Here is a 72,089-nt window from a genome sequence, read left to right as displayed (position 1 = left end):
GGCGCGCACAGACTTTAAATAGGTAGTACCCACATGTTATAATTAACATTCTATATGCAATATTGGACTTTTTATTAATATTAAGTACTTAATAACATTTAATAGAAAATACAAGTTGAGGCATTGAATGTTTTCTAGAGAGTAGGGTAGTGGTTAAATTAAGTTAAATAATACAATCAAAAACTTATAATATTATAAGAATAAATAATCACGTAAAACAATAAATAATTAGTTTTCAGTATTCAATTACATTTATTAATATGTAATACCTATTAGCTACACACGCCTACTAATTAATCTCACAGACTTTAAATTAGAAGCTACATAGATGATTTTGATTTCACAATTTTTAAATTGTCTTTTTAATTAAGTATATTTATTAGAATTATAATGGTAAATATTTTATTGTGGGCTTCATTCATGGACACATTTTGTACACCTATGATTATTAATTTATGATATACCATATAGTTTATTATACATATCATAACTGCAAAGGTAGTGATGAATGATAGTTAGAATAGCCTGAAAGTTTATTTTTTAAATATTACCATAGTATGCACGCATTAGTGAATCTACTCATATATACTGATATATGCCTTTAATTTTTTTTTATATAATTTATAAACAGTATTCAAAAACATAATTTTTTTTCTATTTAAGTAAAAGTAATAATAGTTATTATTTTATTTCAAATTTAAAAATGAATTATAAAATTATAAAAATTATTAAATGAATATATTGTTTAAAAATTACAATTTACATTCAAATACTTTGTTCTGAGTCATTCTGTTATCAAACACAACTATAAAATAATTATATATTTTATTTATCGAAGGGACTGTTAGGAGTATTTTGTTTTAATAAATATACTTACCATATTTCATTTTAATATGGAGGTAAAAATATTTTAAAAATATGTGAATGAAAAAAAAAACTCATAGTATTGAATTACACGCAAAATAAAATTTTGTCTTTTCATTGGTATTGATATAATTTAAATCTGTAGGTGGTTTAGTAATTTTTTTGCTCCTTTCAGTGAAATACATAAATTTAATACTATGCCTTTATTTACTAGTGCTCACTTAAAATGTGATAAAATCAAACAAAATAAAAATACAATTGCAAAAATACTCATTGATTGCATATTGATGTGTTGTTGTATAGTAAAAACACATTTTACTCACCGGAGTTAGTATTTTATCAGCACTTTGATCAGTTATAGGTTTTTTTGAATCTGTTTGATTTGAACTCGAAGGCGTCTGTTTTCTGAAATGAAAATTTTAATAACATCTTCAAAGTAATATAATTAAATGTCAGGTATCAAGTACATACTGAACGTGTGTATCCGATTTTTGTATTATCGATGTAGTAGCTCTATATTGTTGTTGATTCGGCAGTAGTGGTTTCAGTTCTGGCATCTGCTTTGGTGTTTGCTGCAGTACTTTCTTTGGCAGACTTATTCGTATCCGCTTCCCTAGTAATTGTTCCCTCGGTATTTGTTGCGAGCTTGAGACTTGATGTGACGTAAATACTTGTTGTGACATTGGTACTTGTACCGCAGTAGGTGCCTGTTGTGGTTTGGGTCATATAATACTAATAAATTATTGGTGTTCATAAAAAAACGCAATAAAATCAAACAAAATAAAAATACACAAGAATTTCAAATTTACTCATTGATTGCATATTGATGAATTATTGTATAGTAAAAACACATTTTTGCTTACCGGAGTTAATATTTTATCAGCATTTTGATTTGTTATAGGTTTTTCTGGTTCTACTTTATTTGAATGAGATGGAATATGTTTTCTGAAATGAAAGTATTAATAATATCTTCAAAATAATATAATTAAATGTCAGGTATATACTGAACGTGTGTATTAGATTTTTGTATTATCAATGTGTTAGCATCATATTGTTGATAATTCGGTAGTAGTTGTGGGTTCAGTTCTGATACCCGCTGCGGTACTTGCTTTGGCAGACTTATTCGTAAATACTTTCCTAGTAATTGTTCCCTTGGTATTAGTTGCGAGCTTGGAGCTTGTTGCGGTGTCAATACTTGTTGTGGCATCGATACTTGTACCTCAGTAGGTGCATGTTGTGGTTTATGTTGTACATTTAAAAATTTAATTGGACGTTTTACCTGTTGAATAACAATGTTAGGACGTTCAGTTAGTTTCAAAGGATGAGATACTTTTGATGGTTTATTATCCTCCGAATCGTCCGTATTCATATTAATGACCTTAGTTAAAAATAAAAAAATAATAATTTTTTTTATGATAGCGGAGATAAATTACTTTTAGTATAATAAATACCTCGACATCCTCATCATCTATTAATATTCCGTGTGTTTTTCTTATACAAGACAACATAGCATTTTTAATTAGTTTTAGATCGATTTCCAACTTGTAAATTTGGTTTAAAGATGATGCACATTTCTTGCACAGGTAGTCGTTGTTATTAACAATAACCACAAATGGATCTCCAAGAAGATCACCGATTTTTTCGAGAAGTAAAACGTTTCCACACGAAGTATTGGTCGTAGATAACCGTACAAAACCACCATTCAATTCTTCATTGCACATAAAACAGAGATCCATGTTATCTAGAAAAAATTCCACGCGACATGTTTAGCAGTTTTCAACAATTAACATAATATCAAAAGTATTATTTAACATAATATGTATAGATACTTAAAATGTTTAATTCATACCTAGCTAGTATATTACACTCAAAATTGTGTATAAATATAATGTAGCACGTCTTATAGACGTATACGTGTGTTACGTGTGTCAAGTGCGTACACGATCAATTTAAGCGTTGTAAAAAAAAAAAAAAAAGGTTATTACGACGTGCACCGGTAAAAGTATTCCGCCGGAACTGGTCGACGACTAAATCGAACTGCGAGAACGAGCAAATCGCTGAATGGCGGTGCTAATTAGTAATGATCAAGTGAACGACGCTTGTGAGTGAACGGTATTCAGCAATGGTGGTGCGAACGGCGATATCGAAAAGAAGAAAAAGTTGGAAACAAAAAAAAACACTTGGGTACTACAGACTCGAACGGCGTCTCGGACGTCTTGTTGTTTACAGCGTTTACATCGTACGATCGATCGGCGATAAGATGCTCAGCATTGATTTGGCGTTTAGTTTTAGTTTCCGGTATACCGAGATACCGCACGCATGCGCGTACTGTACCACGAGCGGTAACAAGCTGCGTAAATCATTAACTGAGCACCGCGTCGACTTCTCCGACGGGGTGTGGTCGGTGCGTTCACGAAAAATTTGTCATGGGTGCATTGACAACCCTCTGATGGGGTCAATTCTTCCCCTAATGCGAGGGGACCGTCCTGTATTTCGATCGTATAGTACGTCGAAGCCCTTAGATTGTCCGCTGTCGGCGCTCATCGACACGAAAAAGAAATCGATAGCTTATAATCGTGTTTCTCAGCCAGATCGCACTGTACGTATGATAATCTGTAAAATATTATGCCGTAAGGTATGTACAAAAACGGTATGTACCTACATACTTTATTAATATTATCATCGATAAAATACGAAAAATATTTCAAACCACACTTACTATTGTTTTTAATGAATAACTTTTAAAATTTTAATCTTCTACGTTAAATTGTTGTGTGTATTTTAATAGTTTTTTACTGATTCTCTGTCGATAATAATCATAAAAACGTTATAATTACTATTCCATAATATATACTTAATATGATATAATTTTTTTCGAATTATGTACTGAAAAATATTCTGTTTAACGTTTTAAATACCAAACATAAAGTGTCGGCAATACATAATATTGTACAATTGAATTATCTATTATATTTTTATTTTGTACTAAATTGTTTAAAAGCTTACCAAGTTAAATGTTCTCTTCTTGTCAATTCAATACCTCTCATTTTTTTTAATTGCCATTTTAAAGAAGATATATATGTTGACTCCAGAAGTATATAGCTATGATAAGAATTATACAGTTCACTAATAATTTCTTTAAGTTTTTTTGCAGAACAATCATAGCGGTTCTTATTTTCACAATTTAGTTTAGCGACATTAGTACTAGTTTCTTCGATTTTGGAACGTGGTTTTTTCGATAATAAAAACGATGTATACGATAGTTGACGAATTCGTGAATTCAGTTGGTTTTTAGCATAAGTTATTTGATTTGGAAAAATTGATTCAAAGCAATATTTGTGTAAAAAGGTTTGTTAGAAAATACATTCAGATGTGAATTCAAACAAATAGTTTCAGTTTTATTTCTATTATACATAAACAATTCTGGAATTAAAAAAAAAATACAAATTAATATGGTCAATATTTATCTATTAAATATAGAATGTGCCTGTTATAATTAAAGATTTGCTGGTTTATTTTTGATTTGCGTGTACTGAAACAATCAAACTTAGTGCAACGTTGCCGTTGTTCATAATCGTGAATATTTGTAAAAAAAACTTATTTCAGTAAATTATTGCTTACTTTTGATGAAGTTTTATAAACGTCATCATGGTCATTTTAATTAAATTATTAGTTTCAACTCTGGACGAATCACTCGCGAAGACGAATGTACCACCCTCCACTCCATGCACAACCTATGTATGAGAACAAACTTAGAAGCACAAAGGAGGAGCAACTTTGACATCACCAACGCTCGCATCGGTTAGGTTAAATGCCGACCGTTCCGTGATGAAGGACCTTTCGTCATCGGACGCACAATTAATTTTACATGGCTGTCCATGTCCGTTTATTAGTTGTTCACAATTATCCTGCATATAAGACCTTTCCCTATCCGGAACAAGAGGACGCGATCTATTCTGTATGCCTTTTTTTTTTTCTGTAAATCGGCAATACCCTCACTCCCCGGAAACACCGTTAAGCAATGCTTCGGGTGGTGAGTCGCCATCGTTTATAATAAACAAACTAAACAATACAAATGTAAAGTGGGGCGTGAGTGGGACAATCCCTCACACCACTACCCCTTACAATAAATGAACAACAACAAATAAGTGGGCTCGGAAGGGACAATCCCCCTACCGAAGTCCTCACAAAATAACTTAATGACTACCTCTTGAAGGCCTCTCAGCCAACGCTGCGGAGGCCCCCCATCGACGATCTGGCCCTGGCCAGGTCCGCCGCCCACTGACGTCACTGTCGTCTCCGACGCCTAGACGGAGTCACATCCTGCCGGAACTGCCTGTCGCGCTCGGCATGCCTCCGGTCGCGTAACCACAATGGGCGAGAGGGACGACTGGAACTTATCCTTGGCCGTTCACTTGGCTGTGGTTTCGCTAGATTCATATTTTTTTATCATTTATTATACATTATTATTAGGTATAATTAATTATTATTATTATTCTGGATAGCTGGAGAACGACAACAAAACGCGTGGAATTGAAAAATTTAATGGATGGGTTTTAAATTACATTTATTCTTGATAATAATATATGTATATATATGTTTTTTTTTAAATTAAATTGTTAGTGAACCTATGACACGCGTGTCACAGAGTGACACGCGCACACTATTTTAGTGACACACTCAACTGCGTAAAAAGTTTGTCATCAAAAACCACTGGTCGTAGGACGTAGACTAAAATATATTGAGATTACAAAAATGAAGTATTAAGTTTATGGTATTATAACTAAACGTATTGAATTGAATATCTACACTGCTCAACAACTATTAATTTTATTACTTTTCGATATTAAATTTGACAAACTTGAACTTAGTTTTTTTGAGTGGTTAAGTATTGAAAATTTAGAAATGAAGTTAATAGAATTTCAGGGAAGTAATATTTGGAGAAATAAATGTATTAATTTGAATAAGAGTTGGAAAATAATCATAGTGAAATTGGTAGGTATATTAAATCGGAAAATTTGATTCTTAATGATTGGAAAAGTCTTCCAAATTCATTTGCATCTATGAAAAAACTAGCTCTTTTTTTATTGACAATGTTTGGATCTACTAATGCGTGTGAGTAGCTTTTTTCTTCAATGAATTTTATTAAGTCAACTAAGGAATCGCCTTGGAACAGATTTAAGTGAAGCGTGTGTTCAACTAAAATCAACCAGTTACAGTCCAAGAATTGATTCATTAGCCAATAAAATGCAGCAACAAATTTCTCATTAAAAATGCATGTATAAAAATTGTATTTTTTAACGTTTCAATATTTTTTATTTTTTATAAATTAAATTGTTTACATACTTACGTGTTACTTATACTTTTGGTATCTAATATATATAAATTGTTTGATAATATAATATTTGACTTGTGTTTTTATCATTCAAACCATAGATGTAAGAATTTTTAAGTTTAAAAAAGGGTTATCAAACTAGTTGACACGCAAGGGAAACAAAATCCAACCAAAATTTTTATTTGACACGCTGGTACAAAAAGGTTTGCCATCCCTGGCCTAGTATAATTGTATATGAGTAAGTTTATCCGAAACTTTCCAGCAATATTTACTAGATAAGCGATAAATACATATGAATATATGAATTAAATAATAATAATAATAATGATAATAATGTACCAATAAGTAATAGTACCTAATTATATCAATATGCATGTCATAATTATTATAAAAATAAATAAATAATAATATGTACAAGTATGTATGTTTAAAAAATGTTTGTTGTTTGCTAAACCGTCTTTTCGATTATCCGTCAAAGCTCTGGTCCGTGACTGACGTTTAATCGAGGTTCTAGTGTACACATGTCGGTACTATTCACCCTTTACTCATCATCAACAACCACACCTTTATTATGAAAAATACGTGTATATCATGTACCTGGTTATTTTATACTATTTTAATAATGTGATAATTCACATTAGTCACCTATGTGTATATGGCTAAATGTGTATGTTGTTCAAGTATTAAGCACATATTACACAAATTATGATGTTTTATGTACGTTTTAGTGGTATCTACATGATATATTTTTTTTTTGTGTTTAATCAGTATTGGTTATGTTTTAAATAAACTAGACTTTTATGTTAATTATACAGTGGCACTGAGTCATATAAATTTAAGTGAAGCAAGCAAAATAAAAATATTTACTCACCCACCCATCACTGAGGATTTTAACATATTATTTTCCAGTTGATATTTTATTTATTTATTTATTTAATTATTTAGTATAAGTATTATGTAATATTAAAAAAAACACATACAAATAAAACCACCCATCCTCTTTATTATATGAAGCGATCGCTCCAGTTCATGTATAAGTTTGGCGCTTCTGTAAGTATATATAATAGTAAGTTTGTAAGTATAATATATTTTGTGCATTATCAGAGCCCAACTTAGGAATTTTGGGGCCCGGGTCAAATTTTCTAATGGGGCCCCAAAATTAATTATTATCATTATTATTATTATCAACTTAAATTATAAATGCAGTCTTTATGTTATATATAGATTTGTTATATTCAATTTATTTTATATAGGATTAAAAATCAATTATACCATAATAAAGCTACAAAAAATTATTTAATGGCAATTAATATAAATAAAACGATGCAATTAAAAATATAAATATAAAAAATAAAGAAGTTTTAGTACAGTTTTTAATTCAAACAAATGTTTACTTATATACATCATATACATTGTATACAAAGTCAAAGTGGCAATGCATTTTTCAACATAGTCAATGTAAATAATAAAAAAATTAAAATAAAAAATAGTTTACAAACAAAACAATAAACGTTGCCAGTGTGTTCAGAAAACATGAGCCATTTACGTAAGTGTATTTCACCATTGGGTAATTTTAATTCGAATAATGATATATTTAATGAGCGATTAAAATTTTTAAATTCTTTTTCGGATGATTGAAATTTTTTGGGATCCATATTCTGAAAAAATTCTGGTCCTTTTAAGCAGCATAATTCTATAAAATTGTTGTTTAACACTAATGGCCACATTCCCGGATCTTGATATAATTCAATATCAAGTTCAATAGTATGAATATTCGAATTAAAATTCATTGCAATCACTGCATTTTCTGCTGTAGAATCATTGTCAACATTATTTTCATAAAAATTATTAGTATCAGATTTTGAGTTTTCTATTGTAGAACAACTGTTAATATTATTTTCAGAAAAATTTAAACTATCAGATTTTGAAGTCACTATTGTATTAGGCATTACACTATTACTATCATTATTCATGTTTTCAACATGAATATAACTATTATTTAGAACCAAATCATTTTTATTATTTTTATTAGTTTCTACTCTATTTGCACTGTTGATAGTTTCAAAAAAATTAGTTAATTTAGGTAACTTGCTTACTGCATCTTCGGCCTCCTTCTTTAATTTTCGTTTTGCATAACCACTGAGATAAATCCTTTTTTTATCAGACATTTTTAAATTGCAATAGTTTTTGGCACACACTAGTAACAAACTAAACTCACGAACTCGACTAAAAACTAATTTAATAATTTAATATCACGACAGTCGACTGAATACCTACTAGTGTACCGTGTACCGATTGTACTAATAATGCGAAACTGACCATCAAAATGTACCTATGTTAAGATAAATTGTTATCATAACAATATAAAGTGCTTTTGACCAACTTTATCTTAAAACTTAATAGCTTATTTTATCGATTAGAGAATAATCATAAATTCCATTACGATACGCGACTAACGAAACTACGTAACCACTAACCAGTAATATCATACAATTATTTCAAAATGCCACTTTAATAATTAAATATTAACAGGAGCCCGGGGCCCCAAATAATATCGGGGCCCGGGGCTGCAGCCCCCCTAGCCCCCCCCTAAGTTGGGCTCTGTGCATTATGGTATACAAAATATTTACTTCGTATGTTTAAACTGTCGTATATTTCACATGTACACGAAACTGGTTTACTTTTGTGTGATGGGAATATTGTTAATTACTTAATCTCTCTTCATATTGTAGTTTTTCCATATATGTATGGTCATTACTACAGATCATGATATCAGTTACGTAAACTAAATATTTCTTAATTGCGTTTAATTGTTTTTCTACGCCCAAATATGGTTATATAGGTATCTAATATATTGGAAATATTCATTTTGTATATTTATTTATTATTAACGGGCTCGGAACCCTATAGAACAATACAATTTATAGAATAAATAACTTTGAACAATATAGGATAATCATTAAAGTAAATGAATCACCGACAAAATATCACCAGTATGAAATATAGAAGTAATTTAGTTAGAAATAAATGATTTTATATAATTCAAATAGCAAAGCCTATAATATTGTTATATGAGAATACATTATAGTAGAATTTATTAAAAATTATAAAAATATATATATTAATTATTAATGGAAGTATATATTAAATTAAATACCTTAAAGATGATCTTCAAACTCTTGATTATTATGATCTGCTACCAACTATTTTCTTTACTCGTTCAGCCCAATTGACTGTCTTATTCTTTTTTAATTGGTGTATTTGGATTTAACAAATGCGATAATAATGTACGTGATATTTTACCGGCGATATTTTGTCGGGGTAAACAAACATTCATATGGATCAAATTAACAAATGGTAATGAAAGATTAAAGTATGAAACATAAAATATATTATAAACTGTATGGAACTTCGATTTTTAGTATTTAATAATTACGTAATAACACTTAGAATTATACAATCAAATAAGTCATTTGGTGAGTTTACAATGCGAGTTTTTAGAACGGTGTTTCATCTTTGTGTATAGTAGATATAGTAATATATTTGTTGACATCCCGTCGCGAAGCTCATATAATTCTATTGGCCGCGCGACACTGGCGTACGTGCGCTACTGTGAGCGAAGCTCCTAAATTGGCTAAATTAGTCTTTTATCGGTACGAAGATAATAAACTTAGGTGTAAGTCGTGTAAAGCAAAAAATAACAATTTATATGGATGTCGATTTTTTTACCGTGGTATATCTTAATGCATGGAAGCATCAAATTGCCTAGACGTCCCTATGTCATATAGTGGTACGAAGTTTAGTTTTGACATGACGTACACCTATAATACCCACACTAATAATAATAATAATCAAGACCATTTAGATTGATCGAAAGCGTTAACAAAATATAAATTATATTATTAATTAAGCGTTCCACGTTGGATTTAATATTATTTGACCAAATACAATGTTCAGAGTTTCAGGTACTTTCGACAATAATTTCACCTGTATTATAATTGATTATGGTTTTACCGTGAAATAAATCATAATATTTATGTCGAACAATTTCAAACATATAACGTGAAATTATTTATTATTACATATTACATATTATTATGTCCATTAAATTATTAAATCATAAAGGATGTAAGCAGTGAAATTTTTTTTTCTAAAGTGATTAGAATCGTCTATACATAATTATAAATCATATAAAAACAAATTTCATCCTTTAACATGTTATGAATTCAAGAAGATAAAGAATTTATAAGGCTATAAAGCGAATGACAGTGTAGATAAAAATAAAACGACTACAACGCGTCGGACTAGGTGCTGGTCGTCGCTACTCACTTCTCGCGTAAGCAATATCAAATGTGCTAGCCAAATAAGTTGTCCCCCTCTATGACGCTAAGCTATTCGAAAACAAAAGTTGCACCCAAGTAATTTCAAAATGTGTTGCACTGTAGTGGCACTTAGTTCGATCGTATTATGATATGCCGATAACATAATAAATTAAAAATTGACTGTCAATTGATGGTTTTCCATGAATAGTCAATTAGTAATCAGTGAATAGCGTACGACACCAATAAAACGATAACAAAAACTACCTATTACTTTAAATATTTTATAAATAAAAATAAAATTTTAAAAACTATTTATTATGCAACTATTAGACTTAATTTATCAAGTATATTCTTCCTTTGAATTTAAAGTGTAAGCAGTGCTTAAAATGCTTACATGCACGCTACGACCCTTATTTAATACATTAATGTGTACAGTTCACATCAACACAAAACGCGGTTCTCTTGGGCCAAGACTCCTGTTGACTCGTACAGTAGTTCCGTCTGTGTGTATAACGTTACAGATGAGATATTGTGTAATATGGTGTATAATTTGACACTGTCAATACAAATGATAATAATAACAATAATAATGCGTGACTACCACTATATCAGAATAATATAAATATGACCGTGCGAGAGGTAATAGCTCAGTAACGACTCGTAATGATAATGACATGCGAGATGATTGGATTGTCAGCATCAACAACGGCGGCGTTCACAAACGGAACAGTAGGTTTTATATACCTACCGATTTATTATCGGTTTTCAACTGATTGCGTGCAACTGTGCTTGCAGGACGAATTTCAGTTTTAATTGCGTGACTGCACGGTATAATAAACGATGTATTTATTTATTTATAATTATTAAAATTAATATTTTTTGCCTGAAGCTCTACATTATATTAAGTCTTGTCGTTTTGATATAACTCATTCACTAAATGATAAGTAAAGTTAGTCTACCACGTCACATATATCTGGGAGAACGTCATCAGATGCACTTGAGCGTATACCTACATTTTTGGACATTCGAAAATACAATAACGAAAGCGAGTCCAATTATTATTATATTATCATATGACGAATTCTTTTCTTAATTTTTAAATATAGTATATCTTTGTCTGAATTACTTGACACGTTGTAAAAGATTAATTTTCAACGCGAATTCGTACAAAACGAACGGCCTGACATACGGAGGTAGACGGACGCGGACGACCTTTTTCATAAGTTCCGCGCCCACTAAACGTGGATTGATAGACCGATGGTAATGGCAGTGAGTGATTTAAAAATATTTTAGACGCTCGCGTCGCTGATAAAAGCTCGTTCATGAACGACGTTGTTAATAGTATGTAAATATTTATATCATTATACATTATTTTGTTTTGGAATAGAATAACGTTGTATGTTATTACTACGAGTGAATTGGGATAAAGGAGAATCGATATAATTTGAGATCATATTATGTTAATTAAATACTTAAATGTGTTGTAAGTCGCGCATTTGTGCGTTATTGAATGAACGTTTCCGATCTATACATATATATGTGTGTGTAATTACCTACTAATTATGCAATAATAATGATTCGCTCAAGTACCTGATGAATAATGAATGATATGTATTTAAGTATTATTATCATTACATTAATGTGTATTAGTTTGAATGTCTACTATTCGATTTCTCTTCTGATTACATATCAAATAAAACTTAGGTTTTGGGTTAGTGAATAGATTTGTTCTAACAATGCGATTGGTTTTACACAATAGTTGTATTCCGGGTTACGTATAAATTGATTATGATATTGAGAACGGAGTACCATATTCTAGTGTATAATGTGAATATAATATGAATTGATCTAGATAAAATAAATACGAGTATATATTATGTAAAATGGTTTGGTGATTATTGGGTACCCAAATTTCATTTATTGTGGTTATAATATAATATGAATATGAAATTGATCTAATAAATGTGAATTCATAAAATTAATTTATAAATAGCCAATTAATAGTACTAGGTGTATTTGTCTATATTGTAAATTATTCTTTACCTACGTCAATAAATCATATTTTAAAACACCCCTTATGCTTTTTATAATACATATATTATATAGATTGAATTATTTTCTTTAAAAAAACAAAAAATTTTACATCATAGAAAATGTTTTTCAAAATTTAATAAAAATGTTTTTGCACTTTTCACACTTAAAATTTTGTTTGTGGTTTTTTAATGAATATTTCATTTTTGAAATGTAATAAATTTACTATTGCAATATTTACACTTACGTTTTTTGTTTAAACTTGGGGTCTTCCCACATTTAGATTTTTGAGATTTCAGAGTCAATTTGTTACACGTCGGTATTAAAGATAAATATTAAAGAGTGGGTTATTTTAAAAATTGCTGAATATTTAAACTACTTTTTAGCAAAAACTTTGAAACACTTAAAATAATTAAAACAATAACATTTATTACTAATTAATATAATAAAATCAGCTAAAATAGTAACTTTAAATCAAATTAAAAATTATTAAATTGTTAAAATAAGTAAATATTTTTACTAGTAGATATGAAAAAATTAACAGAAATTCATCTCTAATTTACTTGAAACTATAAAAATGCGGTTTATAATAATAATATACAGTAGAACCTCGATTATCCAAATCTCTGTTTACGAACCCTCTATTATCTGAACTACAATTAGCGTATCTGAACGTTCTATTATCCGAATGTTAAAACTCGTCGAAGCACTCGTATTGATAATTTTGTCAAAAAATAAAATAAAAATAATATGTTCCCATGTACAGTGGCGTCCCTAGACCCTTTTATAGGGGGGGGGGCGAACTTCATACATCACATATATAATTATATATATATATGAAAATACACCAATTACTAGGTGTTTTACCTGATTTAACTCGGGGTATGTAATGTCATTAGGGCATCTGACATAGGCATAGTTATAGATACAAAACATTTTTGGTTAAATACGCGATATCACTATATCAGCGTACTTCTATAATTTTTTCTTAGTATTATATTTTAATATAAATTATGAACATTTTAAGAAATAAAATAGAGGTCATGGAGGGGGCGACTGCCCCATTCGCCCCCCCCCCCCCCTTGAGGACGCCCCTGCCCATGTATGTAATGTACTTTTAATAATGTAATTTATGTAATATAATATTAATAATAATAACAATAAATGTGTAATATAAAATATTTAACTGTGTTTTAAAAATGTATAAATTGGGTTTTTTTAAATTTCCATCATCCGAACTTTTGCGTATCCGAACTAGGTGTGGTCTTAATTAGTTCAGATAATCGAGTTTCTACTGTATAATCATTGTACTAAGCAATAATAGTTTAGGTATGCATCTCAAAAAAATTAATATATGTACAACCGTTATAGGAAGAACAACGATTCATGTAAACGAAAGTTGGGAGAACATCCGAGACTCTCGCCAGTGAGACGCGCCAATTTGTGAGCCAATTGACAAGGTGCAGGGGTTTGTGTGGTACCCTAAGAGTAGTGTTAAAAAGTTAATGTTAAAATTTAAAAATAATATTTTACAGAAATGTACACTTACCGACCAATTGAAGTAATTATGAGTCAACTTGAATGTAAATCTTTGTATTACATCAGGTGGAAGTTTAAGTGTGTCTTCTATCACTTCATAATGTGTTGGAGATACAGTACCTTGTTTTACTTGTTGTGAAACTAAAAAGAATTCATACCTGCAATTCATAATATTCAAATATCAAACTAATTGCGAGCTTACGGTGACACTACTTTTACCTAAACATCGTACAACAAATATAAATAATGTAATTAAACTTAACATGTAAATATAAAAAAATAAATAAAATTCAAAGAAATTATATTACTTAAATACACTTTGAAAAAGTTCTTATACTTTTCAGTAATATTATTCATGTATAGGTAGGCCAAATAGACACCAGTCATACCTTTAGAATAATGGGCTCCACTTAGATACTATCAATATAACCACGATTATTCAAATGTACTCTAGTATGTATATAGTATATGGTTAAAACTCGTCATAAATAACTCAATAAAATATAATAAAAATACATTTTTCTTTCATGATATTCACTCGTGATTATTGTTTTGTCATTTATTCATTGTGTAAAAATAAAAATTAATAAAAACGAAATAAATAATTAAAAAGTCGGTATTTCGTATAGGACATAGATAATATATTATTATTTATTATACTAGGGGATTATTTTATCGGACAACAATTATTATTTCAAAATGTATTAACGTATTTAAAAATATTTTTTCACATTAAATCTCGTTAGAATAATACATTAAAAAAAATTTTATTTAAATATTTTTATTGTTATACATTTTTATAGGTTTCTTACATTTTTAAATGACAAAATAAATTTTTAAATTCATATTTTATAACAGAATATTTTTCGGAGTAATTTAATACTTAAAAAATTAAAATTCGAACTAGTGGTTAAATGTATAAGTATTTAAAATGTATATGTGAAAAATAGTAAACCGTCATATTTTATCTTGTGTATCACCGTATCATTTCGTTAAATAAAACTTTAAATAATAATTATAACTCATGAATTCTCATCCGAGGTAGATGATTTTTATGTATGGATGTACCTGAAAAATATTTGATAGAGTATGTTTTCATACACAAAATTAAAATACTTAAAAAATATTTCAAAAAAAAATTAATATTTTTTTAAAAACACTTTGTTTTATTTCCACTAAGAATTATAAAAAATAAATATATTTTTTAAAATAAAATAAATTATGAAACAATAAAATGTTGTTTAATAAAATAATCATTTTGAATGTCTATGCAATACCTATTATGCATACTGTAATATATTGATATAACAAATACTTAAAAATAAAATATATAAGGCATGATAAATAATTACATTTTCAAATAAAACATAATATTATATTATTATCAGTTATCCAGTATTATTAGTTATCATTAATTCTTACAGAGCTGTAGAATGATCACTTCACATTTATTTCTAATGCGTGCCGAATAAATCTATAATTATATTAGATAAGAATCCTACATATTTACTATTAATATTGTTATAATTTATTTATCTCGACAAATACATACTTGATAGTTAAGTATTTAATATTCATTTATTTTACGATTTAATACTTTTTAAATTTACTTAAATTTTTATGACGATAAAATTTAAAACTCTACATTTTGATTTGGGGTCCCCGTAGTAGTGTAGGGCCTTTGTTCAAGACGGGTTTTATGTATAGCTTACTTGGTTGGGTTTGTCACAACACTATCTATAATTGTCCCGGGTAAAGGATTTTCAGGACCTCTTCTACCGGGTACAAAAAACTTCGATTCATTATTTTTTGTAACCACAATAAACGCAAATGGGACAGAATTTGGTCCATAAAATCTTTCAAAAGTAGCCTAAAAAAAAAAAAAATAATAATTGCAATATAAATTATACTTTTTTTTAATACTCGTACCTGAAAAAGTTTAACTTCTGCCGTACGGACATGAAATGATTGGCCTTCTTCAACACCATCTCTATATATCATAATAGAAGTAGGTAATGATCCATATTTAGTATTATATCTCCACAAAGCCTCTAAAAATATTAAAATAATTTTTAATGCATATGTGCCATGTAATTAATATACGCTATTTCATTATGATAGTTTTAATTTAATTATATTTTTAATTTTAAATAGGTCAACCTAGGTTATAAGTTATAACTTATAACTACCTATAAGTTTGTAATTAGTATTGCCTAGTAAATTAAAATGTAAATCTTGTACCCACATAGCAAAACAATGTTATAAAAGTGTTTTAAAAATATTATTCTATAATATTGTGATTTAAATGTTATTAAATATTTTAATAATGCATTACCTATTTTGCTGTATTATATAGTAATATTAATTATCATGATACCAATACTATAATATATATTACTATTACATCATGTGAAAAATAAAATAAATTAACATAGTTTTACTTCTCGTGGTACGATTGTGTAACCGATGGGTGGTTCAGTGGTTAGGTTGGGTTTTACGATATCAAGTGACAAGTAAATAATAAGCACTATTTTAAAAAAATGGAAAATTCTATATATATAAATTTATAAGTAATAATAATATACTTATATACTTATATAACATTATGTTAGTACTGATTCGTGGACTATTATTTCTTGGTTAACGGTTAATAATGTTAATTTAAGCTGCTATAATTTAATATTTATACTAGCCATAAAGTAACAATACTAGAAAGCTATGTATGTTATATCAAAGAATATTTTCTTAATTCATAGTTATACATAATATTATTTTAATTTTATTAAATGAGCGTAACAATTCGTAACGATTCGCCGTGACTTAAAATTTTGTTAGCAGTTAGCATGCCTTTAAAAGTTTTTACTTTTTAGTGATTTCACTATCCGTTTACATTTTTGACGTGTCTTGTTGTCTGATAAAAAGGTGAGTACTTTAATCTGTATAATATACGTTTTTATTGATTTTAAAAGTTATAACTAGGACTGTGAATTTAATGCACTAAAAAACCTTAAAAAAAATGCAATAAAATATACACTTAGAATGCAAAATATGCAATATAAAATGCCAAAAATTATAGTATAAAATACATTTAAAATAGTTTTTGATTTAATTTTATATTTATATTGATATCATAAGATATTATAAATTTAATACATAATATTTTACATGCATAAAAATGTGTTTATTAAAAAAAAAATGTATTAAAAACGTTGATTCGATTAGAATTTTTTATAATGCTATTCATCAAAAACATTTAAAAAAAATAAATGTTTATGTATCTTTTTTTTTGTTAATAATTAAGTTTTTAAAGATAGTTAATGGATTTAGTTGATGGAGTTTAATTAAAAATACCGGAAAATGAACTAAAAAGAAAAATATGACTTAAAAATGTGAAAAAATGACCTAAAAATTTAAAACGTCAAAAAATGTAAAATAAAAGTTTCATAAATTAATTCTTTGTTACATAGTTCAAATTTTGTACTTACAAAGCTATGTTTCACAACCACAAAATAAAATGTTTCATAGCCCTAGTTACAATGTTATATTATTTAATCAATTATTTCATAAGTAGGTATAATATAAATTCATAAATATAAAAACTTTAATTGATCTTTATTTGACAATACAAATTATCAAGCCATGTATATATATATATATTTAATATACAAATTGTCTTGGGTACTTTTAATATGAAATTATTTATTATTTTAATTATACCTAGCTTATTGTAGTTTGTCACATATTACTATTTATGATTTCATGAATTTAATAATTTTGGTATATTAATTATTAAGTGTACTTATAATTATGTATTGCATTTCTTTATTTTTTTTATAAAAATGATATTCATAAATTTATGTATGATGCTAAAAAAAATACCCATTTTACTATTTTTCATAATTATTATACGTTTGGTTTTTTTTATTCATGTATAATAAATAGATAATTAAATTTTACAAACTATTACCTTCATAGATAGAAAAAAAAAGTGACCAAGAAAATGTATACCTATATGAGCATATGACTATTATAATTACATAATATAATATTTATTATATTATAATATATTATGTAATTAAATTTTATTGATCATAATATTTAAAAGAAAATTAAACTTACTTAAAAAAAAATAATTTGAAAAATTACCTTATATAGTATTATAAATTTTAATATAGTACATATACCTAAAGCATATGATTATATTTTAATTCATTAGTTTTTTTCAATTATTATCATTTATTTATTCTTCTATGGTATGAAGATTTATTTATTAATATATTACTAAATAATTGTTTAGAAAATGTCAAGTACAAGATTTCAAAGAAAAAAAAATTAAAGAAAAATTGGACACCATAGTTTATATCAATGGTTATAGTTCTGACAATCAACATAAGTAAAAGAAAAAAACACACATTCAATCTCTAGTTCTACCAGAATTATTGGAGTATTCTTCGAGTATTCCATTATAATCAATTCAACCTCATAAAATCATGCTATCATCAAAATTTCTTATTGATCCAAATACTCATCATTCACCTATAATACCAGTGAATCATAATACTGAACTATTTGGTTTACAAGAACTACTTCGTGTTTTATTTAAAGAAGAATTAGCGCTGTGGACAACCTCTTTCAAAATACCAAAAACTATTTCTGATGCATAACTAAAAATTCTTAAAAATCATGATTGTTTTCAAGATTTGCCAAGTGACAGCTGTACTCTACTGGTAATTAACTTATCATGTCTTAATTTACGTGAAGTAAATCCAGGAATCTACTATCATTTTGGTTTGGCTTAAGGAATAAAATATTTTGAACGACGTGAAACAAATGAAATAAATATTGTGATTGGAATTGATGGTCTACCTCTTACAAAAAGTAGTAACAGTTAGTTTTGGACTATTTTAGCCTATATTAGGCTAAGCAGCAAAAGTGTGTTTATTGTTGGTTTATATCATAGTATGGAAAAGTCAGGAGATAGTGATGATTATTTAAAAGATTTGATAAACGAAAGTCAGGATCTTATTGTTAATGGTGTACATATTTTTTTGAAAAAAATCCAGTATTTATTGACAGCATCATATGTGATGCACCTGCCTAATTATTTATTTTGAAAGTAAAAGGACATGGTGAATTTGAATCCTGTACCTACTAAATGTATAACAGAAGGAGAGTATCTTAATAACAGGGTTTTTTTTTCCACATAATACCAATCGTTCCTTGAAGAGAACCCATACAAGTTATAAAAATATGACTTATGATAGATATCATACATTTTATGACATTTCAAAACTTTGTGATGACTTGATATGGTGCTATCGTTTCCACTTGATTATTTACATTTAGTATGTCTTGTAAAAAATTAATACAACTATAATTACATAAAGGACCAATTAATGTACGTTTACCTAGTGAAAACATATTAAAACTTTCAAAACAATTAATAGATTAAAAAAAACAAATACTTTGTGATTTTTCATGGAAAGCTCGTGTGATTTAAGATGTTGGTCGCTGGAAAGGTGCAGAACTTAGACAGTTTTTAATTTATACTGGTTTAGTTGTCTTAAAAAACATTGTATCAGAAGATTGTTATAATAATTTTTTGGCACTTAATATTTCAATGATGATATTACTTTCTCCTGATTATGGAGTATCATATGTAAATTATGCACATACTCTTTTAGATTATTTTGTAAAAATGTTCATTTTATTTCTCATAATATTCGTGGGATTTTACATTTAGCTGATGACTATGAACAATATGGAGTATTGAATAACTGCAGTAGGTAGTTTTACATTTGAAAATTTTATGAAGAATCTGAAAAGCGTGGTAAGAAAACATGACACTTGGATCATATAAAAATAGATTTAAGTATTGCTTTGTCAACTAATTATTCACTAAAGTGCAGTCATATTCAAGGTCCTCTTACATCAAACTGTACTGGACAACAATACAAGCGACTATTATTTAATAATATATTTATCAAAGTTGACATCAGAGCAAATAGTTTATAATAATTCAAAACTTATTGTAAAGTGTGTACAATTATACAAAACAGTCTTGGAGAAATTATATCAATTGGCTATTCCTTTAATAAACAAGAACCATGTTATAATACTCAATTAGTTCTTCAGTTTTTGACATATACATAGTAGAGGACATAAGTAAAACATTAAATTGTTGAAAACTAACAAATATTTGTAAAAAAGTTATAATTATCATTTTTAATATAGTTGAAGTGGTTATACCCATTTTTCATATATTACCTTTATAATGATATTATTTACTACAATATATGTTACTAACAATCATTAATTATGTATCTATAATTTTGTATGAAGTTTATTGAATTTTTGCCACTTTTCATATTTTTTTCAAATGTATCCTTATACCTAATATTATTAATTTAATATATTTTTAATAAATGATATGGTTATTGTGAATGTTTAAAAAAATTCTAATTTATAATAATAATAATAATATCTTTTTATATTTTTATAAAAACAAAATGTGTTTATATATATTTCATGCGCAAGCAAAATGTATGCATTTAAAAATTTAATACAAAAACCATATGTTATTCTGAATAAGAATAATTATTTATTAATTAATTGGTAACTATTTTACTCATTACAGTGATTTCTATAAAGCAAAGATTCTTTATTCTAATATTGGTATGTATTATATTGTATCACTCTTTATCATAAAATTGTATTATTATAAATTACTTTATAATTATATATATGTGTATAAACTTAAATATATATATTTAAAAAATACATGATGATTAAAAATTGCAAATTTATCAAATTATTATTTTTTGAAATATCTTAAGATGCCATAAAAGCTGACAATAAATTTCAAGATGTACAAGATGTTAACATTGAAAAATCTATTAAGTCCTAGTTAGGTCAAGCTCTTTTTCGAGAAAAAAGTCGCGTGGTACAAAATAACATTGAAAATATTCAAAATCAATAATTTGTCAAAAGTTTTAAACTTTTTATAGGTATTTTTTTTATTCAAAACAGTTACTTGTTATAATAAAAGTTAATTAATTAATTTTTTGAGCTATCTAGGCATTTTGAAGTCTTTAAAATAGTTTTAAGTAAGTTGCCATTGATGTTTAATTTTATGCTGTTTAAATAAGTAATAAAAAATATTTTTTAAACATTAGCTTTGTTTTTTAATTAAATGAAACTATATTATCTATTGAAATAATAAATAAATTCTTTATAGCAGTATTTAGTATCTAGTTTATAAATTTCAAGAAATTTAAATGACTTGTTGTTTTTTCATAATCAAAGAAAATATATTAATTATTAATATTAAAAATTATACAGTATTTCTAGTTTAAGTGTTCACAGAAATATAGAAAAAATAATTAATATTGAATTATTGTTATGTACTGTACTAAATAAGGAATTTTATTCCGTGAATTAATTAATAAATAAATAAATAAATAAATAAACCTAATGCCTAATGGGATCCTTATTATACTCGAAATACAAATGTTTAAAAAATATTTAAGGTAAATATTAAATTGGTGGCCAAAATATAATACAAAAAAAAATATTTATGTTAAATATTATAATTTTAATATTTTAAAATATTTAAAAAAATATACTTCTATAACTAATAAATAATAATGATATATAAATATTATGATTAAATAAATAATGAAAAATCATATCACATTACTTTCACTCTCAAAAAAGCACAGTACCCCCAGTCTACTCAAACAATAAAATCATTCCTTCTTTCTCTAGCGTCAAATATTTGGATACGACACTTGATAAAAGACTTATCTGGGCCACACATATTAAACAAAAAAGACTCATACTAAATACCAGACGAAGAGCACTCTTTCCACTTACAGGAAAACAATCAAAAATTAATCTCAATACAAAACTGTTTCTGTTTAAAACCCTCCTCAAACCAATTTGGTTATATGGTATTCAACTATGGGGATCAACAAAAAAATCCAATATTTATAAAATTCAAACGATCTTACTACGTATAGGTTAGGTCCTCCGTATGTTTCAAACCACACTTTACATTCAGACTTAAAAATACTCACTGTTCAAGAAGCCAAAAATTCCTATAAATTCTTCCGTGCCCGTCTTACAAACCACTCTAACCCTTTAATCATTGCTCTAAACTCTGAATCTATTCTTGGAAACCCACCTAGAAGGTTAAAGCGAAATTGGAATCGTGACCTTAAATAACTCTAACTCTCTAGCCAAAAGTGTTACCGCTGGGTGATTACTTCATCATGTCAACCATACTAATAATGTAAATCATCAAACATTCTTATTGTAAAATTTATTTATAGATTGTATGTATTAAAAATAAAAAAAAATATTTTGAAAATTTTGTAAACTATTATTAAAGTGAATTGATAATGATTTTATTAAATGATTAAATATTATTACAAAATTATTAAAATATTGTTTTGCTGTGTGGTTAGTTTAATTTACATTATTATTTGATTATGCAATACGAATCTATTCTACCGAATAGAAAGTCTCGCTGTGTATCAAAATTTAACTTATTTACCGAGCTAAAAATGCATAAGTCAATCACACTTGAAAAATACATTATTACTTACTAGTTATTCCGATTGAAAAATGAATAGAGAGTTGCCTTAAATTTTCATAAGGTTTAACATAATTAAAGTAACTTGTATGATTGTCATCCATGGTCGATATTAATGCACCAAATGATTTGTTTTTCTGTTGAGTATCTTCATATATATTACACCCAACTATCATCATCCCCTAAACAATGTTTAAGTACAATCAATTATAATTTAATTTATACGCTATAAACAACTAAGAAATTACCGATTTGGGAATGGGCACTTGCCACGGAATACCTCCAAGTTTACAATTAATTTTAATTGCAATTTTTGTACATATGAACATGTCGTTGTTTTGCACATTCCTTAAAGTGACTACTTGGGATGGTACTGAAAATAAATAATGATGACAAATGCATTTATTTGTATGTGCACAGAATTTTATTAATTCAATAAGATATTATTGGTCAGAAATGTACCAGCTCTGTCAACACATAATTTGCGTTTAATTGTTCCATAAATATCACTGCATGGCGATTTAATAACACATAAAATCAATGCCGGATTCAATTTATCAATTACATCATCGAGATGTTGTATAAATGTATTTGGTCTTTCATCGTTCATGGGGATTCTGAAATATATACTCGTGAGTTTAAAGAAAATAATGAAGTAAAAAAATATTTACATTTCAGGGTTAGGTAATATGAATTCCAACTTTTGTGCCGCCCGTACAATCGTTTTTGAAAATTCTTCAACATCGTGATAAAAGTTCCGAGATGCTAAAATTACCCAATTTTTTACATTCGCAGAGATGAGCATTGGTACAGACGTTGAATGTTTTGACCAATCAGCTTCTTTACCGCCATCATATGTTATCCAACGAGATAGAATTTTTTCCGGTAATAAAACACGACCAGGAACCTTTATGAGATTATTATTTAATGTCAGATTCCATTTTTTCAGTTCTGCTTCAGACTAAATAACAGTAAAATAATTATATTTAAGTTCTAAAAAAAAATATATATATTTAAAATTAAAATAAAAAATGTATAAAACACAAAAATAATGTTAATGATAGGTATTAACAATTTTTATTATCTCTATTAGGCAATATCTTGCTTATAATTTAATAATATATAATTATTTACGTTGGAATTAAAAAATAAATGATCTGAAAAATTTGTAAGTCTTTCTATCCATTCTTTTGGATACACACGAGTATGGAGGATCATATCATTCATTAGTGTGAAATTATTTCTATAATAATTTAAAAAAATATGATTATTACAATATGCACTAATTGAAAATATATAATTTTATTTAATGTTTTTGTTTATTTACCTTAAGGAATTGGTAATACCAACTATAACGCATAATTCTGGTACAAGATACACCAAGTTATCATCAAATCCAAATTGTGGTAGGGATATTTTATTTTTTGCAATCAATAATGGTTGATAATCATCAAGAATAGTTATGTTCCACTTCTAATACAGAAATAAACACATTAATTTAAATTTTTAATAATTAATAAATTAAATAATGTACTTCTTTGTAATATTGCTTGTAAGTTATTTTAGATCGATCGTTTTTAGTAAATTCAGAATTTGGCCTAGCATTTTCATCGATGTCAACAATTATGTACGTTTTATAATTGTATTTGGTCATGACTGTAGTACCAATAACGCTAGTTTTAAAGTTAATCTAAATAATAAATATATCAACTTTAAAATTATTCATCAACGACTAATATACTTCTATCATACAAAATTAAAATGAACTTGCCTCCCAATTTTTGTTTCTGCTTCTATCGACAGAACACTGATAAAAAAGGTCCAATACTGTATCTTGAGGAATTAATTTTGTAGTTAAATTAGCACATAATAAAACGCCACTTTCATAACGATCAATCGTTGCTTCATAACCCCGCCAAAGTTGAAGTTTATGTTGAGCCATTTCAATCTAAAAGCAAATTATAATGTGTCAGAAAAATAACAAATATTATGCTAATAGAAATAGAAATATACTTTGGCATCTAAATCATAAAAATTTCTTCCGATCGGTATAAATTGTATATGTGTTAAACATTTACGCAAGAGCATATTTAAAAATTGAATACTGGCATAATCATAGATTTTTAATACATTTGAGAATTCCACTGTAAATATTATAACTTGACCATCCGATCGACGTGTAGACACGAATTCAGTAGTCTAAATCACAATATTAAAATACGTATTAGAATATTTATAATATTCGTTTTTTTACAATAAATCATCAGCTTACATTTGAATCTAATTTGTTACTAGTAAATAACATTGTTCCATCAAACAAATATACTCCAAGGTATTCTCGATGTTGATCTAATAACTCTGTTTTAGTACTAATCATAATATGCTCATCAATCTCGAAGTCAACATTATATTCGTATAAATACCAATTTTTTGGTGAATTTATAGGAAAATAATTGGCCAATAATTCGACTCTATCCCCAGAAGTTCCTTAAAAATAGTTATAAATATATAAAAATTATGTTAAAACTTTTCCATCGGATAATAGTAAACACTTAGTTTCACTGTGAAAACATTTATTTTCACTTTATTATCTCATCAAGGTTTGATTATAATAATAATAATAATAATAATAATAGTAATATTTAAAAGAAAGTATTTTCTTTACATATATTATACGTCATGATTACATTATATAATATTCAAAAATTAATTTACGAATATAAAATATTATTTTAAATTTAAATATTAAAAATGTTAATTATAAGAATATGTAAGCAATATACATTTTACTCGTTTTATATTACTCATATACGGCATATAGGTACCCGAAATAATCAGATAAATTGAAAAAAAATATCATTTTTCCATGTATATATGTTGTATGCTCGAATTACTGTTTTCGTGTGTAACGGATTATTACATCAAACATTAAGTTTTATTTATTTTAAAATGACAATGATTTTATTATTAATTAATTTAGAGCACATTACAGTAATTAATTTTGATAAAGAATTTCATATAATTAAAGTTTTTAACTTTTTATTAATCTTTAATTAATTTTATCAATTAAAATATTATTTCTTAATTTATTTATTTTTTTTTTTTGTACAAAAATCTTACATACCAATGTTAATAATAATAAATAAAAGATATAAAATAATTTTTGTTTACAATATTAATTTATTTTAAGAAGATTTATTTGATACGCTACTATTAAAATGCTTTATTATTATTATTTTTTTTTTTTTAATTTGGCTTTATTAGAAGAATTACGATCTATACAAAGTACAATAAGTAAAAGTAATAAAAATTTACAGATAATTAACAGGAATAAACACATAAGGAGTAAGTCACACATTTGTGACACCTCTTACATTTATAATATAAAATGCTTTATTTAAAAAAAAAATTTTTTAAGGTAAGACCGTGTAATGCATTATCTACATTCTCTAAATATCCAAAAGCAAAAAAAAAAATTTAAAAAAATTATATCTTACCCTGTCTTTCTGATATTGGTGGACGCTGCATATTTAGAAAATACGGTAATAGATGTTGTTCACGAAATTTTATCCTTAATGATATTACGGAATTCTTTGCTCGGTTTCACTAAAATAGTAGTTTTAGTTTCTTATAGCTCTAATAATAATTCAATGTAAATAATAAAAAAATATAAAACCAATATTTATGCGCAGCAAATAAGATATTATAATACCATCATGCACTGTTGCTCGATCGACATTAGCCAACGATTAAGTAACGCATTAATAATATATTAACGTTCAAGTAGTCGTGTTAGAAATATTAATGATTGATTTTAATTTTTTTTTTAATATATATAATCAGGGCTGTGAATTTATAGGAAAGTGCATTTTTTTTGGTGATTGTAAAACATAGATTTGTAAGTACATAATTTGAATTATGTAATTACGAATCCATCTATGAAACTTTTATTTTACATATTTTTGCATTTTTTAACTTTTTAATTTTTTAGGTCATTTTTTCGAATTTTTAGGTCGTATTTCGCATTTTTAGGTCATATTTTGCTTTTTTTAGTTCATTTTCTAATATTTTTAACTAAATTCTGTCAATTAACTTGTTTGAAAACTTTTTTTATTTTACATAGACTGTATATATTATGTCAATTTTCTTAACTTTTTTATTAAATAAACACTGTTTTGTATTAATATTTTTATATCCTGTACCTAATATTAATATAAATATAAAAATTAAATTATAAACCATTTTAAATTAATTTTATACTATAATTTTTGGCATTTTATATTCCTTTTTTTGCATTTTAAGTGCATATTTTATTGCAATTTTTTGGCATTTTTAATGCATTTTTTAAGGTTTTTTAGTGCATTAAATTCACAGCCCTACATATAATATAGAAAAATTGTAAGTTATGTTTAAAGATAAAAAATAGTTGGATATAGATTCTGATAAATTTATTAACTTTACAATGATGTGTAGTGTTGTTCTATGTCTGTCATCACATTTTGGGACAGTAAAAATTATTTGATTTATTTCTTTAGAAGTAGTTTCTAAGAGCAAATTGTATTTAATTAGTTATGTAGAAGGTCAAAAGTAAAAATTTTCCAAGATTTGTATTAGAAATCAGGAAAAACAACAAAAACAAAATAAGAAAAAGCTTGAACTTTTACACTAAACCAGTTTTTGACAAAATTGATTTTCATATTTTGTTATAATACAAAATGCCATATATCTACGCTTATCCGTTTTTATTATAACAAAATAAAAAATTTTAATTTTTCGTAAACAGGTTTACCGTAAAAATTTTTATTTTTCCTTGATTTAGTTTTTATTTATCTGATTATAAGGGAAATTAAAATGCTAATTAATACTTTTAACCGACCTCTTCCCTCAACGTATTAACTAGATTTAATTTGAATCGGAAACTAATCGATGTTAAAATCGTAACTTTAACTTATTAACTCGTCTAAAGTCTTTTGTAAACAATAACAACCAGGGATAAAAAACGTAATTAAAATATAATGAAGTACCTAATGACGAAGCTTAAATTCTTCGAATTAATCGAATACTTAGTCTACATAAAGCATACAGAGAATCACTTACAAAAAAAAAAAAAATTAAAACCCTTTTTTATTCTATTCAAAACGTCTAATTCCATACTTTTTATTCTCCCTTCTTGTCGTTAGAACGTTAATATAAAAATATATCATAATATTATATTATATTAATAAAACAGTCATACCTGAGTATAAAATACGAGATGCACTGTAACGGTTGAAATCACTACCGCGTAGTTGTGACTCAAAAAAGAGACTGAGTTGGTCTATAGAGCGTACTGGACGCGACAGTGTGACGTGTCGGTAAACCAGTAAGCTCAAATATATTTTATTACGGAATTGTTTGTCAACCAAGTATCGCTGGTTGGGCGTCACTCAATCATCCCTACCATTGTACGGCAAGAAACTCGGCGAACCGTGAAGCCACACAATATTCGTACTCGATTTTGTTTAAATTCAAAATAAATAATAAATACTTCCGAGTAAAATTGAGACTTTTTTGCAGGCATTTATTGCAATTAACTAAATCTGTTAATATATAACAATTTTATATTCATTTAAATGAGTTGATAAAAAATGTATGGATATAGTTAATTAAAAAAATGTAACGTCAATTGTTATTGAAAAATAAGTATGGTATTTAAAATATATTATGTGACATTTAACTTAACTACAAATCATGGAATAATTTCACTCATCAAGTGTTATTAAAAAACAAAACAAAAAAACACTTAATTTCAAAACCTACATTTTTCATTTAAGGTAGGTCTTACAAACCAGTGGCGTATTTTGAATGGTTTTTTTCGGGGGGGGGGGGGGGGGGGGGGGGGTCCAGATACTATAAGTACAAACTTTTTGTTAATTGGTTGCAAAATATCTCTGTTTTAAATCTACTACCGCTAAGCTCATAATTAAAGCGCGGATTTTTATGCACTTAAAAGTATCGAAATATGGCATATAATATGCAGTAAAAATAATGAAAATATGCAGTCAAAATTATGAAAATATGCAAAAATATACAAGAATTTTTTATTTATTTAAAATTTACAATAAAACTTATAATAATTAATTACTTAAATACTTAATAATAAATCATTTCTAAACTTAATTTATTTTTAAAATTCTATTTATTATTAAAATTAATAATCATATGCATTTCAAGTTTTTCTTCTGTGAAGTTGTATCATTTATCGATTAACATATTTTTAAAGACTGAGAACGAACGTTTGACGTCAACCGAAGTTATTGGGGCATATTTGAAGCAACTTAGTATTGTCGGATCTTGATAAAGATCTTCAAGATGAACGTTTTCACTTAATAACACTGAATTAATTTTTCGTAGAATTTTCAGACCTTCATTTTTATTGGAAAGCTCGTTTAATTTTGTTGTAAGTGTTACACCTTTCAATCCAGGAATAGAATGCATTTTTTTCTTTCGTTTCGTCAATTATTATTGAAAAGCTTAGATATAAAGTCATATTTCGAGTTTCCAGTTTTTTTTATGACTATTTTTATCACTAAAAATGCCAAATGAATAGATATAAATTTTAAATCATTCTACTCGACAAAATATTATCCTATACATTTTTTTAAATTTTCGCTTCAATATGCAATAAATTTTGAATTTTGTCAAAATATGCAAAAATATGCAATAACCTTCAAATATGCAGAAATATGCAAAAAAAAATTTCACCATTAGCTTCAAATTATGATAATTCGTGGAGATAACTGACAAAAATCCAAAAATATTAAAAGGAAAAAAATATGCAATGGCATAGAAATCCGCGCTTTACAGTCATAATATACTCATAAAATATTGTAATGAAATATATTTTTTATTTATTTAATTAAAAGTAGAAATTTTTATGTAATTTAAATCATACAGGTATAAAATACCTACTGTAAACATAATTTTAATTAAAAATAAAAGCAAATAATAATATGTTTTAAAATAAATATATATTATATAGACTTTTAAGATCCAATGTATTTATATATTAAAAAAAAAAACATCATTGTAATTAATATTTAAATATACACAAATTTCCGCTGGAAAAACAAGTAACACAGACACATGAAGGCACGGAGCCGCAAGATAAAAATATAAATTGTATGTTTACTGTAATAGGATAATAATAATATGAAATTATTATAGGTACATTATTATTACACATATTTTGTTACCATAATCGGTCACAATAATTTACTAATTATTACTATATATTTTGTTTGTTATATTCGATACCAGTGGTGCTACAAAAATGATAGTTTTATAAATAATTAAAAATATAATAGGATAATAAGTACATTATTTGAAACTAAATTTATTTTCTTTTTGAATTAGTTAATGACTTGATATAATATTAAATTAGTTCATAATGAATCATATATTATTATTTGCCAAATTCCTTACAAAATTTATCAAAGTTAAATACTTTTTGGATTTTTTTTTTTTGGTTTTGGGGGTGTCCAAACACCGTAGACACCCCCCTCCCCAAAATACGCCACTGGTGCGAACCATCTACCTATTTTAATTATTAAAGGCGTAGATTTCAGATTGATCTCACTTTCAGATGAATTTCAAATGTATTTGCTCCAGCTGCTTATCGAGTGATGGATGTGTCACTGACCCTCTTAATATTTTATCGAATTATTCATTTCAATGTACCTATTATTATTATTATTTTTAATTTATGTAGTATTTGGTAAAAAAAAAAAAAAGTAATTATAATTAGGTACCCAAATATTATTTTCCATTATTGATGTTATTTTATTATATTGTATTTAATTTCTTACGAATAATGACTTATATGTTTAAAACCATATATATTAAATTAAATTAGTATTATTTTAAGATTTTATAACTATATTATAATATACTAAATATAATTTAAGGAGTTCAAGTTTATTTTTCGAATAGAATTTTTAAAATAATGTAATTTTAGGAGGAGTTAGCACACATTTTGATTTGAAATGCAATCCGCATCGCCTGTCTCTTCAACATGCAAATTAATTTTTGACATATTTTCTAGAGAAAAATTGATTGAAGTAATAATTGACATAATAACAAAATTAAAACAAACGAAATTTTATTGTACGTGTACTAGTTATAAATTTATATTATAATTGTGATTTAAATTAGTACATTGAAGTCAAAAAAATCATCTTAATTGATAAATTTATTAATTGTTCTAGTATATCTTACTTAATTTTATTCAAATCATTTAATATTCCTGTAAATTTTTGCACTATTGGCAAAAGATTTCACAATCAAGGCCTGCTAAATCGATTAAAAGCGTACTGGTGTTCATAAATCTTATTATACATACACATTCTAATCTATATCATGCATAATACATTTTATTTTATTTGAAGTTCTACGTGTTTATTATCTGTAAAAACCACATGATCGATAAACTACAATATTTCATGTATATCTTAAATATATTTTAGACGTAGTTCCATGAAACTCAACAATAGTAGGTACCTATCCTTCATCCAGTAGTGATACCTTGGAGACGTCTAATCAATTATGTGCAATATGAATCACATGCCACGGACGCATAGTTCATTTCATTTTGATTTTTTACGTGAAGCCAAAAAAAAAAGGAAAATCTTAGGTTGTTACACGTAAAAAACTTTATTTTAGTTATTCATATATTTTTTCAGCACTTAGATTTTACACAAATACGTACTTCCGAGCTTATACATTTTAAATAATATTAATATTAAAGTATATAATATTTTAACATTTTAATACAGTCCATTATTAAAAAGGTAGCAGACATTAAAAACCTACAAAGTTATATTAAAAAAATAATTATAAAGAATATGATTAAGTGATATATAAAAAATTCGTTGGGAAGGTATGAGAGGTCAAGTCCCCATGAATTCTGCCACTCCCACTTGAATACTTCACAAGTACCTATCGCCCTGATGAGTACAAAGTGAGTCACTACTGCAATGGATGATTAAATTTGAATTCATTAATACAGCATTGCATACAAAACACGACCCTGATTGAAACGACATATCAGCATGCATTAATTTCTGAAAAACATTTATGTTTTAATGTATACATGTAGGAAATAATGAAGCAGCTAAATAATATTTTTCAATTATAACTAAAAACAACATGGATACATCCATAAACACTTAAATTTAAATAATTACCTATTACTAACGTAAGAAAAAAATTCAACTTAATGAACAATATATAGTTATATTCTAACGGTCAAATCCGCACCAACACGAGCATAGAAACGAGCTGACAAGGTTACAACTTAAAACATTTATATTCTTTAATAACGCACTGAGTTAATGACTTGCTCATCAATTTGGACGTAAAACACAATAAAAATTGATAGGCTTACCCGTGTGTCAAAGGTAATAAAACTCGCTATTATACCTCTAAGATACGGAATAACTACAGATATTTTTACTACTAACAGATTGCCACAACATTTACCATATTATTAAATATTAATGACATTTAACAAAAAACTACGTAAGTTTTCGACATCATTCAACTATAAATTACAAGTTAGTAAATAACTAAAAATATAATATTTAAATCTAAATAATTTAAATTCAAATGGGTAAAAATATAAACTTAACTCAATTAAAAAACAATATCATTAATTAGTTTTATAGTAATAAAAGTATACATATACGTTATATAGACATATAGGCAGTTTTAATATAGGTAAAGTATTATTTTTAACACCGGTCAAAAAAAGCTTAACGGTTACAATAGAATAATTAACTAGTTAAGTCATAAAACTAAAGAAAATTTTTTATTTTGCGTGAAATTTTGGATTTGTTAACTTAAACGTTTAATGGTTATTGTAAAATATAATACCTATTATGACTAAAACTGACGAACAGAGTCGGCGATTAACCCAAAATAATGTATAGGCGTTTTAAAAAACAATCGTTTCATGTTTGTGTGTAATATATTTATCTATATTTATACTGTTCTAACGGTTTTTAATACGTTCGTAGATTCTTGAACTTAAGTGGTGTGTATATTCAAAAAAAAAATTAAAAAAATTAAAAAAATATTATCGAAATATTTTTGTTGTTTTATCGGTACCAAAAGCCATACTAGGTATAACAAGTGAAATGTATACCTATAGTATAAAATATTCTTGCGTACCCCGCGCGATTCGTTAATACCTATATTATTGCTTACAGTAATCCGTTTCTCAAAACCATCGACACGATCAAGGGCGCCGGGGCGCGTATATGGATAGGAAAAAAAAACGCGGACGGCCGGCTAAAATCTTACGCCCACGACGACGACGCCGCCGTGATTCGAACCCGGGTGAACGCCGTTTGAATTCGACCGTGTTCGCCCGCCGCGTCTCTTCTTCTCCGATCAACCGCCCAATCGCGAGACAAGAAACAGGTTCTCTGTCCGGCGTCTCGCGAGCGACGCGTCTGAACGCCGCGACGACCAATCGCGGTCTTCGGCACGGACCGGTTTCTATCTTGTCCGCCGCGTACGCGAACGTCCGACTGCCGCCGCCGCCACCGCCGCCGCCGCCGCTCACGGAAAACCGACGTCGTCTCGTTCCGCGTCGCTTTAATAGTGCTCTGCAGCCGATAATTGAACGATTTTTGTCTTTTGTTTTTCCCGTATTTGTTTTATCGCGCCCGTGCCGTGTCTCGCGCACTCGAACGTCTCGATTTCGAATGTCCAAACACTCCAAACACGTGGTTTTCGTATTTCTTTTTACAATCGCACGGTCGCACGTATTTACATGATATTATTATATTGTTATACGTTTTGTGTGACGCGAGCGTCACCATCCGGACCCCTTGCACACCTGTTACAACCGCACGAGTGCACGACCTATACGGATTTCCACAATAGTCGTAAGTCTTAAGTAGGTATTTTACGTATTTTGGTTTTTTTTATTTTTTTTTCTTTCTAATTCCACCGCTCGTGCATTTTGTATAAGTGGTAAATATACCTAATTAACTTACGAGTAGTTAATTGAATGAATATTAAATTATTTAATTAAACTAGAAATGTCTTATTCATGTCGGTTAGAAAATCTTTTTTTGCTTGTTCTGATAGTTTCTTTAATATTTTCATCACAATTGACTTGCTGTTTAATTTAATTGCACGTCAAATTTTTATTTTCGTTTTTTGAAGTAACAACTGTTTGCTTTTTAAATAATTTACACTAGTTTCTACTTCTAAAATAATACTTGGATAAATTGGATAAAAATGGACAAAATTCGAGTTGTTCATTAAATATTTAAAAAAAAAAACTACATGAATAAATAATTTATTAAATATTAAAATATTTAGAACAGTGGTACGACAAAATAGTTACTAAATAATATTCTTAGTTCTTTATTTAGATAATTCATATCATATAATAATTTATGTATAATTTATATAATTCATAACTTTTATGTAATACATTAATATAATATTTAAATTTCACTAAAAAGTAAAATTGTTTGTATACAATTTTTTTATAATTTATTCACAAAAAAATTAATATATAAGTTCACCATTAGAAATTGAATCTTGTATTAATTCATTATCATTATAAGGTAGGTATAGAAGAAATTATCAGTTTTAATTAACTAAAATTCATAAATGACTCCAAAAAAAAAAAAAATCTTCCTGATAAAAATATTCTAAACAAACTTGATCATCGAATTATAATAATTTTATTTCCTAAATATAATATTTTTTTAAAGTACATTTTAGATTGTTTTATAATTTGATATAGATGTAAAATAAATTATAATTTTCACAGAAAACATTTTAAAAATTACAGAATTTACAAATAAATTGATTTCAATAATTTATACCTAATCTGTAGCTTTTATTTGATTTTTTGACTAGTTGTTTAAAAAAAGAACCAACAAATATGTCATTCCAACAAGTTGACTTTGCGCAATACTGGAATACATTACAAGAAACTGTTAAGAATATTTTATCATTAAACACAGTTACTATGGAAGCATGGAATAAAAGTTTCAATGATGTTTTCATTTTATCTATATCCTACCCATCTTCTAACAGTAAAAAACTTTATGAATCAACTAAGTTGTTGCTAGAGGAACATGTGCTTGAATTATTACACATTGTTCAAACTGAAAATGGTTGGAATCTGTTACAAATGTATTATATGTATTGGCAGCAGTATAGTCAATGTATCAAACACCTAAATTCATTATACCGGTATGTATTTTGTTATCCAACAATACAAATTAAAGTATATATGACGTATAAATGCATTTATAGGTACTTCAATACGCATAATATGCAGCGACATGGGTGGAATGGAAATGAGTTAATGTATAGGAACATAGGATTGACTGATACGATTTATATGGAGATCAAAGAACTGGGACTTGATGTATGGAAGTGTAATATGATTTTACCACTGAAAGACAGTATTTCCAAATTAATATTAGTTGAGATTGATAAAAAAAAACATAGAATTTCTAAAACAACATCTTTGAATACCATTACTGGTGTTATTAACTCATTTATTGAAGTCCAGAAGTCCGGGAGAAATCAACTAGAAGTAATTATTTATATTTTTTTGTCAAAATAGGAGAAACATTCTTAAAGTATAATTCAAATCAAAACAATTTTTATTTAGTTGTATCAAAGTTATTTAGAGCAACCATTTTTGGAACAAAGTAAAAAACACATTAAACTTGAAGCTGCAAGATTGCTACAAGAATTTACGGTGTCGGAGTATTTAGTTAAAGTATTGCAATACATGAAAGATGAAGATTTTAGATCAAAGAGATATCTTCCTGATAGGTAAGAGTTTAATATATTGAAGCTACAATGATACAAATAATAATTAATATTTTATTCCAGTACTTATAACACAATACAATTAATGTGTTATCAACATTTTGTTATTGATCATTTTAATTTGATACGAGAGGATTCAGTAGCAATCATAAAGGAAGAACAATTTTATGACATGAGAAACATTTATGTACTTTTAAACAAGGCTAATTATGGATTGAACGAAATAGCTGATATTTTTAGACAACACTTAGAACAAGATGGAATGACAGTTATTGAATCTCTAAAACAAAAACAAGTATGAATTGAACAAACATTTTTAAGTAAAAATTACAATAAATAACATATATCATTTTTGACGTATGTATAGGTTTATCTGCATTTTATTGAGGCACTAATAGATTTTCATAAAAAAAACGAATCCATAGTTCTAGATGTGTTTAATAATAATATTTTATTCATTGAAGCTCTTAATAAAGCATTTACAACAATTGTTAACTATCAAATAGTAGAAAATCAACGATCAAAGTCCCCAGAATATTTATCAAATTACTGTGATATGTTATTAAAAAAGTCGTATAAAAGCATAAATGAGGTTGAATTTGAAAACAAACTATTACACTGTATTGCAATATTTAAGTGTTTAAATGATAAAGATATATTTAAAAATATGTATCAAAAGCAGCTGGCTATTCGATTAATGCTTCAACAAAGCCAGTCTACTGACGTAGAAAAAAGAATGATTATCAAATTACAAGTAAATTAATCAAATGTTTTTAAATATTTATATGATGTTAATTAAGAGTTTGATTTTTTAGGAAGTTAATGGTTACAAGTTTACAAGTAATTTACATAAAATGTTAATTGATATTAGAGTATCAAAAGGATTAAATGCACAATTTCATAATGAATTCCTTGAAGCAGCTAGCGATAAATTAAATGTCTCTTTTTCTACGTATGTGTTAAGAAGTGATGTTTGGCCTTTGAATTCATCTACTACATCATTTGTTTTACCTAAACAACTAATATCTTGTACACAACATGTAAATATTTAAATATATATAGTTGATTAATAATATCTGTTAACACAGCCTTATTTATTTTTATCAGTTTGAAGTATTCTACAAAGAAAAATTTAATGGAAAGACGTTAACATGGATTCACCACATGTCTCGAGGTATGGTTACATATTTTGTTAAATCATTATAACACTATTATAGTTTATTGGAAATCATTTGTTTATTGTATCAATAGGCCAATTAATATTAAATTATTTACAAAAAACATATACTGTTAAACTAAATACATTACAAATGTCAATATTGTTACTATTTGAAGACTATGATACATTGAAATATTCTGATGTTTATGATTTACTTCAAATAAACAACAATGAACTTAGACAACACATTGATAGCTTAGTCAATTGTAAATTATTATTGCTCGATGATGATGTAAGTAAACTGATTATAATTTTTATTATTTCTAACACTATTAATAATTTATCTATTTATTATTTTAAGATTATTAAATTGAACATGGTATTTTCCAATAAACATACAACATTCCATGTAAATTTAAATATCCAAAAAGATACACAACAAGAGATTGAACAGAATGTTAAAACCACCAAAGATGATCATAAACTACAGTTACAGGCCACTATTATCCGAATAATGAAAGTGCGTAACACATTGAGACATAAACTACTTGTGAATGAGGTAAGCTAAAGTTGATTATTGTTATTTAATTTAACTATAACATGAATGGTGGAATGTAAAATATGTCAAAGTGTGTAATGCAGTACTATTCACCACTTATCGAATTCGAATAAAAATAATAATGAAAATAAATTTGTTTATTTGGAATCAGATTGACGTGAAATGAATTTATGTATAAAAATTAGATTTCTATCTTAAATATATAGAAAGAAGCATTATCACATAAAAAAAAAAATATGAAGTTTGAATATAATTATTTTAACATGATTTTTAATCATTATAAAACAACAGTTTTGAAAAATAAAGTTTGCTAGTTTTGTCGTTATCAATTCTCATGATTATTTTTAAATAAATGACAACATATATTTGAAATTCTTACATTTTTATGTATTTCAATTTCATGAATAAATATATAATATAATGAATATTTAATAATATATGTATAGGAAGCTAAATTTAATTTATTTATTACAATGCATAATATATGTTTTTCTTTTTATTCATTATTGGATTCATCGAAATATTGATTCATTCAGTTAATAAAGATACTCAAATTTTCTAGTTACAAAATGAATCCAATAAACGGGAATCACTATGTATTATTTTATATTATGTTAATGTTAAGCGTTATATTTCAGATATTTTCCCAGTCAAATTTATTTTTTCCCACAAACGCACTAATAAAAATATCTATTGAAGAACTCATTGATAAAGGATATCTTGAACGCAATGAAAATGTTAATGATGAGTACAATTATGTTGCATAACATTTTTAAAACACATTTTTACATTATATTAACTTTATTTTTAAATTATTGTTATTTTTTATTTGTTTTTTTTTTAAACGGTTTTTTTTTTATTAATTAAATATTTTTATAACTTTTTTTATATTCTTTTGAACCCTTAAGTATTGATTGTAATCAATTAATATTTTTATATGACAAAAATATAATTGTATTTCATGTTATTTTTTATCATAAAGTATTGGTTTGTATTGTTACCAAATTTCTGTTAAAAATGAAAATATTACTTTTGAACCATTGTATTACAATTTATGATTGAAACCATAATGCTAAGAACCGCCGTTAAAACGTAAGTCAGTTAAGTCTTAACATTTCGGTAATAAAGGATCATTAAACTGCATGCTATGTTTTAAAATATACATCTATTTTAGAAGCATAAAGTAAAAATTATATTTTATTATATATTGAAATACACAAAGCTGAGCATTAACTAGTTAAAAAGTTAATTTTTTTTAACTTTTTAACTTCACTAGTTAGTTTATTTTCTAATCAATTTACTAACTTAAGAAGTTTCATTGACAGTTGAAATAACTTAGCTTTTTGCAATTGATATAAGAATTTTTTTAATACAAATATGAATTATTAATTGTATTGTTTTAATGTTTATGGCCTTCAATTGCTATATTATCTAAAAAAATAATAATATTTGTTAAATTATTAATTTGAGATGAGTATAGTTTAAATTAATGAATAATATACCTATCATTTAATGTAAAAAGGTATTAACATTTTACACTGTACAATGTAGAATGTACATTGTACATAATGCCAATGGAGTAGGTACAATGAATTTGTATAGTCCATATTACAAAAATGAATCAATTGAATTTATAAACTAAAAAACTTCTGTTTTAGTTTTTTAAGTTACTTAACATTTAAAATATCAAATAAATAGTTTTAATAGAACTTCTTTCACATCTAAGTTGAAAAACTAATATTTGAATTAAAGGTATAAAAACAATAATTTTGAAGAATTTTTAACTATAAAATAATTTACTAATTTTATAATTTTTTTTTGAATTTTGTTAAATTCCTAGGTTTAAGCACTTATTAAATGGTCTTATAAATGAGTGTTTTCTTTATCAAAAAATACTGTTTTTAATTCATACAATACATATTGACAATTACCACAATTTTCCTTCTAAAAAAATATTCGGAATTTTTAAAATATGTAAAAATCTAACTTAATCTAATTTTGGTTTTTATATTATTTGTTCTTATACTAAACTGTATACTTACATAGCATTATCTATATTTTTCATGTCTTTAAAACTATTCACTTCATATAGTTTATTCCACATACATATTGAATTTTTTTTTAAATTGTACCTATATGGTTGCTTACTAAAAAAAAAACTTTATTCATTACAAATAAAATGAATGAAAAAAATAACGAGGAATGGTGTATGCGAGCAGTGTTACTGGTGGCTTGGTCGTGGTTGGTGTTTGACCGCCGCCGACGTCTGGTTACGACATGACATGGAGTGCGAAGAGACGTCGTAAAGTGAAAAAATACAAAATGTTCATTTCATGAAACAATATTAAAATGATGCTCAATCAGCTAATATAATTTTTATTTATTTGTGATCTAAAGCATGAACTTTCAAATAACATAAAAAGGAGTCACCAAACTTATCTTGGAATATGTGTTTGTTCATCCGAGTTGTAGAAATATTGACTGTTGCTGTTTTCAAGGCTACAACCACTTGATTAGACCGTATTACACTATGTTTCCTATTGAGTTGAATGCAACTCTAAGAGTAATGACTCTGCCTTCACACAAGCACCGCCACCAGTGCGGCGAACTAATGGAAAAATCTGCTCCAGGAAAACTATTTAATTTGCTATAAAATTTGTTTTGGGTATGTTTACTTTGAAGCCTTATTAAAATTTTTTTCTTTTAAATTAGTAACTTCTTAATAAAATAACTCAAATTTAGTACTAATTGAAAATGATAAATTAATTTTAATTGTATGCCAAAAGGGCTCTTATTGGACAGTTAGCCCCAATGACACGTACACATAGATTGATTAATAATAAATATAAAATAATAAAATGAAAAACACGCCAACTTGTATGCTGTACCTATAAAATGCTAAAGGCACCACCATAATACTAAAAACAATATATATAAATAAAATAATAAATAATAATATTAGCAAAAACTTATCGATCTTTTATGATAGGTAGTGTAACGAAATTCAAATCTTCAATGTTTAGTTTGATATAATGTTAACTTTTATTTTTATTATAGTTTTTTTTTTTACATATATTAATTTATATCACAATATTTTCTTTTCTTTCCTGACTTATTATCAGTTTAATACAATGAAAAAGGGATTATAACAGTTTTATGGGTTGGAACTACTTTTTAGTGTCTTTGGCGCTGCCTCTCGAAGTCCTCCTTGCGTCCTAGAATGTCTTACACCATGCGGCAAAAAAGCAGGAAATTTCTGCAGGCCGCGTCCATCACTCTGTCCCGGCGATGTTGGTCTCTGGGCAGTTCCTCCGTGGATGGCATGCACAGAATATCCTCAACGTCCTCCGGAACCGGGTTTCTGCCGATTGAAAGTGAGAGTTGATGTCTGCTGTCTCCCAATAAAGACAGTCGAAGATCGTGTGCTTGGTATCATCCACTGGGACTGAGCAATGCATGCACTTGGGACTGTGCGCCCTTTTTTTTAATACAGATATTTCTGGAAGCAGTCGTAGGCCGCAAGTGCCTGACACATATGGTATGTCACGGACTTTGTGCCGTAGTGCCACCATCTGCTCATGTCAGGGATCAGGGTTTTGGTCCATGATGCTTTAGGGGTAGCGCCCCACATCGTCTGCCATTTACGAATGACCTCCATCCTTAGTTCGGCCTTTGTGCGTGGCTTTCCGATCTTCTTGGCCACTGCGGCACTCTTCCGCTCGGCAGCCAGGAGCGGGGCAGGTGGCATTTGTGCCAAGAGCATCGTCGCTATGTCTGACACCGACTTATAGCATCTGGCTACCCGCAGGGCGGCAGTCCTCTGTGCCTGCATCAAAGCTTCCTTAGGCTTTTGGACTCCTTGTATGCTGTCCGACCACACTTGGGTACTGTAGAAGTCTGCTATGCACCACGCTCATCAACAGCTGCCGCTTTGACTGCGATGGACCACTGACATTTGGCATTAGCCTGCTGAGAGCCGTCGTTGCTCTCTTCGCTCCTGCTGATATCGTTCTCGCGCGGTCTATGAATGACAGTCTAGTGTCCAAGTGTACGTTGAGGTAACGCACAGTGCACTTGACCGGAATGGCCAGGATCGCTGAGGGACGGAAGGAATGCTTGTTAATCAGCACCACACACTCCGACTTCTCCGAGGCCAAGGGCAAGCCGTTGACGGACAACTAGTTACTGACTGCCGTCAGAAAAATAACAGATTTTATTTATGAATATTTAAACGGGAGACTAACTGATATGTGTAAGAAACAAGTAGGTGAAGAGGAATTAGGGTTAAAATATAGTAATAATAATAGTTGTTAATATAAAAAATAAATTGTCAAGATAAAAATGTACACACACACACACATGTCATTCCGGACAGGTGCTCAATATAAATGTCTCTGGATTACCTCTTGATGAGGAAATTGTGCATGAGCGGTACAATTTCCTCATCAAGGTGGCGTATGACCGGCTACAAAGCACCTTATGAAAGTGTCGTTACCTGGGGGGTCCATGAATCCAGGGCACCAATAATGAATGGTGCAACTGCCACCTCATAGTTGTACTGAGCTGCCAACTTTGTCCTTAGGTCCTCATATTTGGTTTTCTTCTCCGCGGCTGCCGTTTTAAATACCGCTAATCGGTTGTCGAAAGGCACAGTGACGTCAACCACGTAAATGTTTGGGCTCTTCTTCAGAATCAAATCCGGTCTCAGACCCTGGTTACCCAGGACCTGATTTTCGGAGAGGACCTCAAATCTTGTGGATGCTGCTTTCTTGATTCTGGCGACTATGGCATTATGCCTCGCCATGTAAAGCGTGGTGTAACGCATAGTGATCGACGACGTGGGCTAGGCTTTCATTTGTATACCCACACCGTCTACACCTGCGATCACCGGCTCTTCACGACGAGGAGCCATTCAATGGAACGAGGTTCAGCCTTGCCCGATGGACGAAACGCTCCCTCCAGAACCCATTTAATTACTCATAACAATATTTTATAAATCGTTACCTTCATTTTCTCCATCATCACCATCAGAACTATAATTATATTCTGATTCATCATCAAATTCTTCATCAGACTATATCCATTTATCGTTTTCCAAAATATCAAGTAGCTCAGCATTCCATAATATGTGTGTTTTCATACTTTTTTTGATGGGACTTCGAGAGCGATCAACTCTTGATGGACCAGCAGAAAGGTGTCCATGTTATTATAATATAAAATAAATTGATACTAAATTATAGAATACGTATTATAAAATGAATAATATGTCTAGAAAAACAACAATTTGCAAATCGCAAGATTACTGTAGTTGTTTTCAATAAAACTTAACGAAAATATACGGGAAACACAAACCAACTACAATGCATAGTTAATTAATACTTTCTGAATAGCCATGATAAATATTGAAGCAGTATCTCTATGGCCGAATTATTTATAAACATCCCACTGTGCAAAAAGTTGTAATATTTGTTTTATAAACGTTTGAAGTTTACTTAAAATGTTAAAAATTATAGTATAAATTACGTAAATTTTACATAATAAGAACTGCGAATGTCCGCGAAAATTGACTTGCTAATTATGTTATATTTATATAAATATAACAAAATAGTAAATGTCAATTTTATGTTAAAATTCTGTTTCATCAAACATAAATTTGATGTTAAAATTATGTTTCATTAAACATTATATGAACACACAAAAAACATTAATAAAACTGCTTATTAATATTCGAAACAAGGTTTAAAATACTTGAATATAACATAAGTAATTAATATTTATTTTATATAAATAAGATACACGGTGTTTCAAAAGTCTTCATCCGATTACGAACTGATATATTTCGGCAACGGTTAATCACAGGTTAATGGCTAATGTATTAATGGAAAGATTAGCTAACTAAGTTCATTATAAGTTATCTAGTTGATAAATTTGGCACCGTAATGGTTAGTGAACTAGGAATCATTAGTTTGTTTCGTTATGGCGACTTCGCAACAGAAAGCATTTTGCGTCCTACGTTTCAATAAGTGTGAGTCGGCGATAACCGTTCAACGTGATTTTCGAAGAATTTATGGAACTGAAGCTCCTATTGCTCAAAGCATTCGACGTTGGCACCAAACTTTCCAAGAAAGTGGTTGACTGTGTGCACAGAAATGCTCAGGTCGACCTCGTACCTCTGACGAAAACATCGAGCGAGTTCGACAAAGTTTCGTTCGAAGTCCACAGAAGTCTACACGTCGTGAAGGCCTAGAGCTAGATCTCCCACATTTGACCGTTTGACGTGTTCTACGACGTCGTTTGACATTGAAGGCATACCGAATACAACTGTTACAAGCCCTCCTACCGGATGACAAACAAAAAAGGATTGATTTTTGCAATTTCATATCCGAAAAACAAGAAAAAAATGAGTCATTTGTCTCACGCATTGTTTTTTTGGACGAAGCCACATTTCATCTAAGTGGAAAAGTCAACCGCCATAACGTCAGGATTTGAGCTTTAGAGCAACCACACGCAACTGCTGAGCATCAAAGAGATTCACCAAAAATCAATGTTTTCTGTGCAATTTCCCGGAAAAAAGTTTACGGTCCATTTTTTTTTTTTTTTTTTTTGAAAAAACAGTAACGGATGACACATATCTAAACATGTTGCAAACATGGTTGTTTCCATAGTTACAAGTGGATAGTGATGAGTTTGTTTTTCAACAAGATGGAGCACCGCCGCACTGGAAGTTAGAAGTTCACCGGTATTTGAATGGTGAACTTCCTCAGCGGTGGATTGGGCGTAAAGTAAACGACCATTTGGCGATTCATCCCTGGCCACCACGTTCCCCTGACCTCACAGTGTGATTTTTTTTTATGGGGCTACATAAAAGATAAAGTGTATGTACCACCATTACCTACAAACTTGGAAGAGCTTAAAATCAGAATCAAAGATGCTGTTAATGCCGTTGACACCAGATATGATCAGCAACGTTTGGGAAGAATTAGATTACCGTGTATAGATGTGTGTCGGGTGGCCGGTGGGGGTCATATTAAACATTTGTAACCAAAGTAAATAAAACTTGACTATTTTAAGAATATATTTTTTTTTTATTTCACCCTTATATCTTCATTTTTAATTTAAATATGAATTTTTGAAATCGGATGTACTTCATATACTTACCATATTGCTCTAAAAAAGTAGGAAGGTAATTTAAAAATTAACAAGACAATTAAGTATAGCTATAATTCATTCAAATATATTATGTTACTATACACAAATAAATAATATTATATTATGGTTTGAATGACATTAGTAAATAAATATAATAATGTCAATAATACAATGCTTAAAATATTTCGTGGCACAACTGCCTTACAATTTGACACTTGAACGAAAAAAGACTTATACTTTAAATCAATCTCATGTATTAAGTATAAATCACATAAATCATTAGTATTCACTATATAAATTCCAACTATATGAGATGGAATTGGCTTATCACTAAATTCTGTGACATTCATACATTTTTTTACCATTAACTGAATTGGTTTGTTCTCAGGCTTTATAATGTATTGTACAGTAACTAATGAATAATCTTGACATAGAAAATACTTATCTTTTTCATTTGTCATATTTAAAATAGTTTTTGAAAAATTTAAAATACATTTTGAATATAATTTATTTGAGATACTCATAAACAGTAAATGGCTTTAATAATTAATTTCATTGGAGAAGATAGGATAATTTGAAATTACATTTAATTGAGAGGTTAATAATATTGTTGTTTTTCTGTTATTCTATTATAAACTTCTTGCAGGGGATATTTTTCTGATTTCAGAGATTTTTTCATGTACTGTAAGTAGTTTTCATATCTAAATGAGCTAAAGTTGTCGAGTGATCCATGCAATAATGTAAACATGGGTAAATGGATTAAACTAGAACATTATAACTAACATAATGATGACCATATAATGAACCATAGTCATGTACACATCGTTTTAATAACTCAGATGCTTTTCAGTTATATTAATTATGGCAAGTCTCTGAGGATATTAAAATTTTTGTGGCAAATACTAGTAACAAAAAGTGTTTGTAAAATTCAGGCTTCAGCTTACCTTTTAGAACTATTACTCCTGAATACAAAACAAAACTACGTTACTCGGTAGCCTTCCAAAAGTCTACATCATCTAAAGGTCTTGGCAAACGACAAAATTCTGATGGCACATAGGATCTTAATATTTTTAATTCGTTATTAACCCTTTCAGTGCCGCACACATATTTTAACCATTACCTTCCAGGACCGACTAAAATCAAAATGTTCAAAAATTAAAATTTAAACTATCAAAATAAACCTAATTTTATCCTGAATATTAAGTTCTATTTTTTTTTTTACAATTTTTTTTTTACAATTTTTTTATACTAAGATATTTAAAATTTTTGAAACTACATACATTGCAGGTGTCCAAAATGTTCAACGATTAACAGTATTTATAAAAAATAACTAAATAGTGAAATATATTCGTATAAAACAATTGAAATAAACATATTTATATAATCAATCACATCTTTTATTAATTATTCTATTTTATGTATTATAAAACATTAAATTATAAAAAAAAAAACACATGAAATAAAAAAAAAATATAAAAATAAAAAAAATAATAGGTATAATAATGTCATTAATATGTTTGTTTTGTGTGATATATAAAAAAACATGGTGTGGCACATGACCCTTTGTCACAATTTTTACACACGTAGGTGGTATTGGTTCTTTTTTTGTTTGCAAAACATACTGTACATCTTTTCCTTCCAATATTTCCTGTTCCAGTGCTAGGAATATCTGATAGGAAGTGTCGCCCTATAAGTCTTCATGTGCATTTTTTGGCTTTCGTTTTAGTGTATTTGTCTTAGGAGTTGAATACACTTCTAATAACTGACGAATTAGTTAAAGCTGAAATTTTGCCAAAGGTATGTTCTCTCCAGTAACAGTCTTATACATAACGTGTGAATTGAGAAGTGATAAGTCTATCAAGTGAAAAAATATTTTTTTATACCACTTTAATGTTTTTCTGACGCATTCCACTGAACTAAGTAGCATATCAATTTTGTCGATACTGCCTATAAATTAATTGTACTTATCATAACACATGTTGTTTTTTTTATAATTTCACCACTTCTATATGTTTTATTTGTGTCTATAACTGTATCTGGACAGATTGTTATTAGCATAAATACCTCACGACGGTCGAACCATTTCAAAACTGATATGTTTTTTGTGTACATACTTCGGATATTTCCTAAAGTTAATTTGATCATAAGATTAGGCATATCTCGACGGTTTTTACGAACTGTCCCAGTAAGTTATGTCTTGTTTCCTGATAAAAATTGGGCTAAAAATGGTGATGTGTACCAGTTATCTATAAAAAGATTGTGTCCTTTTCGTAGAAAATTTTTCATCAGAGTGTTAACAACTGAACCTGACATTTCAAGATTGCTATCATATGCAATTAAATTTATTGTTGCGCCAGTATAAATAATACATTTTAAAATATAGTCAGTTTCACAATCACATAGAATAAACAATTTAATGCCAAAACGATGGCGTTTAAATTTAATAAATTGTTTCAAACTCAATCTTCCCTTCCATAGAACTAAGCTTTCATCTATGACCAAATTCTGAAAGGGTATTAGACCTGCTTGAAAATTTGCACTTATTTCATCTAAAACCATTTATATTTTAAACAAACGATTACCTGTTTCTTGATATTCATTGTTACAAAAATGTAGTATACGTGAAAGATAAAAATATCTATTTCTACTAATAATATTACTGAAAATTGGTGAATTCAGTAGTGGGTCAGTTGACCAATATTCTTTCATGTCCAATTTTTTGTTTCTAGTCATTAGCATACACGTTGCTATAAACACATATAACTCATTTATAGTAGTTTATTTTTCTGCAGTTAATTTGTTTGCCTTTTGCATTTGTTTAGCATAACGATTTGACTCATAAGCAATTTTTCCCACGAGGACTTCAGACACAAAAGCTTCAACGTAATCAAGTATATTTGAATCTTCATTTAGCCCAAACTCATGTTTTTGAACACCACACTAATTAACAAATTGTTTTATTAGCATGCACACATTTTGTATATAAATACATATTACATACTTTTGATGAATCAAGTTAAATTAAATTTGGTTGAAACATTCCTCTTGTTTTCCACTTGAAATCAGGAGTATACAGTTTATTAGTAGGTTTCTTTGGTTGTCGATTAGGAGTATGTTATGTAGGTGGTAAAATTTGTACACCTAAAATAATTAATTTTAGAACAATTATACTGTTAGAAAAATAAAAATAATATTTACTATCATTAACGCGTTGTTTTAGATCATCAATCAGCCTAATATTCTTTTTTTCTCGAACCCAAAATTCAATCAAACGTTTTGTGTCATCAAAACATATACAATGCATATAGTCTAAACAGACTATGTTTGTTATATTAATAGGTAACCTTAGTAAGGGGGTATCATCTTTGTGATATTCTTCATTAGATTTATTACGAAAACTTTCATTTGTTCTCAAGAAGGCATTTGTCCCAGTTAAAACAATCCTATTTTCTAAGTATTCTCCTTCTTCAAAGCATGATGAACAACCAAAATAAGCATTATAATATTTGAAATTAAGTAAGAAACTCTTAGCTGGGACATCACATACTATAATAAAAATGTTTAAATTAATTTTAGTTCCATTTACATCTAAACCACTTCTTAGTACTTCTAAAATATCATTAATAAATGGATTTAAATATTCTTCAATGGAATGTGGCTTCTTGTACCCATGAAATATACCAATTGGAATTACATTTTTAGATTGTAACAATAATATATATTATTGTTACATAACACCTATGTATGTGTCAATTCCGTAGTAGGCAATAGTGGGATATTTATGCTTTGATAAACATTGTTAATGATTGTGAGGCCTGTGGCCAATACGCACCGTTTATCGAAAGGGCAGTTCGAGACTGACCAGCAATAAACACGAACTCACCAACACCGGATTGTTTACCATCATCTACATTTTGTTAAGTACAAACCAAAAATATATTTTGAACAGAGATTTATAAACCAAACGTGTTTTATTTATTGATAAGATCCCACATACCTTGTTCTAACCCCCTAGCTACGGAAAATTTATCCATAAGGACCAGAAAACCTTCCCTGGATAACTATATATAGTAACTAGGTTCCCCAGCCACGTTACAAGATAATACATTTTAGAATTTAAAATAGAAATTAACACGTTCACGACCAAGAGGTAAATTTGGGTGTCATTTAAATAAACCGTATCATAAAATGGCTCTTAATTAAACATAAACTCATTGTATCTCATAGAAATATATATTTTATAATATTATTTATCAAGTGTTTTCGGCTATTAAGGTCATGTCACACATAATATGTGACATAATTATTTATCTATAGAAAAATCAGTAATCACTATCGCAAAATATTATTAAATTTTTTTTTGTGAATAAGTTTATAGGCAAAAAAACTATACGAAATTCATCTCCGATAAATTAACGCAAATAAAAAATAATTCGAATATCACCACTTGTCAAGAAATCATCAGCGGGTACATCTCAAAATAAAGTTAAAATTAACAAATGTTAAACTTAATACAAAAAACTCTAATTCAATGTATGAATAAAATTAAAAAAAATTAAACAAATTACTTTTTGTAAAATAATAAATCAACAGTTTACATTATTAAAAATAAAATTTAAGTAAAATAATAATAAAATTATCAAATTTTAGGTATGTATAAAAACATATTTTTACCAAACATTACAAAATTTAAATATTTATGATAATAAAATGTAATAAAAACAAAATTATCACTAAGCAATGACCAAAGTTAACAATATTATAAAACAAAACAAAATTTTGTTTAAAAATAACAATGAGTTAAAGATTTTAGTTCCGAAGAACTTTTATAGTAAAAAAAATCTTAAAATAAAAAATAATTACAAAACTACCTGTTAAAATAAATTAAAAACAATTTTAGTAGCGGCTAATTATAAATGATAAATTTTAAAACAAGGATCAGGACATAAACCGATTGTATTCCCTTTATCGTCCTTGCATGTATCATAAACAAAAGCAGTATTTTTCACAGTTTATTCTGATGACAAATTCTACATCTTTTTCTAATATTTACTTTCATAAGATTATGAGTTTTTTGTGATGGTCTTTTGTGAACTACACGTAGGTTGTATGAAATACCAATAAGACAATTTTCAACACATTTTCTGAATTCTAAATGAGCCATATTTTTGACGTATTTATTATACAATAGATTTCCATTCCATAAGCACATATCCATGAGGTGAAAAAAAACTTTTATATACCATCGAAAACATTTTCTAGGTGTAGGATAGTACCTGATCATTTGATCACCCTTGTCAATACCAGACATATTATTATTGTAATCAACAATAATATTAGATTTCATTTTTTTCCGTCCAAATTTATCTGTAGGTAACTTCTACAAAATCCAGTTTCTGTTTGGTAGAAATCATGCACACATCTCTTTTATCATTATACTTAATTACGTGTATATTACCTTTCTGGACATGAGCTACTTCACTTTTGCTCAATTTAGCATTCAATGTATCTTTGGGATTATCTTTTCTGTTTTTTCTCAATGTACCCACAACCTTAGTTTGATTTTCAAATAAAAATTGAGCTAAAGGTACACTATTGTAAAAGTTATCCATATATACTGTATGACCTTTTCCTAAGTATGGCTCCATAAGCTTAGCAACAATTCCGAATGTTACACCTCTACTGTCTTCAACTGTACCTTTGCCTTTATAAATCGAAATATCCAATATAAAACCATCTTTTGTACACAGTTTATAGAACTTGATACCATATTATGAGCCTTGCTTGGTATATATTGACGAAAAGTTAGCCTGCTCCTCTATAACAACAATTTTCGTCTAAGGATAAGTTTTCGTTCGGATAGTACTTGGTACAAATATTGTTAATTATATGATTTGTAATATTACTTATTTTATGTAACCGGTCTGAATGGTCAACTAAATTTGGTTGGTAAAAACACAAACAGCGTAAAATAGTTTCGTACCGGTGTCTACTCATTGTTTTACCAAAAATAGAGTGATTATCAAATTCATTCTGTGACCAATAAGTGCGAAGGGTCGGAAATTTTAAATAACCCATCAAAATAGTTAAACCTAAAAACTTTTTTAATTAAACTATATCAGTATTATACCAGGTTGATAAATTTGATCTTGGTGTTAAACCTTTAGATATTATGGAATTTGCTTTAAGATTTACCCATACTATCCATACATTTACCCATATTATCAAAAAGTTCATCATCAAATATTAAATTAAAAAACTCTATGGTTCATCATCCGGTACATGGCTCAGTAACCCTGGGTTTCCAGAAAACGGAATAAACTGAGGTTCTTAATTTCTATTGGTTTCTCAGTCATCACTTATAAGATTATCTTTGCTATCACTAGGGACATTTGAGTCATCACTTACTTCCGGATTTTCGGTATCACCAGGAAAATATTCATCGGAACTATCGTCATACTCGTTAAAACTTTCATTGTCTGAACTGGCGTATAATAATTCATTAATAGCGGCAGGGTCCATAGTTTCATATAATTCTTAAAATTATGAATTTATTGTATATTAATTTATATTTTATGTGAAAATAATTAATAATAATTAATTACGTTTGTTAACGATTTATTACGATTCATTCGAACATGTGCTAAGATACCAAAATACTACAACTATCATACAATAACAAAATAGGAACAATTGGCCAAAGTTGGCTCTTGCTGCTTCTGACTATTGGGAGACCGTCAATATTGATTCCTACTTTTAATTTCTTTTCAGTAATATGTATGTTAAGCATTATTTATTTTTAAAAGCGTTAATAACATATTTTGAAGACCCAAATGTATATATGACCCATTTGTTATATTGTTAATTTCCTTAGTCTTAGAAGTGTTCATTAAGGTTCGAACATCTTTTGGCACTTAGATTCCTTCAGATCTAAGGATACTTAATAGAGAATCAACACCATTGTGTGAAATTGTATACTTAAGTATCCAGGAGCGTAATTTATCACATATATTTGTACTACTATTATTTAAAGTATCAGATATATTGCAATTTTTTATCTCAGAAAATTATAATTATTTATTTTTTCTGGTGAATATTAAATGCACTATCATTACTATTACCACAACTACTAAATAAATTATTAAATATAGATGACGTTTCTACTTGACTCATATTAGATGAAGTTATAGTTGAAGGTATTGCTGATTTCTGTGGTAAATAGTTCAATTATCATTGCACATTTTTTTTTTGTTGTTTGTACAATTTTTCTGAAGTGACGTGTTGATATTGAGCCCAATTTCTGGCAAATTGACTAAAATAAATATAAGAAAAATAATTATGAACAAATATGCAGTCACCCTGACCACCGTAACTTGTTTTTTAGGTTTGATTCCACATTTTTTTTAAAAGAATTTCACATATTTTTATGTGAAAACCTCAAGGCACCTTACAGTTACTAATTATTAATTTTAGGTTTATGTCTTTTTCCTATATTATTTTTATTTAATAATAATACAAATAAAATCAATGCAATACTTTTGTTTTTAATGTTCTCAATAAAATATTTTATAAATAATACCGAATTCCTAGTAATGATATAGGTATGTTTAAATTAAAAATGCTGTTACTTAACAGCTTATATAATATGTAAATCAACTATTTAATTTTATGATGAAAATATTAAGGTGATATGAGATTATCTTTTTTCTTATAACTTTTTAATCTTGTATTGGATGTCCTGAGTCGTTCAGTGTCTGCCTTTTCAAATTGAGAATCAGTAAATACGGTAGAAGAACTTTCTCGAATAACCCTTAATAGTATAAAAAAAAAAAAAATAAAGAAATATTTAATGAATTAATTATGGGTTGAAATCATTTAATAAAGTACAATGAATATAATTATTTACAGTTAAGCAAATAATTCTACAAGTGCTATTAAATTTTTAAACATATTATAGTATATTAAATTTACTTCGAATTATTTGAATTAGAGAAGTTTTTTTTAATTTGGTCATGTCTGTTGCCCAGCCACGGCCAGTTTATGAAATTTTAACACAATACCCGTCTGTAAATATCTTATTCATAACTTTTTTAACATGATGTTTAGCATTATTGCCTCCAATATTTTTTATAAAAGATTCCTAAAAATAAATGTAATTCTTGTTTAAAAAAAATATGTTTGAAGAACATAGATAATAATATGATATAATATTACCAATTTGGGAGCAAACTCAAACTCATTTTTGATCCGATTTTCTAATAAGAATAATTAAAAAGGAGAACTAAAACCATACATAATTCTAATTACATAATAAATTAAAATAATCAATTCTTATTTTTACTTTCTGTATAATTTTTATTATACCATTTTTTTTCTCTTTATCTCTCACATAAGTTAATAATAACAATATATTAATAAAATATTAACAACTTACACATGCCAAATTTAGAAAATAATCAGCTAAATAACTATAAGTGCCCTGACGTAGATTTTACCACTGTATCAACCGGTTGGATAAATAAACTAAACAAAGATAAACTAATAACTGAATTATCAAGAAGATAATTAATAACAACTGGTTTGGTTCAAGATCTAAAGAATAGGCTAAATAAATATTTAAAAGGAGAATCTACCCCAGACGATTTCGATACGTCAATAGAAAACATTACATTTATTCCAGATCCAATTAATAACTTCGACGATAATAACATAACAAAAGACATAATGACGGAGAACAAAAAAACCTTACTTCAAACCAAATAATTTCTCGGGTTCTATTTCTGAAAATGTTGACTCGTTCTTAAAAAAATACGATAGAGCCGCCATCATAAATGGGTGGTCAGAATCCGAAAAAATGCAATACATTCCGGTATTTCTAAAAGGATCTGCTCTTACATTTTATGATAACATTGTAGATAGTGGGGAGAAAATAAAATGGTCAGAATTAGAAAAAAAATTGAGACTAGAATTTGAACCGATTGCACAAACCGACATGCTTAGATTAATGCTCGAAAAACGCAAACAACTACCTGACGAACCCACGGTAGCTTACATCAACGAAGCCGAGTCCCTGTGTAGGCGTATCGATAGTAAAATGTCGCAAGAGGAAATGGTACGAAACATCATGAAAGGTCTAAACCCCTCCATAGCTAGATATATAGGTATAATGGGCAATGAAAGTTTATCGGAATTAAAAAGTAACGTCCGCAAATATTTATGATAACAGGTGACACACCTAAATCCGCATCTGATTATGAAACTGAAATCATTAAATCGAAAATCCAACAAATAAACAAAAGAAAAAACATAAAAAATAATGAAATCGAAAAACTACGCGAAGAATTATTGAAAGATATAAAAACTATGTTTAATCAACTTTTAATTAATGAAAAAAATAAAAGACATATAGGCAACATTGAACAAAACAACTCTTATGAAACCAATAATAAACAAAATCATAACGACTTCAACGGTCAACAATGGCAAACACACATGCCTCAAACATATAATAACATACCTTGCAACAACACACCATATTGGAATACAGGTCCAATTCCTTCTAATCAACCATATTTTCCAATAAATTCGACGAACAACATGCCACAAATAAATCAATCTCCATATAAAAATAAAAATCCTACTACTCAAAAAAAAAAACGATGTTTAATTTGCTCAAAAACTAATCACGCAGAAGAAAAATGTTTTTTCAAAAATAAACCGAACTCTGACATTTGTTAAATTTGTAATAAATCGGGACATACGGCCAATACTTGTAACTTATATCTTAATAAATCAAAAAACTAAATATAAGGTTAAACACAGCTGATAATTGTTCACCTTCTATTACAGCAACACCTATACAAAACATTAATAAAATAAACTCCACGCCCGACGCACTTTATATTGAAGCCAAATTCAATAACATGACATTACCAATAACAATAGACACAGGCGCAAATATATGCTGTATTAGACAAGAATTATTACCTAAAACCTATACCATAAAACCTACCACAATACACCTATCAGGACCGGATAATAAACCATTACGCGTAGCGGGTATAAGTAAAATACAAATACAAATTAATAACAAATATTTCGACATAAACACCCACGTAATAGAAAATTTATCTAGCACAATTATACTGGGGAATGACAACAACACGGGTATGATATATGGGGATGGTAGTAGATCACCTATAGTATTATGTAATGTGAACAAAAATACCCACTGGGTCCCAGGCATGGTAACATCAAAAACATCTAATAAAATCCCTAATAATATAATTTATATATAAGAAATACCGACAATCGATTTACTAACACACAACTTAAACATAAAGAATATGAAAAATGATAATAAAAATACAGTTAATAATATACAAATAATCACAAACGACAACTATACAAAAGAACTAGAGATAAACCCTAAAAATGTGGGCCATTCGAAACGTCTAGACGAAACATCTGGACATGATAAAAAGTGGCATCCCAGCACATTTTTATATACCAAAACACCCCCACATGCCGAATCTTTAGAAATTACCGACAATACACAAATCGATCAAATCAATTACCAAACAAAAAACATAACGGTCCCAGAACCAATAAATGTAATCACAAAACAGTTTATAACCGATTCTGAAGGCACTTCTTTCTCAACTTCACCCAAATTAAACTTAATACAACACAACCGAGTCGTTCAATTATTAACCGAATACAATCATATCTTTACAACAGATACCTCTAACATAAAATCGGCTAATATAAAACCTTGCGAGATAAAAATGAAGCCTAATTATAAAGAACCAAAATTTAATGCACCACATAGAGTGTCACCGCAACAAAGAATCGAATTAGAAAGTCAAATAAATAAATTAATAAAAGCAAACATAGTAAAACCGGTAATTTCAAAATTTGCCGCTCCGGCCTTTTTAGTTAAGAAAAAAGAAATCGGATCATACCGGTTTAGTAGTATCGTATAAAGAACTTAATGACAGGGTCGAATGCGATCAATATCCAATACCGCGTATTTTCGGTCTATTCAGAGCCCTAGTAGGATCAAAATATTTTACATTGTTAGATTTAAACAATGGATTTTTTCAGATTCCCATCAAATATCAAGACCAATATAAACTCGCATTCACATCCATTTTAGATCTATTAACTTTCACAAGACTTCCCAAGGTTTTCAAAATAGTAGTGCAATATTTCAAAGAGAATTAAACAAAGCATTTTAAAATATATTATACAAATCAATTATAATTTACATTGATGATTTAGTGTCTTATGGCAGTGATTTTGAACAAGCTATAATAAACTTACGAAAAGCATTTGAAAACATCGATAACATGAATTTCTCCCTAAAAACTAAAAAATGTAATTTCTTTTTTGATAAAATAGAATTATTAGGGCACGAAATATCAACCATTGGCATACAACCTTTGGATAAAAATACTAAAGCAATAATCGAATTTAAAACGCCCAAAACTATAAAAGACGTGAGATCATTTATCGGCATGTGTTCGTATTATAGGAAACACGTTAAAGATTTTGCCAAAATTGCACACCCGTTTAGTGAACTAATAAAATCAGGGACAAATAAAATAACATGGCTTAATAAACTAAAAAAATATTTAACTTCAGAACCATAACTATTACATTTTGACGATGATAAACACGTATATTTAACAATAGATGCATCTATAATGGGTTTAGGTGCATGTATTGAACAACCTGATGACAAAAACATACTGCACCCTGTAGGATATGCATCTAGGAAACTACTAGACTAGGAAAAAACATATTCTTCCACAACCCTTGAACTACTTGGGCTATGTTTTGGGATTTAATATTTTCGGGAGTACTTATGGGGACGTAAATTTACTGTATTTTGTGATAATATTAGTTTACAATATTATAATAACTTAAAAATACCCTCTGCTAGGATAGCCAGATTAACATTAAAATTATTAGATTTTGATTTTGATATCATATACAAAAAAGAAAAAGAAAATAATGTTGCTAACTCACTTTCAAGAAATGCCATTAACAAAATTAATAGCACTAATATAATTAACAACAATATTGAAAAATCGACTAATTTACATGACATTAAAACACATCAAAAAAATGACCAATTTTGTAACGACAAAATAAAAGCATTAAATAATGAAGAGGTACAAACTAACATAAAAAGAAAATCTAGACGATTTACACTACAAAATGAAATACTATATTATAAAAGATATACACCTCCTAAAAATTATAACCTAATTCTTGTAATACCAAAAACACTAATTTTAATAACATATTAAAATCTTATCATGACTCACCCACTGGTGGTCATACAGGCATATCGCGTACTATATACAAAATCCAAAATAAATACTATTGGCTTGTTTTTACACAAAGACACCACCAATTTCATTAAATCTTGTGACGAATGTCAAATTCATAAAAAAATGAGTGGCAAGCCAATAGGTTTATTAAATCCAATACCGATTATAACAGGGAAACCATTAGACAGGGTAACATTTGATTATCTAGGCCCACTAACATCAAGTAATAAAAAACGATATGTACTGGTAGCTATTTGTAATACAACTAAATGTATATTCACCAAAGAAGGTGAATCGACGACAGCCGAAGCAACTGCCAAATTCTTAACAGAAATAGCATCACAATGGGGTTGTTACAGAAACTTCTCGTTTGACAGAGATACTCATTTCAGAAACAAATTAATTACCGACATATGCACAAATTTAGGAATAAATCAAATTCTATCAACAAGCTATTCACCATAAACACGGGGACTAGGTGAAAAAATTAACGGTGTATTAACAGGTTCAATAAAAAATTATTTAACAAATGGAGACCAAACAAAATGATCGCATTTCCTACCATATATAACACTAGCATATAATGCTACTCCTCAAACCACTACCAAATACAGTCCATTCTATCTTATTTATGGTTTCGAACCTACATTTCTAATAGACAACAAAATTATACCCGAAGACATCCCATATCAATTAAAACAATCTTTAATAGAATTAAATGAAATAAGAAATAAAATACCTCAACGAATTCACGAAGCTCAACTAATACAAAAAAAATATGACAAAACTCATACAACAATAAATTACAACATAAATGATTTAGTTATGGTCAAATTTCCATTTTTAGAAGTAGGCAAGTCTCTCAAATTAAAAACTATATATAGATGGCTATTTAAAATAATAGATAAAGTCAATGAACTTAATTACAAAATAAAATTAATTTTGAATAATAAAGAAATTATCGACACCGTGCATGTTAGAAAACTAAAACCATACCATAAGAGAGAATAATAAAAAAAATATATATATATGTATAAAAATAAACACATTTTTTTTTTTACATAATAATAATCACTCTCCTTTATCATCATCATATATATAAAAAAAAAATAAAATTCTGAAATAATCGAACTAGGGCATGCTCGATGCGAAGACCTACATCATAAACTAATTTATCAAACCCCATTAGGAGGCATAATATCAGGAATTCGAGTAAATGAAACATTCATAACCTCACACACAAGTGGAGGAATGTTAGATAAATATGGAAATTGCGAAGGTACCACCTTCACAAACGCTAGGGGCATATGGAACAATGTTATAATATAAGTCAAATACAAAATCCATTTATCCGAGGGTATAGCATTAGCAAACACCAAAGAAAATATATTAATTTTACCCACTGGGTCTAGACTAAAGTTATCAGAGTCATATGGGCTTGACCAGTATAAGGGGGAAGTACGTAATTTGGACCAATGAAAAGTCAGACTGCAGCATCACAGAGTATGATGTATTATACGATGGACCAGCCTCCATAGTTACCTCCATAGATCGTAATCATAAAAAAATCGAGACTTTTATTGTAGAAACCACATACATTGCATTTGCATTAAAAAAATATCTATGACATTTGCCTGCAACATACCAGTTATCCAAACCGAAAATAACCAATTATTGATATTATCCAATTCTATGTATGTAAACACCTTTACACCTAAAAAAATTGAACCATTTAACACCGATTTATTATCCTACATAAATACAAAATTCGTTTATTTAGAATCCACAATAAAAAGAACAGTCACGAATCTTTATGAAGACCTAACCAAAACACAATACAATTTAGAGAGACAACTTCTTTTACAAAAATTAACACTTGCCTCATATAGTTTATCTGAATTCGCATTGCAGACCATCTCCAGAGCTTTGGTCACCTTGGACAAGCAAGTCCCCACGTGCTCGTCATCATAGAAGTCGTAGGCCATCTTTTCGACGAGCCTGCGAGCGTTCTGTACCTCTCTGCAAGCAGCAGTCATCTCGTTGTCGGTGGATTCCGATGGTTTCCGGGAGGAGTCGGAGGATGCAGTAGATGGCTTTTTATTCGCAGTCGGCCCCTGCTGGGGCGTTGGCGACGAGGCTGATTTTCTCTTCAGCTGGATTGCGATGGTCTGCTCCGTTTCCATGTCCCTGCTGTCGGGTGGCGGATCCATGACCTAGCCGTTATTTGTCGGAGCTCGGAGATAGAGATGTCTCGGGGTCCGTGTGGTCAAGCTGCGTGCGTCAAGCCGACGCGCGTGATCGTGCGACTTGTCGTTTGGCGACAATTGGCTTAATACTGACGGTAGGGGAAGACGTGATTCCCCGTGAACGAGGGGGCCTAGCTAGGCGCTCAGTGTGTCAAAGTGTGCAAGGGGTGTTGGTGGTTTTAATCGAGTCGACTCAAAATTGACACCGACCCGAACACGCACTTTTTAGCACAATAACAAGTTCCGCGTAATTCGGTGGTAATCGCCGCGTTTAGCACTTAGATCAGCTTTTCTCCAGAAGTTTAGGGCCGATTTGAGCGCGGTTTGGATCTATCGATTAGGGATAAAAATTCGTGTCGAACAATACCTTCCGCGCAAAAAACGGGGCACTTTTTCCGCCGAAAGTTGAGTTTGCCTCGGGAGCGACTCAAAAACGCGTCCGTGCGGTACGACGGTCAAGACTGAACTAAATATATATACTTATAGATATAAAACATAAGACTATTTAGAATAAATTAATTTTAAGACAAATATAGATTTAGTTGATAAGTCATACCATATAAAATTTAGAAATTAAGCAAAAAAATATGAATCACAATATGTAAAAATACACAACAATGTAAAAACTTAATAAAAATGTAAAGCAATATCATTACAATCCAACAGTTAAGAAATTTAAACTTAAAAATAAAACATTAACATTAACACGAATTGAGCAATTATAGATTAGGAATGGAAGAAGTCTCAAGCCTTAGCTCTGCACCCATACTATTCATATATTTATATGTAAATGCTTGTATCATGGTATATTAGACCCTTAAATTTTGTATACAATTTTTTTCTTAAACATTACCCATTCGCATTATATTCAAACTTTTGAACTTTGAGATTTAAACTTTAAATTTTATTCTCTCTTATCTAACGTCTCAATTATTGTATCACGCTAATACTCACTCATGAGTGGCGTTGTAAGGGCACAACACAAAAAAGCGTAGGGTGGATGTAATGATATGCTCACACATCATAATTTATTGTATATTTTATCATTTCATTAAATAAAGTAACGGTCAAGTTGTCGCACGCAGATAGCCCTTAATAAAAACCAATAATCCTTATTGATCACTGATGAGGGAGACGATTTACATTGTTTGGTCCCGTAGGAACTCACACGTTATTGTGACAATATGGCACAAAGCGTGTGATCTATTTTCGTGTGCCGCCAGAGACAAGGGATGGTCCAATGAGGTTCTCCGTCGTCGGGGAGAAAGCCGATTTCTATAAGGACTCGGAAGCCTTTGTTGGAGCCACCTGCGACCCTGGCTGTCTTGACCACGTTGTGTTCTCTCGACAGTGCATGAGCACCAGCCAAACTATCGAGTGCATGAGCACCGACAAAATTTCAAGTTCGGGCGCACCAGACAAGCGAGCAGGAGCTCTACTCAAAACCCACCATACACTTTACACCACAAGATTCTGCGAGCGACAGCTTAACTTCCTTTTTTATAAGTTAAATCAATGTTGTTTTCTTATTTGAACTTAAGTTTTTCTTAAGTCGTATCGTAACTTGTGTCACCTTGCATCTATCTCTGAGGAACGTACTACAAATATTCACTGCGGCGAACCAGGTAAGGTGCATGCCCAAAATACTTATTGTTAGTACGGATTCTTTTACCATCTAATTTACATAACGGTGTATTTGATCATATTCTCGAATCACGATCTCGAGAACCCTTCGAAGAACAGGAGGAAGGTAATAACGCGAGAACAAGTATTTTTAATAATCTTTATACCGGACTTACATACAAGACTTGTGTCCCTTGTGTCTGTTCGGCCATTCCTCCCATTACACTACCGTAGTTATTGCTATTTAACTATATTTTTAACTTTATTTATTTATTTATTTTTATTTCTCTTATTTTTGTGTTATTACATTTTTATAATTTTATTAATACCTATCTGTTATGAATTCTTATTAAAATATTATAATAAAAATAAAATATTAAATACTTCACATAAAAGGTCTAATTAATTAATAATTATTACAACATTATTTTAATTTTAAATTAGTATCACAACACTCATTTACCTATTAGTATCGCATAATACATATATGTAATATGTATATACTTAGTTAGTACAAACTATATTATACACACAACTTCTAGTATACTGTATACTACAGTAAATATTTTATAAATGCAGATTATGATTAGATAAACACACAGAGTAAAATACATATTTTTAGTTTATACTTTCAATTTCAGATTCGATATCATTATTCCTAAATTATTAAAAACAAAACTTATTAATAATCATTTAATTTGAAATAATTTCCCTCACTTGTCAATTTTTCATATTAAAATATGGCCCCAATACAAAAAAATGGTTAGCTGACTTTTTCTCCGACATACTATGTTCGGGTCAAAAAAAAAGCATTTCAAAATGCTGGAATATTATTGAAGCTGACAATATTTGTGATATATTTACGTAATCCAATTTCAAATTTTTCAAATTTCGTAAGTTCTACAATGCTTAGAAGTTAATAGTACGGTTCTGCCCCGCCTTCCTCTACATCGGGTAATACGGAAGATTACCATTCGCAAATGAATGCTGATATTTTTGAAAAATGGTTTGTTAAAATGTTGGCCAATTTAGAAGAATCATGTGTTGTAATGATAGACAATGGTTCCTACCATTCTACGCTAGTTGAAGATTACCCTAAGGTAAACATGCAAAAGGTAGATGTCCAAAATAGCTCGAAAAAAAATATTAATTATTCACCCGTAGAAACATTATGTGAATATTACTAGAATAAATTAAATTGGCAATACCGAAAGAGAAAAAATATTAACTCGATAAAGTTGCATAGCAAATGCGTCATGAAGTGGTAAGACTTCCACCTTACCACTGTCAGTACAACCCAACTGAGTTGATTTGGGGGCAAGTCAAGGGTGAAGTCGCCAAAAAAAAAATAATACTTTCAAAATGGTAGATGTTGAAGCATTGGTAAACAGATGCGATCACCAAAGAAGTTTGGACAAAATGTGGCAAACATTGCAGCAAACTTGAAGATACAGATTTGGTAAAAGAAAGGTTAAGGGATGAAATTTTAGAGCCTGTCATACTTACCATTAATCCTGATGAAAGTTCGATTGATGAAGACGAAAACGACGATGACGAATTATTTTAATTTTTATTAAAACGATGACTTTTGTAACTATTTGTAAATATATATATTTATTATTATTTCTGACTTTTCTTAGTTTATAAAGTGTAAAAAATTATAAAAATATAATAATATGGTAGACATTACATGATTTGAAATTATTTTTGACGGAAAAACGTTTAAATTCCCATGCCGTAAAACAGCAGATAGGTGCGTGGTGATCGCGGCCTACTTTTCGTTGACCGCACTATAAAGAAGGGGATACGGACATCCGGCCGAATCCAAACGGGCGATTGTAAACTCTTCCGATGGTACACTCTCCCGGGTCTACTCCAGTACTACCTGACGGAAACATGTAAACTCTCCCGGATTTATTCCTGTACTACCTAACGGAAACATGTAAACTCTCCTGGGTCTAGTAAAAATCATAAAATAAATTTAATACACATTTAAGTTGCGTTTAAAAATATTCAATCATATATAATAATAATAATAATAACAATATAAATTAATGTCTTTAGCTACTATGAACATGATATTATAGTTAAAATACAATAAAAAATAAAATTTCAAAAAATCCAATATACATTGTTTTTGATAATAAGAACATACAGATTTTAAAAAAGTTAGGGAATCTATTTATTTTTTCTTTATAATCTAATATTTTTACTCGATTTATTTAATTTATTGCAACTTTGAATTTTAACGTATATTTCAGTTTGAAAATCCGTTAGAGCATTAATGAATATAAATAAAGATGGATGAGTACTTGAGAAATATGAATTTAAATGCGAATGGAACGACTCACAAGCGTTTGTTGTTTTTGAAGTTGATGATGATGCTGAAGCCCACATTGTTGGAGGATATAATGCATCATCATCAATATACGTACTCACTAAGTATGAAGCAAATGTTTCCAATTTTTCATTTTCTGGAGGCATTATCGCAGCTAATGTAAATACATAAATATTTCCAATTTCATTTGGATCTATAAATAATAATCCAAAAACATAACACAGCCATTTTCCAACTTCGCTTGTGCCAGCTCTATATTCTACAGAAAGACCCAATTCCTGGATTTTTCTATACCACGTTTGTGTGAGATGAAATCTGCAGCATTCTATTTTTGTTTCGGGTCAAACATTTAAAACAGCATTATTGCAGTGTAGCCAACTCGTAGTGTAGCAATAACATTTAAAACAATTCGGGAGAGCTTACATACTTCCTACAAGTAACTATAAAGTTGACCCGGGAGAGTTTACACATTTACTTCAGGTAAACATAATATTAACCTGGGAGAGTTTACCACCGCCCGTCCAAACGGCCGACGACTATATAGACCGACAGTCAGATAGCTGAAAGTATTTTAGCCGACGAGGTCAAAAGGCGATACCACGAAAAGCCGACACTAAAATAAATTAAGTATAAACTATAAATTTTCAATTCGATAATATAGTGATTTCTTTTGTTGTCATAATTTAACGATACATAATACCTATAGCCTGTAAATATAACTATAATCTACATTATTGTAAGAATTGTATTGCAAGTTCATAAATACTGTTTCAGTTGATTCGTTAACCACGTCGTGTCTTTGCATTAATTTTTGTGCCGTTGTTTAATTTAATTTATGTATTTGCATTAAATAATTATGGAATATAAAATTGAAATTTTTGGAGCAAAATTATTAATTGACAATTTTATCATAATTAAAAACAAAAACTGTAACAATACATATTATTGGGAATGTAAAAAAGGAAACATACTAAACGGCATAATAATAATAACGAATATTGTAATGCAAGAGCAGTAACAATTCTTGTTGATGGTAATCATATTGTTAAAGATAATTCTTTTTTAAATCTCAACCATGGACCTAACCCATGCCGATTATTGGTGGAGAAAAACATAAAATATATTATTTCAAAAGCTCTGTCTTTGAGAGATAAACCTTCGCAATTAATACAGGAAGCAACGAGTCGCATCCCCGTCAATTCTCAGCCATACATGCCATCAGTTAAAGCAACACGAAAAATTATTTCACGGTGTAGAAGACATCAGAAACCACCAGAATCAACAAGTCTTTCACAAATAGATATTCCCCTTAACTTATGTTAGTCTTTTAATGGTCAAACATTTTTACTAAAAGAAAGTACTATTGAGGGTCACAAAATATATATTTTTTCTACTTAAGATGAAATATCAAAACTTGTCAATGCCAATTATTGGGTTATGGATGGTACACTTAAAACTGTGCCAAATATATATATTTTGCTCCTGTTGGTGGAAATAATTCTAGAATTTTGCCATTAGTATGTATTTTAATGACCAGTAAACAACAACTTTGTTACGAACGTTTATTCGAAGACCTGATATCAATTTGTGATGATTTCGGTCTCGATGTTTCACCAAAATGTATTATAACAGATTTCAAAAAAGCTGCAATTAATGCTACGTGTAAAGTATTTCCAGAATGCCAACAAAAAGGATGTTTTTTCATTTAGGTCAAAATATTTGGCGAAAAATCCAGTCTAGTGGATTGGCTACTAAATATGGAGAAAATTAAGAATTTAGTTTACAACTTCGATGTATTTGGTCACTTGCATTTTTACACCCATCAGATATTCCTAATGCTTTTGATCAATTGAAAGATCCTATTATATTCAAAATTACTTTGAAGAAAATTATGTGCATGGAAAAGTACGAAGGAAATTTAGAAATGGAATAGTATCTCGATATGAGCCATTGTTTCCACCATGATCTTGGTCAATACATTTTAATCATGAAAACAATATTCCAAGGACACAAAACAAAGTTGAAGCATGGCACAAAAGATGGAAAGTATTAGTAGGAGCTGATCATGTTGGAATATATCGTATAATTGAGGAAATGAGAAAAGAGCAACAACACGTTGTGGATAAGATAATTTCACAAATAAAAATTTTCTACTAATATTACAATAAAATATAATTTATTTATATATAAATTTTGATTCCAGGGCAAATTCAAATTATTTTATTCGGACAAGCAAGGCCAAAACAAAGTTCAAAGTACGTAAAACGTCAAAACCAAATTCAAACTATTCTTAATGATAAAGAAAACAGAACAATTATCGAGGCAATAAGAGGTATTGCATGAAATGTGCACTATTAATTTTTATTTATTAACATTTAACTATATAACATAATTATCAATAATAATTTATTAGTATTTTTTATTTTTATGTATAAATATCAAATTTTTTCAATTTATAATAATTTACAATTTAGAATATAAAATGTACTTATAATTATTAATAATACACTATATTTTATTTTTAATAATAAGTATCATCTATATATGTTTTTGTGTGTGTGCAAAATTTTACCTATCTCAACATAAAATTACTTAATTGGCCATTTTATATATCGGCCTATTGAGTGTCAGACAAATGTCTCAAATGTCTGTTGGCCGATTGTACCACACCTATAATAAAGTAATATGTGTGATGAAATAATGAGATAGAAGAGAAGTTTTAGCTATAAGCTTTGAACATTCAAATGAGTTGATTGAAGTTTCTAACAAAAGAGGTGAACAAAAATTGAAACCTGTTGCGATTTCTATGTACAATAAGTAATATATCTGGAGTTGATAGACAGGACCAAATGTTGTCGTATTATCCTTACGAGAGGAAAACAGTAAGGTAGTATAAAAATATAGGAATACATTATTCTTAATTACTTTTGCTAAATTCTTATTTCTTATACGTAGAAAACGTAAGTAAATGTACTCTATATGATTATAAACTTTTAGTAATTTCCTCATTAGTAAAAAATCAAGAAAATGTAAATATTCCGCTACAAATTCCACCACAAAATATTTTCCCACAAAAGTAACAAAAAACAATAGCAATAAGTATTTAAGAAAACGATGTAAGGTGTGCCATTCAAAAAGCATACAAAAAACAAAATGATTTTATTGTTCTGAATGTGAAGGTTAACCCGGTTTGTGTCTTAAAAACTGTTATCGAAATTATCATTCATAAAATAATTAATGTATTGTTTTATTATTTTTAAATATTTTAAAAGTTTTAATATTATTTTATTTATGTAGTATGAAAAATTATTATTATACAAGTGTATAATTTTTAAGTTTAAAATATGTTATGTTAATTTGTTTTAAATATTTTAATTTTATTATTATTTGACGAATAAAGTGTTATCATACTTTTCTTAGTATAATATTATTTTTATTGTTTTTTCACAACATACAACCTTATAATATAGAAAATAATAACTTATTGTAAAATAAAAATAGGAATTTCATTGTTCAAATTGCCGTCTTCGTTATGAGACGGGAATTTTCGCCGATAACATATCATAAGACGGGGACTTAGGACTTTTGATCCCCTCTCCCCCCGTGCCGATATACGCAACAGCTCGGTCTCTTATATCGTGACGAAAACTAGTCCTTGGCAGTTAGTCGGTGCCGATGTACAACGGCCCGATTGTCATCGCCTTTATGCCATCTTTTTTTTCGTGTTGGACGACCGGAGTACGGTGAAGTTTGTTGTAGTTTGTTTTTATTTGCCAATAATTCATTTCCGTAACGTGTAAGTCAATTTCATTAACGACACTGCCATACTATTACGCAACGTCGCCGTGGGATCAGTGACCTGTCGTCGCCGCTGGACTCATCAGCTGTTGTCTCCGCAACGTAAACTGTCGCCGCCGTCTGCCTGTCACCGACGGCCAAGTAACTGCGCAAATGTCTGCAATATCAATCAGCAGCTGTCATCGACGTGATTTTGGTATCGTTATCAAATCGTATTTATATTGTATATTATCAAAATTATTATTTTTTACGCATTGTTATTGTTTATTTGTATTGTCTATATAATGTCAGATTGACACTGAAAGTCATATCAATATCCTATTTGTATTATTATTTCATTATTATTTGTCAAATGGTCAAAGAGACGTCTTTGACCGTTTTAAATATAGTTTTTTTTGTATTTATTTGCATATAACATACCCGAGTAGCAATCAACATTATATTTTATATTGATTTCATTTTAACCGATACTATCATATTTTATTGTCACCCTCATCCCGTACCAACGCAAGTCGTCATAGCTGACCACTTGTACTAATTGTAGGAGTTACGCCGGCGTTTACATTCGTACTTTTATAAATAATTAAAAACGGGGCCCATAACCAATGTCAACTATAGTTGACACGCATCAAAATCTGGATGTAGGACACTTTGTACGGTCACTTAGAAAAAATGAAAACCGCGGATAGTTTATACTATTTCAGGTAAAAAAAAAAATGTTGAGACATGAAATGTTAGACATATTTTGTTATTACAAAACACAGGTAGTTAACATATATAAATAATAAGAATAATAGTAATTATGGTAATAAATTCGTGTTGTGTATTGACTTCGTGAATTTTTAAAACATTCACAGTCAATTGTGACACCAAACACATGTCTCATAATTAACTCGATCATTATGATTCGCAATCCAAAGTTTTGAGCAATTAAATTTTATCTTATCTTTAAAATATAATTCCCGGTTTATTTATACCGTACAAAACGTTCGCGATGGATTTTTACCAATTATTCATTATCATCGTACATAGTGTCCGCGATATGCAACTCAAGTCTCTAACAATAGATAGTACAAACTTTCCGTTTACCACCACTCTACCGATTTTACGTGCGGCTACGGGCGCTCGCGTGTCAAATCGACGGCGGCAACAGGTATGCGCCAGTCGAATTAACTGCGACATTGGACGTGTTAACACCGTTTTGGCGATAATATTGTGTGTCAATACCGCGGAAATATTATACAACATGTTGCCTGTGCACTCAAGTAATATTATTGTTATATTGTTATTGTACATCTGTGGCGGTCAGGCAACTGGCGCTGCCGACCGTCTTCATCGTAGGTACGCGCGAGGTCAAGTCGCCGCCGGTTTGCGTGACAAGGGTAACAAGTCCAGGGCTCAGAACTTACTGCACTTAAAAAGTAATAAATATGCACGCAATTATTCGCTTTTATAATGGTACAAATATGCTCTTATTTATTTTTCTACTCGTGATTTTCATGTATTAAATAAAAAAATGGGAAATTGTGTGTCAACTGGAGATTTTAAAAACTTATACAAATAATATTGTTTGTAAAAATATGCATTTTAATTTGCAACATTAATTGGCTACAATTCGTTTTCGCACATCTACCTTTTTTACAACTCGTTTGCGCACACATTTTCCTTCTCATTTTAACAGGCTTAGGACGGTCTGCTTCAAATAGGCGTGATTAAAAATGTGTGCTTGAATGTGTGTGTGTGTGTGTGTGTGTGTATATGTTTTAATGAAATATATCGTTACATAAATCGTTATTCGTAATAGTATCGTTACAGTATAGTCAATATAAAAATAAACTACACTTAATATGTAATTTCATCGTAATTATTATTATTTTAAATTAAATTTGTATGTTGGAATTTATTTCCAATATTTTTTTTATAAGTTAAACGATCAATAGTTTTATTTTTATATTTATTCCACATAGATTGTAAGTATTTTTCCTTACGGACAGTTTCCTTTCTTTTATAATACATTACATTGTTTTGTATTGCGTTTATTTTGAAATCTGTTTCACTTTGAATTTGCATAAAATATATATCAATGATTCGATGTATGTGTGAATGTGATGTATAAAATTGACTATTGTAATGTTTATGGAAACTTTCTGTGTTATTCGTCATCTTGGCATTACCATTTGATTCACAAGCCCATAATATTGGTGGAAAATTGCCGTAGAGTCAATATAATTTTCTAAAATATAATCTGAGAATATAAAACCAACTGTATCAGGTGCTAGATCTATTAATCCATCTGAAACTTCATGGGGCGGTAAATAACTTATACATTTATAAATGTATGTTAATATTTCGTTGTGCGCAAGCGAGTCGTCGATTTTCAGGTGGAAAATTTTGAATGTGCGCAAACGAGTTGCAGCGACATTAATTAGTAATTTTTAACTTTAAAATAGTATGATGTATTTTGACAATGTAGCACAGGCCAGATAAGGAAGGTTCGCAGGCCGCCAGTTGCCCTCACCAATGGTATAAAGTGTAATATAATATACGATAAAGTTTCAATCGTTATTGCTAGAATTAATAGAGCACGTCAAATAAGATTCCTACTGAGAATGGAGAGATGCCAAAATAATATTATTGACATAACGACATTCAACATACCTATATAGTGTACATACACTTTTTCTACAATCAATACCACGAAAATGCCCATAATTATTTATAGTAAATGATACTATCAACTATAATATTATTTTAAAATAAATGTTATATAATTTATTATATAACTTAACAGTCATTATGTCAATAACCTTTATTAATATAAATACAGGCACATTACTTTCATTATTTTGGATTCCTATTATTTACTATAATTTTAACTATAGTTTGCTAACACAATAAACAAAAACAAAATATATATATATTATGTTATTATGTTATTAACAACATAATATTATTATTAATAATGTTATATTTTCTAAATTTTAATATTTAGTCACTAACAATTTGTTTTTGTGGTGTGAGTTCCACTTCCGCGAGGCCTCACACTTATGTGCGAAGCCCTGTGCAAGTACACCGGTTGCACTGCCCTTGCGCCGGCCCTGAGCTTTTTTATTTGTGACATAACATACGTATAGTTTCGTTTACCATTTTTTTCAGTCAACTTCATAACGCGAGTCTTAAATATGTATGAATGCATGAAGTGCCACAATAAATACACCTAAATGAAAACTTTCAAAATATAGAATATAAAGTATTTTATTATTTTTATTTTTTAGTTTTCAAATTTCATTAAAAACATATTCTTAATTATCAAATACGCTCTAAAAATAGTAAAATTGAATTATAATATGCTCTTAAAACTACAAAATCACTAAGTATGCAAAAATATACTCTATACATTTTTAATATTTTTTTCGTCGTGTCGTGAAATTAATTTCAAGCTTATCAGGTTGACCGCCATGAGACTCTTTTTGGGGTCTCACTAGTTTACTCCCTAACGCCATGGTATTTTTAATGTGATAACTCAAATTTGATTTGAAAAAAAAAAATGATTGGATTTTGCTGAAAATTTAAATATGGGTTCAGTATCACTTATATGACTGATTTACAATAATTTTGGACAAATTCTAGTTGAGACCCTTAATAGAGTCTCGTGGCGGTGGTGAGTAACATGTAAAGAAATTGATGATTGTTCCTAACAAACTGAGATACCAAATGGAATCTCAAAATAAAAATATTGTCATTCCATTAAATTTAGGATATTTGATTATAGAATAAAATTTTTTAGGAACTTGAGGTTACAGGTTTACATAAAACATAATAAAAAATTTAAAAAGAAACATTTTTCTTGTTAAACATGTATTTAATATGCAATTAATAAATTTCATTTTTTTAGGTGAACTACATTATAAGAATAATAAGTAATATTTTAACAAAAAGATAAAAACAATTTTAAAAAGTAACATTTTCTTAATTTTTCATATCACAATACACAATTTAGAGTCATTATAACATTTTCATTTTATAAAAAAAAAAATTAAGAATTAACATTGTCTTTAAGTGAACAACCTTATAAGAATAATAAGTAATATTTTAACAAAAAGATAAAAATAATTTTAAAAAGTAACATTTTCTTAAAATTTTTCATATCACAATACACAATTTAGAGTTATTATAACATTTTCATTTTATAAAAAAAAAATTTAAGAATTAACATTTTCTTTAAGTGAACAACCTTATAGTAATAATAAATAATTATAACAACCACATAAAAAAAATTAATAAATTTCATTTTTCTTAGGTGAACTACCTTATAGTAATAATTAATAATTATAACAATAACATAAAACAAATTTTAATAAATAACTTTTTCTTATTTTAAGAGTAGATCTGTAAAAACTTTTGTCATCTCTTTGGTGGATCATGGAACTATTTTTTATAACAAACAAAAATAAACAAATAAATTATATTGGTACAACTTTGTGATCTTCAAAAAAACAGTCTACACAATAGTATTTGTCACAACCCTCGCATTTTGTACTAGTTTTTTTGGAATACTTCTGTGAATGTTGTCTACCTTTTTCTTTTACCATTATGCTATAGCATTTATGGCACCTACTTTTTGAGGCTTTTATTAGCTTATGTTTAATTGTAGTTATTTGGCTATAGGATATAGGTTCTGGTTCAATATTTTGAGTGATAAGACTTTCTACTAACGCTGTACGAAAATCAGTTATTGATATCTTATTATTAGTTACTTGAGTAAATAAAACATGAGCATTGACGACCGCAATATTCAAAAGTGTATCTAATACTACTTTTTTGTACCATTTTACAGTACGACGCAATGGATTTGAATAGGAACTCATTTGATCTGCTAAATCTATTGGAGATTTACCTTCATTATAGTCTAACACAACTCTTGGTTTTAGTGTGGTTTTACCTCGAACACACACCTCCACCATTTCACTATCATGTTCAGAAGAGATCATACACAATTCTCGTTTATCGCGCCATTTTAAGACTAAAATATTTGATGAACTCCTCAAAGATACAATTTCATTTTTTTTTAATTTTTTTTTTGTCACTTCTTTAGGATTAGATTTCCTGTTGGTTCTTAAAGTGCCAACTAAATGTGTTTGCTGCCTGTTTAAAAGTTCAGCAAGTTCAACACTAGTGTACCAGTTGTCCACTACAAGTGTTCGACCAAAATTTAAAAAAGGCTCTGACAATTCTTGGACAATTTTGGAACCAACATTAAAATCAGGAGCCGCTTCTTTTCCACAATACACCTTCACAGCTAGTGTATAGCAGGGATGAATACATAATTTAAAAAGC

The 72,089-nt window shown here is 28.6% G+C and overlaps 4 protein-coding genes and 1 pseudogene across 4 annotated transcripts; 2 read left to right on the top strand and 3 right to left on the bottom strand.

Moving 5' to 3' along the window:
• Positions 1-13,917: 13,917 nt before the first annotated feature.
• LOC112590948 (piwi-like protein Siwi) lies at positions 13,918-29,164 on the bottom strand. The gene is made up of 15 exons (XM_025334562.1): positions 28,963-29,164; positions 24,960-25,174; positions 24,701-24,886; positions 24,459-24,635; positions 24,222-24,377; positions 24,015-24,160; positions 23,822-23,930; positions 23,359-23,648; positions 23,150-23,304; positions 22,936-23,060; positions 22,701-22,869; positions 16,021-16,142; positions 15,804-15,961; positions 14,102-14,249; positions 13,918-14,034 (listed from the first exon to the last, which is right to left on the bottom strand). Exons 1-15 carry the CDS (start codon positions 29,162-29,164, stop codon positions 13,918-13,920), a joined length of 2,475 nt encoding a protein of 824 aa, XP_025190347.1.
• Positions 29,165-33,561: 4,397 nt separating this feature from the next.
• Positions 33,562-36,745, top strand: LOC112590947 (cullin-2-like). The gene is made up of 9 exons (XM_025334561.1): positions 33,562-33,629; positions 34,610-34,948; positions 35,012-35,297; positions 35,376-35,542; positions 35,603-35,834; positions 35,907-36,131; positions 36,222-36,293; positions 36,355-36,579; positions 36,647-36,745. Exons 2-9 carry the CDS (start codon positions 34,635-34,637, stop codon positions 36,743-36,745), a joined length of 1,620 nt encoding a protein of 539 aa, XP_025190346.1. The 5' UTR covers positions 33,562-33,629; positions 34,610-34,634.
• A 327-nt stretch (positions 36,746-37,072) lies between these two features.
• Positions 37,073-40,706, top strand: LOC112590946 (cullin-1-like). The gene is made up of 3 exons (XM_025334560.1): positions 37,073-37,257; positions 37,896-38,005; positions 40,436-40,706. Exons 1-3 carry the CDS (start codon positions 37,075-37,077, stop codon positions 40,704-40,706), a joined length of 564 nt encoding a protein of 187 aa, XP_025190345.1. The 5' UTR covers positions 37,073-37,074.
• A 35-nt stretch (positions 40,707-40,741) lies between these two features.
• LOC112590945 lies at positions 40,742-41,089 on the bottom strand. Its single transcript, XM_025334558.1, has one exon. It carries the CDS (start codon positions 41,087-41,089, stop codon positions 40,742-40,744), a length of 348 nt encoding a protein of 115 aa, XP_025190343.1.
• A 6,095-nt stretch (positions 41,090-47,184) lies between these two features.
• Positions 47,185-53,232, bottom strand: LOC112590944 (annotated as a pseudogene).
• Positions 53,233-72,089: the final 18,857 nt, after the last annotated feature.

Source organism: Melanaphis sacchari, unplaced genomic scaffold, assembly GCF_002803265.2.
Source record: "Melanaphis sacchari strain LSU unplaced genomic scaffold, SCAv2.0 Contig1237_pilon_pilon, whole genome shotgun sequence".
NCBI classification, from domain to species: Eukaryota; Metazoa; Arthropoda; class Insecta; order Hemiptera; family Aphididae; genus Melanaphis; species Melanaphis sacchari.
Note: the sequence above shows the minus strand (reverse complement) of the source record. Positions and strands in the feature narration are given on the sequence as shown.

Excerpts from the sequence above, each read along its gene's own strand:
- LOC112590947 (XM_025334561.1), top strand. The coding sequence starts at position 34,635 with ATGTCATTCCAACAAGTTGACTTTGCGCAATACTGGAATACATTACAA. Across the intron at positions 35,298-35,375 it reads CCGGGAGAAATCAACTAGAA|TTGTATCAAAGTTATTTAGA; the intron begins GTAATTATTTAT and ends ATTTTTATTTAG. Across the intron at positions 35,835-35,906 it reads AATCTCTAAAACAAAAACAA|GTTTATCTGCATTTTATTGA; the intron begins GTATGAATTGAA and ends ACGTATGTATAG.
- LOC112590946 (XM_025334560.1), top strand. The coding sequence starts at position 37,075 with ATGGTATTTTCCAATAAACATACAACATTCCATGTAAATTTAAATATC. Across the intron at positions 37,258-37,895 it reads ATAAACTACTTGTGAATGAG|ATATTTTCCCAGTCAAATTT; the intron begins GTAAGCTAAAGT and ends GTTATATTTCAG. Across the intron at positions 38,006-40,435 it reads AATGAAAATGTTAATGATGA|TGTCTTTGGCGCTGCCTCTC; the intron begins GTACAATTATGT and ends ACTACTTTTTAG.
- LOC112590948 (XM_025334562.1), bottom strand. The coding sequence starts at position 29,164 with ATGCATTCTATTCCTGGATTGAAAGGTGTAACACTTACAACAAAATTA. Across the intron at positions 24,887-24,959 it reads GTAACAAATTAGATTCAAAT|ACTACTGAATTCGTGTCTAC; the intron begins GTAAGCTGATGA and ends ATTGTGATTTAG. Across the intron at positions 14,250-15,803 it reads GTTGTGACAAACCCAACCAA|GTATGAATTCTTTTTAGTTT; the intron begins GTAAGCTATACA and ends TATGAATTGCAG.
- LOC112590945 (XM_025334558.1), bottom strand. The coding sequence starts at position 41,089 with ATGCAGGCACAGAGGACTGCCGCCCTGCGGGTAGCCAGATGCTATAAG.